Genomic DNA, 72,089 nt, shown 5'->3' with positions numbered 1-72,089 from the left:
TCTTAAGGGGTTAGGGACTAACAAGGGAACATGTGTCCTGGCTGAGAAAACCTGGATCCCAAGTTTCTTCACAGGGACAGTTTTGTGAATAAGCTTGTTCACAAATTACATAGGAATAAAAAGACAAAAGAGAATAAAACAAAAACCCTCAAAAGCCCCTTGTGCATCACAATCAGGTTGTAGATAGGATATATCTGCATGGATACATAAGTGTTTGTTTCCCTTTGGGCATTCTGATTAATATCGATAAAACGATATACTTTGTATAGATGAGGAAGAAGAATCATTGGTTCTGAAAACAAAACGTTTTACTACAAGACAAAAGGACTGAAGGTATATTTTCATTCAGATGAATTTCTCCTGCACCTTGGCTCACATGGTGTAGCCTGTGAGACCTATTACAGAGTCAGATAATTTATGAACAGTGTCTCTTGCCTTTTATTACTTGATTACCAGCTGTATTCTCTAAATAAGTAGTTTTCTATATTATAAAAGGGGTACAGTACCTCCCCTGTGGAGTTGTTTTGAGGAGTAAATGTGATAACACATATAAAATACCTGGAGTTGGTTTGGTAACACATGGCATGTAATAGAACAATGAAGTTATTTTTATTGGGAGCTTCTGAAGAGAATTATCACTTCTGCTACTCCTTCCTCTCTTGCTCCCTCCCACGATGAGTCAGACCTAAATGCAAATGACTCCATTTCTCAGAAGAATTGCTACTGATTGTGAGCACAAATTAGGCTACATTTTTCCACCTGGGATTTTGTTTTTGTTTTTGTTTTAATTTTTTTTAACGTTTATTTATTTTTGAGACACAGAGAGACAGAGCATGAACGGGGGAGGGTCAGAGAGAGAGGGAGACACAGATCTGAAACAGGCTCCAGGCTCTGAGCTGTCAGCACAGAGCCCGACGCGGGGATCGAACTCACGGACCACGAGATCATGACCTGAGCCGAAGTCGGCCGCCCAACCGACCGAGCCACCCAGGCTCCCCTTCCGCCTGGGATTTTGAATGAAACATGAAGATGACAGCCCTAGTGCACAGGGCCCCTGTTTGCATCCTCCCTTCCATGTTATCGGGGGGAACAGTGTCAACATTTCTGATGTCAGGAAAAAGTAAGGATAGAACTTTGGCCGCTGAAAATACCGATCTTTGAAATTTCTTATTTTTCCATTATTTTACTTTCTTCACGCCTTCTTTCCGGTTCCCTGTCTTTTGTTCATCCTGCTTTGTTGGCTCCACTTTGCCCGCTTGCATACGTAACATCCCCCAGTGACGTTTCTTGGAAAAGAAAAGTCTCCATGGTCAAGTGTATTTAGGAGTGGCTGCTTCAGTCAAACTTACATAAATGCTGTGCACTTCACCGTGGCTTTATAGAGTTAGAAAAAATGGCAGTGTGTTTGAAGTTAATCACAGAGAACTTGCAGGAGCGGAGCTGCTCTCTGACTCACTGAGGGGTAGACCCGTGCCCTTTAGGAATCCGCAAATCCACAGAGCTGGAGGTAGGCTTGACATTTTCTCCTGAGAATTAAAGCACCTAACAAAAACATGCCCCTAAATGGAAAGGCATTTTACATGTTTTCAGAACTTAACCTACAGAGGATTTAGCCAACAGAGAGGGACAAGATTTTTCTTGGCAATGTGTATGGGTCTAATGGTACTAAGGAAATATTTGCTTCAACAGTTTTTCAGCGGTTGGTTTTGTTTACTAAAGAGAAAAAAATTGAACCTGGAACCAAAAATCCCATTTCTAAAATTGAAAAGGTAGCAAACATCAAATTAACAAGCAAAAAATAAAACACATCTAGTTTGGGAAAAGTCACTTTGTTATATAACATGGAGAATAAAATCTCTTTCTACAGATATGAGTAATGCCTTTTGCCGGAAGTCCTTATCCCTAATCTCCTAATTCATAGATGATGATATCAATAGCACTATTTTATAGACCATTTCATACACTTGACAAATATTGGAACATCTTGGTTATGTATTACACTGCTCAAATTTTCATAAAAAAATTCTCCATGTCTCCTGACATTTTTACCCACCTTTTTACAGTTTCTTACACAATGGTTAAGATCCAAACAGAGTTGCCACAATTTAAGAGTGTCACAGTCACCCCACTCTTTGTCTACTTAAGACATGGCATCTAATAGCTGTGGAAAATCGGCAGAGTTTAAGGTGAAATCTATAGGTGTTGACAAGGATTAATCAATGTGGTCTCTAAGAAGTACATGGTGATCTTGCTCAAAGTAACCTTTTTTTTTTTTTTTTTTTTCCACTTCTCAAGAGTAAGACACTTCCATTCACTGTTAAAATCAACAGTCTTTGTAAGTGATGCAACCATGGGCACTTCAGCTGGTACACAAGCCAATCAGGTATATCATTTATGTGGAATAATATATGCACGTTTCCAAATGTCCTTAACTGCCACCACCAGCATCACCAAAACCTAAAGAAAGGAAACGCAAAAAACAAAAAAACACAAAAAACAAAAAACAAAACAAAACAAACCGATGTTTTTTTTCTATTATACTTGGGTTCCTTCACTTATAAAAGTGATCCTGTCAGATGAAGCCTTGTGCTTTCAAATATAGAGCCTAATAGGAGAAAATCCTCTGGGTTTACAGGAGCTGTTAGTTGAAGTGTGGTAGGGAAAAAAAGCCTAGGGGCTTGAATTGGAGATCCAGGAATAAGTGCCCTGTTAATTTTTTTCTTCGTTGCTGGAAACATTTTGCTTTCGGTAATATTGTTCAGTGGATATTCTCTTTTTTTAAAAAAGTGACCTGGTTTCTTAAAGTGCAGTGAAGTTATTTTTGTCCTTCTAGCAACTTTTTGAATCTTTCATGTTTTCAGGAAGGTATGTTTAAAAGAAATAAGATGTGAAGGTCTAGTTTATTAAAACTGTTCCCATGTTTTTGTATTTTTGAAATAGGATACCACTTATAGCATTTAAGCAGTTTACTACTTTTTTAAAATTCAGTGATCTACGAAGCTGGCGGGCTGGTAGGTCTCCATATGGATGACACCTTCTACTTAGGCATTTGGATGTTCACCCATTGATTCATAATTGTGTTTTATATCCCTGGGCTAATATATACAGAGATCATGGATACAATCTCTGTGGGAGGAAAAATCAATCAACGAAATAAACTCCTATGTGACAAGATGAGGAGGGGTCACATAGGAGGGGGGCCTAACTTTTGAGAGAAAAAAAAAAGAGAATAAATCCTAAGTGAATTGACACAGGCCAAGGTATAAAGAACCAGAGGGAATCAGAAAGAAGTAGGTTAGCATTTTAGAATAAAACTGAGTGTACAAAGGCATCTCTGACTGAAGTTCCTGCATTTCTGTTGGTTATTGGACTAATACAATTATGACTTTACCTCTAATGTCAAACCTCAATCCATTATTCTAAAAGCTAATGGAATCATTCTTCAAAAATCAAATCTGATAATAGCACTACCATGGTTACAAATTTGCGACAGCTTACAATAGACAAGAGGAGAAAATGCAGTCTTGATGAGTCCTGTTATGATTTTGACCCATGTTCTATTAACCCCCTTTGAGGACATTTTTTATAGACTTGAAATTTCATTAAATGATATTAACTTGTATTGGTGGACTTCGAAGAAACATTTCTTTAAACCTGGTAGCTTCATTTATTGTAGAAATGTTGAACCCAAATATTGTTATAAATGTAACTGCTGTATTTACTAGAGCAACGTTGACAATATTGTATATTACGTTATTTGGTATTCTACGACAACCCCCCCCACCCCATTTTTTTTCTCTTTGAAGACTCTTTTAAAAAATAGTACTTTGGTTTCAGAGTCAGAAAAACCTGTTTCTTCAGAGGAACTGTTTGTTTTTCCTCTTCTATACTTCCTTAATGATGGAATTACTTGGCCTCTTTGGTCTGATTGAATGCTTGGAATCCAGAATATATTATCTTCCATCAGGAGATGTTTAGGATATTAATGCATTTAAGAAAAAGACTAATACTATTATCTGGCTTTATCTTATATCCCCATCTTTATTTCTCTTGGCCTAATTTTCTTCTCAACTATTTTATTTCATAGAAGTATAGTATATGAGTCTTTGAAATTCACATTAAATATTCTCAAACAAGGTATTACTTGAAGAAGGGATGAGTGATGGGAAGGGAAGGGAGAAAGAAAAGTACACACAGTTCTCCCGCCTTTATAGCTTTTAAAGGATAAAGTGAAGGAGGAAGAGAAAAAAACTGTTGTTCTGCCCTCAAAAGAAATATACTAGGCTTTACCCTTGTTTCTGAAATAGATCTTTCATAAGACAACTTTCAAAAAGCAGGGAGATATCGACTTGGCAGATTAGCTGAAAGAGACCTTTGTTCAAAATTGCTTGGGGCGGGACCACGAATCCCATATTCTCAGTCCAGAGGATTCCATAGCTGCTCACTGGATGCCCAAGATCTAGGGGAGATCACCTAGACTGATTGTAGCTAATTAGAACACGTCAACCTTCAAGGAAAATGATTGATTTGGAAATGAACTCAGGACTCAGGGCTAGTCATTCAGAGCCCCCTGTGAGATTACTCATGGGACTTTGATGGCAAATGATAGGAATGAGGGAAGCCTAGAGCACCTGATGGCTCATCGTCCTCCATTTGCAGAACCTCTACAACTAGGCTAGCACTGTAGGATGGAGAGCTGAAAGCCCTGAGAGAAGCATACGAACGGATGCAATCAGAGTTGCTAGTTACAGAAGCCACTGATGGGGTTTTATTTTTTTCTCAAGTTTACTTATTTGTGTTAGAATGAGAGGCAGAGGGGTAGAGAGAGAATCCCAAGCAGGCGCTGCTGGCAGCACGAAGCCTGTTACAGGGCTCATTGTGGGGCTCCATATGGGGTTCTACAAGGGGCTTGAACTCAAGAACATGAGACCATGACCTGAGCCAAAATCAAGAGTTGCACCTTAACTCACTGAGCCACCCAGGTGTCCCTAAACCTGGGTATCTAGTCCATGAAGGGGGAAAAACACCTGTAATATTGCCTTCTGGAAGATATTACAGACATTCAATTGAAACACTAATTAAACTGGCATTTGAATAAAATAGAAGGTAGCCAATGCTCAGATAACCAGAGCCCTCATAGGCCAATGTTACTTCAAGGGTGGAACCAAACTCACTGTATTGAAACATAAAAATTTGAAATTCTGAATGATAAACAGGCCTCTTTCATGGCATCTCTATTTGTACTTTTCTGATAACATTATCCACGTTTAAAATCTGACTCTACATGATAGTGCTCTTCGTGTACCCTTATAATCTATTTATAATTTTAGTCCTTAAAGACCATAGTTAGTGAGAAAATCACAAATTTCACGCTTCATTTTAGGAATCATCCTAGCTCAGCTTTCTAGGTGTGGTATACTAAATGAAACTACATATGCGTTACAAGCACAGGTTGTCTTGATACCCTGTGTTTTCCTTTTTTTGAATTAAAAATACAGATGGGGCACCTGGGTGGCTCAGCCGGTTAGGCGTCCGACTTCGGCTCAGGTCATGATCTCACGGTCCGTGAGTTCGAGCCCCGCGTCGGGCTCTGTGCTGACAGCTCAGAGCCTGGAGCCTGCTTCGGATTCTGTGTCTCCCTCTCTCTCTGACCCTCCCCCGTTCATGCTCTGTCTCTCTCTGTCTCAAAAATAAATAAACATTAAAAAAAAATACAGAGAGGCTGTTTTTCTCTTATGTTGATGGAAAATGGAGGGTAGAAATATACCATTTCTTGAGAGAGAGAGAGAGCGAGCACGAGTGGGGGAGAGACACCGAGAGAGGGAGACAGAATCTGAAGCAGGCTCTAGGCTCTGAGCTATCAGCACAGAGCCCAACGCGGGGCTCCAACTCATGAACCGTGATATCATGACCTGAGCTGAAGTCAGATGCTTAACCTACTGAGCCACCCAGATGCCCCGGAAGTATACCGTTTTTAACTGATAATGTTCTTTTCATCTAATAAGGTTATTCACAAGAAAAATAGCTGTGAGAAAAAGGGGTGAAACTATACTTGAAATAAGAAAATTATTTTTCCTGATTCTCTTTTTTTCTTTATTCCTTCTATTCATCTTCTTTGCTGTAAGCATTATGCTAGATTTTACAGAATGGGACAGAGAAGAATAAAATAATTGACCATTTTAAGGGCCACACGTAAGCAAGGTGAGTAATGTACAACTCACAGTAATCACACTAAGGTTAGACATCACTGCAGTTTTATTCTTACGAGTGATTCTCAAGGTCATACAGAATTACTCTTTGACACCTGCCGTACTGTGTCCGTGACCATTTTTCTTTCCCAAATCCACACAATCTATTAACCTAAATGTCTCTTTTTAATATCCCTGTTGTGTAGACCTAGGCTCCTGTCCTTTTCAAGCACTATTATCTTGTAGTTTTGCTATCTGCCTATATGCTCAGAAAGTCCTCCTATCTTACTCTACATTTATCTCATTATGTAATTAGACCCTTGGAGTAGACACTTTGTGTAATATGACATAGTAATACTCCCATCAACAATTTTACTTCTCAGGTGTAGCATTAGTATTACTTAAAGCGTTTAATTATTAAATCAGATTCACACTAATAATAGATCTTAGCCAGCACTGAGCTGTATTAATGGTTCAAATGCTACAGGTAAGCATCAAGAAAAGATGGAATATTCTTTTTCTTGGAGGAGCTCCAAGTTATCAGGTGTTCATTTTTTAGTAAATTGTGATAAAGTTTGCTTTTGGATTAATGGATGACTTTTTGAGAGTTTACGGACTCCTCCATTTTATACACTGTTAATTCCACAAGAAGTAAAACACTCAATTGACTACCACCTACTCTCAAGCCATCCATTCTGAATTTTTTTTTGTTTTGTTTTACAATAAACAGTATAGACTATAAGCATGTTTATAAGATGAGCTCTTAGGGATGATTCATCACTCATTTCCTTTTGCCTAAGTATTAAGAGAATAGATGATGGCTCTGGGGTTAACTGTGAGTGCCTAATCACCTAACATAAAACCTAGAAGATATTTGGGGATTGATAACAAAATTATATAAGGGGCACCAACTCTTCAGTATGCATTGTGACATAAATAGAGGCTCACTGACAATAAAGGATGGCCCTTTATCATTACAGAATTGATAGTCTAGTGGAAGGAGTATAGTTTGGGGCACCCGGGTGGGTCAGTCTGTTAAGCATCTGACTTTGGCTCAGGTCATGATCGCATGGTTTCTGAGTTTGAGCCCCATGTCAGGCCCTGTGCCGATAGCTCAGAGCCTGGAGCCTGCTTCAGATTCTGTGTCTCCCTCCCTCTGCCCCTCCTGTTTGTGCACTGTCACTCTCTCACTTTCTCTCAAAAATAAACATAAAAAGTATATGTTAAATTAAAATATACATTATATATTTATAAATAATATATATTGGTATGCATTATGACACGTGCTAAAATTTATGCTAAGTTATTAAGATAACAAAGGTGAGGGATATTGCCATCAGACTGAAGAATTCATAACATTACCTTGAAAAGAAGGTATTTGAAACTAAGTCTTGAAAAGAGTATAATGACTTGGCTGAGGACAGAAGGGAAGATAGTCGTTGCAGACTCAGACGATAGTGATGGTAAAAGAAACAGTACGTGAATAAGGTAAGTGATTTATGGTGACAATTGTTAGGATGAGGGCAGAAAGCATTTGTGTTACAGAAAACCACTGAAGCCTGGGTAGCTCAGTCGGTTGAATGTCTGACTCTTGGTTTCCACTTAGGTCATGATCTCACGGTTCGTGGGCTCAAGCCCTGTGTCAGGCCCCATGCTGACAATGCGGACCCTTCTTGGGATTGTTTTTCTCTGTCTCTGACCCCCACCTCGCATGCATACACACAGTCTTTCTAAATAAATAAAAAGAAACTAATTAAAGAGGTACTGTCTGGATCCAAGGATTTTATTTTCATTTTTGAACTTCGGGGTAACCAATGAAAAATGTTAAGGTCAGAAGGGATGTATACCTATGTTTCCATTTATTCTTTTATTAGTTCCTATTTAACTATTAAGTTATACTTTTAATAAATACTTATTGAAAGCCAAACACTGTCACGGGGCTATTTTACAAGTAGGAGTGAATGGGACAAAATTCCTTATCTCCTGGATTTTATACGTAAGTGAATAAGGAGACACAATGTAAAAGGAGCACATATTCATTATCATAAAATATGGCATTTGGGACAAGTGCAGCTAGGCGTCTCTGAGAAGAAAGATGTCAGGTGGGAGCTACTTACTGGGGTTTGTCATTGAAGGCCATTCTGGGGTACTGGTGTTCCGGGAACACATGCAAGGTAGGAGAAGACTTAGGAACAAGTCGGGAAGTTTTTATAGTAATTGAGGCAAGGAAAAAATAATGAGGAAATTGATAAGAAAAGCTAAAATTTCTTGAGCACATACTTAGTTTGAAACACCTACAATTACTTATATACAGCTATCTGACCTACCAAAATGGCAATTCTGTGTTGTTCAGTCTGTGTTATTAGATACTATGCTAAATGCTTGAATACATAATCTCACTTAATAGTTATAAAAACCATATCAACGGTTCATATTTTTACAGTGAGAAAACAGGCTTGTTGAAATAATTTGTATAGGGAAACATGGCTAGTTAAGAGGACAAATCAGTCAAGTCCCAGAAAGGAGCAGGGGGTATATTCATACAGAATAGTGTGAAGAGATACTAATACGAGGACTATTTACAGAGTCATTGATACAGTTTAGGGAAATCAAAAGGGACACGGCAGTAATCCAGAAATAGCACCAGCCATTGGTAACGCACAGCAAGGCCCGAAGGGGCAAACTGCGTGTTAACCCAGAGAAGTGAAGATTACCTGACAGTAGGTATGGGTTTCCAATGTATGGAGACTCAGTAAAGAGAGAAATGAGCTAATAAATACTCCAGAGTTGACACTCCATGCTGTTCCAGTCTCCTTCCCGAGATTCCCATTAAAAGGGAGGAAGCAGAAGCCAGAAGGCAACAAAGCCTGTGGATATAGGACATAAAGATCCTTCTCACAGAGCAAAGTAGAGAAGGTTTGGGTGTTCCTGGATGGGACTGGAAAATAAAAGATACCCAGCATTGTCGTGGAGCCAGGTACCAAATCGAGCTCATGATAAAAAGCACAGTTCAGTATGTTGCTTGATTATTGAAAGTAAAATGGTAGAAGTACAGATTGTGAGGATGCAGCACATGGGGAAACAAACAGGAGCCATTCACAGAAACTTGGAGGGGATGAGAAAAAGAATCTAGGGTTAAGTCGACAACCTTTGGCTTGGGCTTCAGTGATGGGGTACGTAGTGATGGTGTTAAGTAAAATAAGGACAAAGGGAAGAAGAGAGGAGTTGAATTTGGAGGATGTTCACTTGTGTTGTCTATGGAACATACAGCCTAGTGGCTGGATGGAGAGAGAGAGAAAATTTGGGAGATACTTTTGAATTAGAGATGAAAATTTCTTAGTCATTTGCCTAAAGTTTTGTGGTGGAGATGTGGGATCTGATTGCAGGTACCCATGATAAATATATAGAAGGAAATTTACAGAGAATCGAGACAGGAAAACTGGGTTGCACTAAATGGTAGGAGGCAAATTAAGGAAGAGCTTCCACTAAAAATAACTTTTTGGCTGGATAATTTTAAGTTAAAAAAAACCAGGATCAAATAGTATTACAGAAAAAAAAAAAACGACAGAATTACTGAATGATGGTTCATTTCTCTTCTAAGAAAAAGAAATGTCAATAGTAAATACAATCAGTTAAAATAATGCACATGCATCAAATACAAACACTTACTGGAACTTGCATGGTCTTCGGTCCCCCACCCTAATGCTGTTGAGGAAACTTCAGATGAAGCAGAAAGGTGAAAGCAGAGGTCAAGTATTGCAGAATGGTCAGGGGAATTAGCACAATATTGGGGATACAAACCAGGGGAGGGTACCAAAGTTAAAAGTCTAGGGATACACTGTGGTCAAGACTTTTAAGAGAAGGGTATCCCCATAAAATTCAATAATAAGAAAAGCTATAAAACGTAAACATAGTGATCTAATAGTCCTTCTTAAAAGATAAAAAAGTAGAACCAGCAGATAAGCTAGGTTTTAAACTGTAATTTCCCTACTTGTAAGAGTACATGTCTCATATAATATTTATTAAATGCAAGTACCATGTTTAAAAGTACTACAGAGGTAAACTTAAATACATACACTTTCTAAGGAAATTATCTTTGAACTTGATGAAAGGCAATTAAAATAAATACCAAAATACTACTCTTAAGGTCTCTTTACCTAGGATATAATAAAAATTCAAACACACAAGTAGTATTGTATATTAGGAGTGCTATTGGACTAGATCCCAGAGAATGATATTTAATGCTTGTTATTACTGATGAGTAACACTATTATTTTTGCCAATTAGCTGGCCAGCATTAAGTTAGCCTGGCTAATTACAAAAAACATTTCTGACCAATCTAACATATATTCAAAAGCACTAAATATAACTTCTTCAAATAGATCTGCTTGGTACCTATATAGAAAAGAAACTATTTGTTGGATTCCAGCAAAACTCCCTACAGTTCAGAGATACAATTAAGACCTTTCTCTTCTATCAAAGACTAGAATTGGTCTATTATATTAAAAACTGAAGACTATGTTTTGAAAAACATGTTTTTGAACAAACAGATTACATTTCCAAGACTAGTTTCTCATTTTCCTATTTCTAAATTCATGTTTCTGAAGGCATATTTAGTTTTTATTTGGCCTTTAACAGACGTAACTACCATCAGGTACAAATATAAATGATCGTTTAAATTTGCATTTATAATAGTTCTTCCCCAATATGATGAAGCATATGGGGTGATTTTTTTTGAGGGTCCTAAGAATAATTTTGAGTAAAATTTTATTTTGAAGGAAATAAAATAAAAATTGGGTTTAATTCACTATAATGTTCAAACTCTTTATGGTTGAATAGACATTAGCCACTGAAGCATTAGGTGATGGCACAGTTAATACCAATACTTTGAAAAGCATAAAAATTACACTTTTAGCCCACATTCATTTTTATTGTTGTTGGGTGTTTTACACCATATCATGATTCAGTGAATACCCATTACGTACTCTGGCCCTTCCTGCAAGGAATGAGTGTTCTTATCTGTCCATTGATTTAGGCCATGGGAAAAAGGCTCACTTTAGAATATAGGCAGAAGTAACTGTGTGTGTGTATATTTTTAAATTTTTTTAGTGTTTATTTTTGGAGAGACAGAGACAGGGCATGAGTTGGGGAGGGGCAGAGAGGGAAACCTAGAATCCAAAGCAAGCTCCAGGCTCCGAAGTGTTGGCACAGAGCCTGACACAGGGCTCAAACTCACAAACCATGAGATTATGGCCTGAGCTGAAGTCAGCCACTTAACTGACTGAGCTACCCAGGTGCCCCTAAACTAAGAGCTAAAGAGGCCTCACAAGTTGCTGCTTAACCATCTGGGAGGGTTTGTTTTTTTTTTTTAAACAAATGCAAGCGTGTGAAAAATATTGCCCAGGTAGCCCCTGCCCCTCCTCTCTGGGCTCACAGTGAGACCTCCTCGAGAAAATCTGAGATTGACTTGGACCAAGAGCAGACTTGTGTAGATGAACCACAGACCTACAGTTTGAAACAGAACTCCATACAAGAACACTTAGATGAAGAAAAAGAGAAATCAAGTGTTGAGATAATCCACTGATTTAGGGGGCATTTTGTTACAGAACATGATAGAAATTACTGGCTAAGACGATTGGGAAAAAGAAAACAACCAATGTTTTTTAAAATTCAAAATGGTGTAATGAAATGCTATAGATGGAGTACAAAAAATATTAAATATTTGTTAACTTTGAACACGATTTTTAAAAGAATATTTTACCTGATTTACAGGAACCATGTCGCATAATTGCTAAACGATAAAAAGCAGAACACTTGTTTGTATTAATTCTCAATTACAGCTTTGACAAAGTCTTTCAGACTTTGCTATATATGTGAGTATCGTGCCTATTAGGTAAAAAAGCAGGATATACTTTCAATAGTATAAAGTGCCCTACTTCTTCAAAAGATGGCACTGTAACTAAATTCGAAAGCTTTTCCTTGAGCGCTTTTTAGGTTTTTAATGCTCCTTTTTGAGATTGTGTTAGTTTCTTATTACTGCTGTCAGAAATTCCCACAAACGTAGTGACTTAAAGCAACACACGTTTATTATCATTAGTAGTTCGGAAATGTTAAATCTGTCTTACGGGGCTAAGATGCAAGTGTCTGCAGGGCTGTGTTCCTTTTCGGAGTTTCTAAGGGAAATCTGTTGCGTTGTTCTTTTGAGCTTCAGGAGGTCACTCATGTCCTTTGCTCATGCTCCTCTTACTCCATTTTTAAAACCAGAGAGATTGGGCCGAGTCTGTCTCCCCCGGCAATCTGTCTAGTTCTCCCTATTCTTGGCTCTTCTGCTTACAAGGATCTACTGATTACACTGAACTCATTAAAATAATCCGGGGTAACTTCTCATCTTAAGGTCATTTGGCAAGCAGTCTTAATTCCACTTTATTTATTTTTTCTCAAGTTTCTATTTAAATTCCAGTTAACATACAGTGTAATCCTGGTTTCAGGTGTAGAATTCAGTGATTTATCACTTACATTCAACACCCAGAGCTCATCACAATAAGTGCCCTCCTTAATCTCCCATCATCCATTTAATCCATGCCCCCCCCCCACCTCCTGTCCAGGAATCCTCAGTTCTCTATAGTTAAGATTAATTCCATTTTAGTTCCATTTTTTAACTTTATTTTTTATTTTTTAAAATTTATATCCAAATTAGCATATAGTGAAACAATGATTTCAGGAGCAGATTCCTTAATACCCCTTACCCATTTAGCCCATCCCCCCTCCTACAACCCCTCCCACAACCCTGTTTGTTCTCCATATTTATGACTCTCTTCTGTTTTGTCCCCCTCCTGGTTTTTATATTAGTTTTGTTTCCCTTCCCTTATGTTCATCTGTTGTGTCTCTTAAAGTCCTCATATGAGTGAAGTCATATGATTTTTGTCTTTCTCTAATTTCATTTAGCATAATACCCTCCAGTTCCATCCACGTGATTGCAGATGGCACGATTACGTTCTTTTTTGTTGCCAAGTAATACTCCATTGTGTGTGTGTGTGTGTGTGTGTGTGTGTGTGTGTGTGTATACATGTATACATACTACATCTTCTTTATCCATTTCTCCATCGATGGACATCTGGGCTCTTTCCATACTTTGGCTATTGTGGATAGTGCTGCTATAAACATGGGGGTGCATGTGTCCCTTCGAAACAGCACCCCTGTATCCCGTGGATAAATGCCTAGTAGTGCCATTGCTGGGTCGTAGGGTAGTTCTATTTTTAGTTTTTGGAGGAACCTCCGTACTGTTTTCCAGAGTGGCTGCACCAGCTTGCATTGCCACCAACAATGCAAAAGAGATCCTCTTTGTCCTCATCCTCGCCAACATCTGCTGTTGCCTGAGTTGTTACTGTTAGCCATTCTGACAGGTGTCAGGTGGTATCTCATTGGGGTTTTCATTTGTATTTCCCTGATGATGAGTGATGTTGAGCATGTTTTCATGTGTCAGTTGGCCATCTGGATGTCTTCTTTGGAGAAGTGTCTATTCATGTCTTTTGCCCATTTCTTCACTGGATTATTTGTTTTTTGGGTGTTGAGTTTGATAAGTTCTTTGTAGATTTTGGATACTAACCCTTTATCTGATAGGTCATTTGCAAATATCTTCTCCCATTCTGTCAGTTGCCTTTTAGTTTTGCTGATTGTTTCCTTTGCTGTGCAGAAGTTTTCATTTTGATGAGGTCCCAGTAGTTCATTTTTGCTTTTGTTTCCCTTGCCTCCGTAGACGTGTTGAGTTAATTCCATTTTTAAACTTAATTCTCGTTTACCATGTAACCTAACATATTCTCAGGTTCTGGGGATTAGTATGTGGACATCTTTAGGGGTTCATTATTCTGCATATAAGATATATCATTGCAAGTAGATTGGGCTAGTAGTGATATTAGAACAAGGTACTATTTTATGCACATGGGTGCAAGTGCACATGCATGCCCACACACACTGCATTATAGCACCTTGACTGACATCATATAATATACAATGGACTTCCTGGTATTATTTTTTTTTTTTAAGTAATCTTAACATCCAACTTGGGGCTTGAATTCACAGCCCCGAGATCAATAGTCACATGCTCTACCAACTAAGTCAGCCAGGAACCCCTACCTTACCTATTTTTAAGCTGCATGTATTTTGGGCAAGATAATGAAAGTTACTAAACTGTTAATTTTGTCATCTGTATAATTGGGGATAATGGTAATATGTATATTATTTTGTTGGGAGGATTAAATGCAATTATATACATAAAGGTCTTTGCAACTGTGTAATATACATTGACTAATAAATAATAGTAATTATTATAGTAAAATATTTGTGTATCTTTTGTGTATCTGTAGATTAGGTACTTTGTATATTTGTAACAAGTAACTTGGTTTTTGATATTATACTGAATACTCTTTCTGGCAGGGGAATTTCAAATTATACATTTGGCTGTATATGAAGTGTATTGAAGCCAAAAAAAATGAAGCTCATAATATCTACACACTGAATCTACATTAATCTGAATCATCAAAGGATCAAATCAGAATGCATGCTCATTTAATACTACTAGTGGTACTTTCCAATTACATTGATATTTGGGTAATTTCAAAATAGATACCTGATATTAAAATGTTGATAAGTGAAAACTACATTTTATTGACTTGAAAACAAATAGATATATGATTTTTGAGGTTCTAATAATGCTTGGTAATAATGATTCATTCTTTCCAGAAGAACTAATTGAAATTCAATTTCAAATTAAACTATAATTACATGTATGGCCCTATTAAGGTATCAGCCTTGGTTAGTGACAATATCCTTGAGGTAGAATCTGACCATTTATTTTCTTAACCTGTGTGATGCACAGAGATTCCTGTGGGACACATAGAAACTCTGGTAAAAGTTACTTTGCACGGCACTGTAGAGTTAGAGAGTTAAGTGACTCCAGAAGCGTTACTCTTACTTTCTTTTTAAATCACATTTTAGAAAGAGTTAATTGTCTACCATCACATTTCAGGATTCCATGCTGAGTATTTTCCAAATTCTTATTCATAAAAAAAAAACTATTTTAGGCAACCTGTGCTACAAGTTGAAGATAATTAAATGGGATTATATACTCGGTAATCCTAAAAGTTGATAAATTTAAGTCTGCAAACATTTTTAAGAGCCACTGAGGAGTGAAAGATGCCAGAGGAGGGTAGTAAGAAAACTCTCAGATGATTGTTAGCCTGAATTTTCTAGTCCCAATAATTAGTACTTCATTTCAGAATTACTTGTGTGTATATTGTTAATAAAGAGCTCCAAAAATAACACAACATCTGTGTTAAGATGGAGATTTGCTGGACTAATAAAATTATTACAACATGAATGCACTGAAGGCCGTTGCATGATACCTACACTCCTGGCATTAGACTGGAAAGAATGAAAACCAGGAAAACAAAATTTTGTAAAGCAGGTGTATGGCTAGTAATTGATGTCTTGGGATAATGAGATCTCTGAACTCTTGCCTTACTGGGCTTGACGGGTCCAGTGTTACCCATCAGGTAGGAGGCTGTGAGAGTTCTTTGAGGAGCCCATCAGCCTTAAAGGAAGCATCCAAAGACAATGCCACCAGGATTTCCCCAAGGAATCCTTATTCAAATGGACCTAGGATAAAGCTTATATTTGTTCAGCTCCTTCCACATACTGAAGAGTTTTCAGCTCCTTCCACATACTGAAGAGTTTTTGTTTGCCAGTTATAATTATAGGCAGATGCCTGAGTGTTCTCAGAAAGTTGGAGGCATAAACTATAACTGCAGAGGAAAAAAAAAAAAAGGAGGAAGGCAACAAATGAAAAGGAACAAGGAATAGATGCTACACAAGGAATAACATTTCACAATATGTACAGAGGAATAAGAGAAAATAACACATCGTGACGTTAGATCAGAATGTTCTAAAAGAAGAAACCTTGAGAAGAAAATAAAATTAGAGTTGTTAAGACACCGTTTCTCCTCTCCAAACCCATCCTTCTCCCCGTTGTCTTGTGAAGCTGGCCAACTGAGACGGTGGAAAGCCTGTTTGTGCTTGGCCAGCTGCTCCCAGTCTGTCGGGTTACCAGGGCTATGAGAGGGACTAAGGAATGCTGGAGTAAGGACAAAGGACTTGGGTCTGCTGGCTTCCCTGCAGAGCTGCTTCACCCCTCCACTGCTTGCTGCTCATGGCAATAGTGAAATAGTTTGCTGCTGTCCCAGCACTGGTAAAACTAGCTTCATCAAGCTGACACCCATCAGAGAGAGATTAGGACTGGTCCCCTAGAGCCCCCACTCCCAGGTCTAGGTCACAGTTGTGGAGTGCCCCTCTCCTGAACTGAGGAGACAGAAGCACCAATTGAGTAATTGTCCCTTTGTTGCGATCTGGGTATTCTCTCTACGAGACACCTCAGCTCTGTTTTTAGGCTTTGATTATTTCAACTGCTTACCTTTTTTCCTTTTGCCCTAGGGTGGTAGTTGCTTCCTGCCCACCCAAACTGTGAGGTCTTTTCCTACCTTTTCCATTGCCTAGTCAACAAACTTAGAGCTAATTTTCTGCTAAATTCTCACCGGTCCAAACAGGATGTAATTTCTTTCTCCTTAAAGGATTCTGCCCAACACTGCCTGCCTGTAGTAAGAAAAATGAAAATCTCAGTGGGTGAGTTGGAAGATAAAATGAGGCAAATCCCCAAGAGTAAAGCAAAAGACAAAGAACAGTAGGAAACTTCTGGGTTGTGCCAGGAAGCCTGACGGCTGAAGAATGATCTTCTTAAAGAAAACAGAGGTAATACGTGAGAGGAAATAAGCAAATACGTCAAGAAATTTTCCAGAACTCGAGTACGTTAATTTCCAGACTAAATGAATCCACTGAGTGCCCAGCGCAGTAGATGAAATTTCAGAACACTGGAGACAAAATGAAGTTCCCATAAGATTGTTAAGAGGAAAACTGAATGTCCTATCCAAAGGATGGGTCATGAGAATGGCTTTGGACATCTCAACAAGGACACAAGTGCAAAAAGAAACCTCAGAGCAGTATATCAAAAATGTAATGTAACTGGGGCGCCTGGATGGCTCAGATGTTTAAGTGTCCGACTCTTGGTCTCAGCTCCCGTCGTGATCTCATGGTTTGTGAGTTCGAGCCATGTGTCGGACTATGCACTGGCAGTGCAAGAGCCTGCTTGGGGTTCTCTCCCCCCATTTCTCTATGCCCCTCGTCTGCGTGTGCTCTCACTCTGTGCCAAAATAAATAAATGTAAAAAAATATAACTAATCAAGCATGCAAGAAGAAAATATTTTCCAGACGAACATCTTAAAAATAGACTTGTCCTGTATCTTGCAAAAATAATTGACCAAAGAATGCCCTCCAGCCACAGAAGTCTGAGGGAGGAAAGTGCCTGAAATGGCATTCAGAGAACAGGAGCCCTGATACAGGAAAGATACCAGTCCTGATTAACACATGATAACATTTGTCCCGAATACACAATTGAACTACGTTTTGTGCTGGGACACTAACTGTTGTCTGAAGGAAGGGAAACAGGAATAACAGATGGAAGAGCTGATCTGTCATTTACCCCAGGAAGAAACCAGTAAGTGTAGGCTTCCCTCCTGAGGTGTATGCATGTGCACCCACGTGTGTGTTTCTTCTCTGAATTTATCAGTATACTTTTCAGGAGCTTTGGGAAAATTAAGATCTAAGTGACAAAACTAAGTGCCGAATCTTGGAGTTTGGTCATATTGGTAAATAAAAATGGACATACACATGTGATGTGGAAATACAGAGATACAAAAATGCCAGATTAAGCAGCTGAAAGATTCAAAAGTATTTACCTATAGGACAGAGGAATTGGGAGATGGGTGAGGGGGTAGAACAATGTCATACTTTCATTTTAAACTTGGCAATCATCTGTAATGTTAAACTATGTGTGTTACTTGATAAAATGAGTCAAGAATTAACAATGCTAATCTTATAGGTCAAGTCGATTTATTTTATTAATCTATAATGTATTATACTTGCGGGCAAAACAGTAGACTTTTGCTATAGGTTTTTAAAATGTGCAACTAAAGGAAATAATTAACCACCAAGATGCTTTATCTGCATGATGACACAAGGATAGAAATTTCTAAATGTCCAAAGAAAACACTAGATCACTGTCTGACAGTATATCTGATGCAAAGTATTGTTATAATAAAGGTTCAAGTAAATGAACTAGAAATGCCCCTCTCCACAGTCTTTGTTAGTGCTATAGTATGCTGATGGTTTGATCATTGCTTATGATTCAGTTCTATATGCTATGGGAAGGTAGAAATCATGTTTCCTGTATGCCAAGCGACCAAACAGTTCTTATTCTCAGTACAGTAAGATTCATTGCATTTAAAAATGCACATTTATAAAGACATGAAATAGACCCAATATGATTCATTAATGTATTCATTTTTTCACAGAACGTGGAATAAGTACTGTAGTACACATTATTCTTGGTGACAGTCCCCGCCTTACAGTGATTAATGGTATGTTAACAACAAACAACTGTGTGACATTTTCTTTTTTTTTAAGTTTACTTATTTTGAGAGAGAGTGTGTGCCAGCGTGCGAGTGGGAGAGGAGCAGAGAAAGAGGGAATGAGAGGATCCCAAGTAGGCTCTGTGCTGTCAGTGCAGAGCCTGACACGGGGCTTGATCCCATGAACCGTGAGATAGTGACCTGAGCTGAAATCAGGAGTCAGTTGCTCAACTGAAGAATCCATCCAGGTGCCCTCTTTTACCTTTAATACAAAACAGTGCCATTATTCTCACTTCCCATTTGATGGAATATTAGGAGATTTAATAATATGTCAAAAGTCAAATAATTTTTAAGTTTCAACATTGGGGTTTGAACTTTAAAGCAAGAGTTTAGCAACAGCAGATTATCTGTACTGTTCTCAGAAATAATCATTTTGAACATTTATCAATTGTTGGCAGTTGTTGTTCTTCTAAGATTAAGTCTATATGTGTTACCATCGATCATTTTCAACAAGGTTAATGCCGTGAAGTGTGTAGAGATCCCTGAAGTTCAAGAGGGTTATATTTAGCATCATTCTCCGATCCTGGTCAAAGCTCAATACAAACCAACTCCTGTGCCCATCAGCCAGTCATGGTTAAACCACCATCAGATAAGTTTTCTCTTTCTGAAGTATCCTAAATAATTTAGAGTAGCTTCGATTTTAGAACCTACCAGGTTTTTAAATATTGTCAAACTCCAGATTTTATTAGTGAAAAGAAAGAAGTTGAGAGACATTAAGTGACTGACGAAACATCAGAGAGAAGGTGCAGTCAGTCATAGGATTATATCCACCCTTGGTAACGCCCAGTCCTGTGTTATTTGGACCACAGAGGATGAAAAGGAACATTAAAGAATCACCATCAAGACTCTGTTTTCAATATAGTACACTGCTGGCTTTTGTTTCATAATGATTTTAAGTCTTTTTAAAAAGAGTGAAAGCCCAAAATTATTCGATTAGAAAATACTTACGTTATGACAAACGAGAAAACAGGCATTTTAGGAAAAAACAGGAAGATGAGTAAAAGTGGGCTATTTTTAAAAGTAATTGATGCTTACAGCATTAAGGAATAATTAACTAGCTATACATAAAGCCCAAGATATAAATCATAAAATATGGCTCATTGAAAAATGTTAGAAATACAAGAAATATAACCTGTCATATGTGATTGTTAAAACACGTAAACAGTAAGGCATTATCAGGGTTACATGCCATGTGTTAGGATATAACACTATTAAAGTGGGTACCCATGGTGGCAAGGAAGCTGGGGAGAAAGTGAGAGTGGACATTAGGATTAATGGACAAACATCAAATAATATTTTTTAAAAAATGAAACAAAACAAGACTGGGGTCTTGCATAGCCTGCTAATCTGATAAAATAGCACTAAATATTCTCTGTGCCTGAAGTCTAAAAAGAAAATACATAAAAATCTTAATGTATTCTTTAATATATTTGTATTATACATATATAATCTTTGTTAATATAAAGGAGTTATTTCTTAAAAGATCATTATAAATATGACAGATACAATCTTACACAATTTATAAATAGGAAAAAAACCTTTGGAATATTGCTACATTTCAAAGAACAATTGTATAAAAACACTTTTCTATTTTCATTGAGATCTAATTGGCATGTAACATTGTATAAGTTGAGGGTGTACAATGTGATGATTTGATATACATATATGTTGAGAAATGTTTACCACAGTATGGTTAGTTAACACATCCTTTACCTCGCACACTTAACACTTGTTGTTGTTATGGCGAGGACGTTTAAGATATTAATGCAAGTTTCAGGTATGCAATACAGTATTGTTAATTATAGTCACCACGCTGTACATTAGATCCCTGGAATTTATTCATCTTATAACTGAAAGTTTGTACCTTTTGACCAACATTAAGCCACAAAGATCTTTTAAGAAATTCCATAGGACTGAAATAATTTAACTTCCAAAACTTTGGAACAGTTGCTAGATCTTATTCAGTGAGAATACCTGGTTCTAATCCAAAGGTTTATTTTGAACACATGACTATTAGTTACATCACAAACATATTAAGTTTCACATTCCACCCTAACCTCTTTCATAGTGCTGGTAAATAAAATACACATGATTAAATAAACTTGCATTCTATCAAACTTTGTTCTCTCTTAGAACGTAAGCATATTCATGCAAATGAAAGTAACACTGCTGGTTTAGAGGCTTTATATTGAAAAGCATACCAGTTTTTAGGGACATATGCATCATATATTGTTACTAGGTAAGTAGAAAATTAGTAATTTAATTTTGATATGATAGTTTTTCCATTAATATATAAGATCCTAATGACAATAGAAACCAAAATTAAAATACTTTTCAATATTTAGATATTTTGGTTGAGACTTGACGGGATAGTTGACTTTACATTCAGTGTAGTTGTGGCATTATCAGCATGCTTTTGGACCTGCATAACAGAATATTCAACTAATAGTGACTATGTTAATTATTAATATGGTGCAGCACAGGGGCTCCTGGGTAGCTCAGTTGGTTAAGTGTCCGACTTCGGCTCAAGTCATGATCTCAGGGTTCATGAATTAGAGTCCCGCGTTGGATTCTGTGCTGACAGCTCAGAGCCTGGGGCCTGCTTCGGATTCTTTGTCTCCCTCTTTCTCTCTTCCTCTCCTGCTCTCCCTCTTGTCTCCCTCTCTCAAAAATAAATAAAGATAAAAAAAAATTTTCAATATGGCGCAGTATGGTGAGAGGTATGTGGATGTGTGGAATGAGCACCAGTCTTGCAAGTCACTTTGGTGCTCGGAGCCTCATTCTGTTCGTGTGGAAAATAGTGATATTAGAGGATACAAACTCTTGGCTTCAAATATACTTGAGAGTTCTATAATTCCAATTGCCTCCTGTGGCGGCCATTTATAGGAATGTTTTAAGGTGCTGTTTCTGGTTTTCTAACATTAACTAAGGTGAATTCAGGCAAAGCAGAAGGCAAGCTTTATTTTGAAATTGACCTTCAGAATATGGTTATGGTTTATGTGGGGAGAGCAGGGAATTAACTAAGGAGAGATGAGGCACCACCTCTGATGTAACATTGGGGGAGAAAGAACAATTTTATTCACAAGGCCATGGTGACTGAGGATAGGGGAAATATGAGAAGGTTGATTTCCCCTAGCAGGTTTTGAGAATTTTGTCCCAGTATATTCTGATTTTTCATAGGAATTGTGACACTCAACAACTCCTAATGCCACTCCTCATAAGAAAAGGATCATCGATCAAAAATGGGGCCATGAATGGGGCTGTCATCGATCAATAATGGGGCAGTGACCAAGTTCTTCACCCAAAGTGGTCAGGATGACATAAAGTCTATCAACCTCGAGTAATACCTAGATCTTAAATATTTTCTAAATTTAGTTCAGGGCTAACATAAATGTAGCTTCAATCTTGTGCTACATTTTTCCTTTCCTTTATGTCTTTTTCTTCTCAGGCCTTTTGTTAAAACAGGGCTAATTTCAATGATCCAAACAAAGAAAACACACCCTATGCTAGTAACTTAGTCCAAAATAGAAGTCATTCTGAAACTGATACATAAAATACATTGGAATATTTTCCATTTCAATGGACAGTTAATTGGGGGGAGAAAACTTTATGTTTGGTCCTCTTATTTTGCAGTCATTGGGATAGCTAAAACAGGTTTGTTCTAATTAAGTGTGTGTGTGTGTGTGTGTGTGTGTGTGTGTGTGTGTGTGTAAACATACATATACACATACAGGAGACAAATGTAAACATCAGTTAATAACATTTAAATGCTCTTATGTGACATGTTATAACATGTGGAAGTTTTTCAATGTATTTTTATATCCTATTTATTGATGTCATACTCGATGAATCAATCTGGAGCTGATGAATAAATTTACACTTTCACAATTGGAACAAAAACCTGCAAGAGTTTCAAAGGTTGATAGTTAGGAAGAGTTAAGGTCAGTGACAAACATCTCATAAATTTCTTATTGTCCTGCTAATGATGGACATTAATTTAATCTGGCCTTTCATTAGTGGTACCTTATTTAAACAAGGTATCCTTACTTAAAAGACAAATCATTGTAATTAATCTTAATCATTCTGTTTATAGGACACCACTTAGAAAGTACTCAAAAATTACAGGTTTTAACAAATGAAATACACGTTAGATTCTGAGGGAGTGCATATTTACACAGCCATGTTATGTTACTGGGTAGATTAAGTGGGTAGGTCCTGAACCACATGCTGTGATGATGGATTTATCACTTCATAATGAGCACCGAGTAATATTTACCTTGTATCCTCATTTGCATTGAGTTGCTTTATGTTAGAGAAATAAGAACCTTATGTTGAGTTTATTAGAGCAGTATTAGGTTTAAGACCTGCAGACTTTTCCCCATCTGTTAACTGAAATAACTGTTACTTGTGGAAGGCAGACCAAAATAAATGTACTTCAATTAAGCTACTTATTTTATAGCCACAGAATTTATTTTACATTTGACATTTTCTGTCGCTGTGAGAGTTGGAGTGTATATGCAGAGGTAATGATGTCTTTATTAAAATTCTTGACTCCATTCAAGAAAATATAAATATATTTAATGAGAAGCATTTTGTAAAGAGACAAACAAGACAAAACTGGAAAAAAATGATCCAACCATAAAACTAATCTTCTATTGCATCTCTTTTTTTAACTGTTTATATAAATAACATTTTAAAAGAAAATAATAGTCAAGGTCAGCATTTCTGCTTTAAAGTTATTTTCATTTTTTTTTTAACTAATTCAATTGTGGTTATGGGAGATGGCTGTCTATTCATGGATAGTGCTGACACGTGGCTAAATTGAGGTTAACCTTCATTTTTTTTTTAAATTTTTTTTTAACGTTTATTTATTTTTGAGACAGAGAGAGACACAGCATGAACGGGGGAGGGGCAGAGAGAGAGGGAGACACAGAATCGGAAGCAAGCTCCAGGCTCTGAGCCATCAGCCCAGAGCCCAACGTGGGGCTCGAACTTGCGGACCGTGAGATCATGACCTGAGCTGAAGTCGGACGCTTAACCGACTGAGCCACCCAGGCGCCCCATCCTTCATTTTTAAGACATGTACCTCCTGTTGAATTAGCAATATAACTACATGTTATCACAGTTCAATATTTGTGATTCCTTGGCTACTGCAATTCTTACAAAAAGGTCCAGTGTAGTTACATATGGGCCATCAAAAATTCTGTTTCTCTGCTGATGTCCTCATTTTTTCTCTTTATCATTCCTCTTTAATGGAAAATATCTTTGCTGCAATAGCTCACAAAACTTTTGACCAATCTTTCTTTTTGTTGTTGTTTGACAAATAGTCTTCAGCTTCTTAGTTTTACTCCCTTTAACTGAGACTACTCATAGTCAACAAATATATATATATATTTTAAGTAGCAAAACTAGTCACTGGCAAGTTTGTAAACCTGGTGAAGTCTGTCTTTCAGTGACTTATTTTTCCCTTTGATATTTTTTCTTGATGTTTCTCATCTTTTGCAGCCACAGTATTCTATTTTACATGTAAGAAAATCTATTATAACAGAATATCTGTATACCAGATCATTCTGTACATAAGGTCGTACTGTTTGTGAACTAACTGTACTTTAAACAAGAAGAGGGGCGCCTGGGTGGCGCAGTCGGTTAAGCGTCCGACTTCAGCCAGGTCACGATCTCGCGGTCCATGAGTTCGAGCCCCGCGTCAGGCTCTGGGCTGATGGCTCGGAGCCTGGAGCCTGTTTCCGATTCTGTGTCTCCCTGTCTCTCTGCCCCTCCCCCGTTCATGCTCTGTCTCTCTCTGTCCCAAAAATAAATAAAAAACATTGAAAAAAAAATTAAAAAAAAAAAAACAAAAAAACAAGAAGAAGAATCGGTGGCACATGATTCTAATAATGAAATTTCAGGATTGGGAGACTGGCAAATGAGATCTTTTGAAGGGTAAAAGAGCCACTCAAAACTTACCTTATGTATGGTTCCTTCTCCTTTCTGTGGGAGGTGTATGTTTTAAATGGGAAAAAAATACCATAGTTATAAAGTATGAAGTCATTATGTTTATATCTTAGCATTGTTTGTAAACTATTGAAGAATTTATCTCCTCTCTAAAGCCAACGTGTGTAGAACAACCATCAAGGAGAATTACTTATATTAGGCTGCACAAGCAGTCAAGTCAAAAATTTCACTCATTTTGCTCAAATTGCATGAAATTGGATCAATCAACTCTTTATTACGTGTGGCCTTTATATTTATAGATTGTACTAATAATAGTGCTATTGTTAAATTGCTTAAGAAGCCTGGAAGCTAAGAAAAAGTTAACCATTTTTAAGTGAAGGATATAGAAAAATGGAATCAATTAAGGAAGATATGATCTAGAGAAGAAAAGATGAAATTTTTAACTATGATTTGAGGAAAATGTGGGTGATAACTAAATATGTTTATTTTAAGAAACAAAATTGGAGTAATTGACATCATAATAAGGCTTTTATACACTCACCTCGGAAAGTTTTCCTTTATTAATACTCTTCATATTCAAGTCATATTCTTAAAAGAATTTTAGAATGACTTTAGCTTTGATGTTGCATGAAATGCATTCTCTAAATCTGCTTAGTACTCGCTAAAATTGTTTAATGTCTCCTTCATGTCTGGACACAGAAACATCTTTTCCATCCTTGGAAGTCCAGTATGTCAACTATACATGAGCTTTGTGCATTTGGCATGGGACTCAACTAGCCCTGTCGGAATTGTGAACCATGCCTGATGATACTATGCTACATAATCTGAAAAATTTCCAAGCACCTTCAGAAGTGGTTAGCAGTCACTAAAAGCAGAGGAGCGTAAGAACAAGGCTTGGTGATGACACAAAACCAAATTCCATTTCTCAATATTATACCCTTTGTTTTTGCTTTCTAAAGACCTGGAAGGGAAGACGCAGAAATTATGTCTCCATGCATGAGACTGTATAAATACTTCCAAACTGCATTGCTTGCACAAGTATCTGTACTTTGCTCCAAAGTATCCGAATGGGGTCAGAAAGGGAAACGGGTGGTTTCATTTAGAAATAAGGTGTAAGAATGTGCAGGAGTATTCATGTATAATAGTTCGCCATAATCTAAAATATACTTCCCTGAGCCTTAGTAACATCTCTAAGAGAACCAGATTTATTTGTTGGTATAATTAATCTACCACCATGTGAAAACAATCAGACTGTAGTATTTGATGGTAGAATGTAGGTCATTTCAGTTGAGTTGTAACGAAACAATAAAACTGTAAATACTCTATTTTTTCTAAACCATGATTTCCGATTTCAAATACACTTTTTCTTTTTTGTTAGTGTATATTTTTGAGGGGAGAGGGGCAGAGGAGAGGGGAACAAAGGAGCAGAAGGGGGCTCTGTGGGGTGCAAACTCATGAACCATGAGATCATGACCTGAGCTGAAGTCAGATGCTTAACTGAATGAGCCACCCAAGTGCCCCGAAAAACACTTTTTCTAATATGATCTTCTTACTACTTTGGGTTTTTTTGCGTATTAAAAGAGAGAAAACAAATCAGGGGAAATAAATCGAACTTTGGTCATTATCTTGACGTTTTAGAGTACTGAAAGCTTCATGTATATATTTCTCTTGAGTAATAGGAGCAATTTATTACTCCTGATCAGAAAACTCAGTAATCTTGAAAAGATTGTCATTATTACTGGAAACATAAAACTTACCCAGTCAATATTAATCATAGCCAAGGCCTAAAAGAGATTGAATATATTTGATCACGTTGTTCTCCTTTTGAATGTTTTGCATCGAATGCTTTAGGGGTGTGTGTGCACGCGCATGTGTGTATTGATTGCAGGACAATCTAAATGAGAATTCTCTTAGTTTCATTGATGCAAAACATAGATGAGCTGGATATCACCAAGGTTATTTTGCTGACAGTAATAATTTGGGAGGTTCCCTTTAAAAAAAAACATAACTGCAGAAAATATGGCTATAAGATATGTGGTTTTTCATTATTGTTCTTTCTTACATGAGTTAATCTACTTAGCCTGTATTTTGAAAGGTTTCCCAATTGCCTCTCAATAGAAATTCAAATAGACCAAGGCGCTTGAGGCCCAGTGCATTCTAGGCTTAGTGGTATGCATCCAGATCAGAAGAACACCTTGAACTCTAAACAATGAAGGCTGCATTGGCTACTTCCAAATAAGAATTACTGCAATCCCAGAGCAAAAACCTGCTACAAAAACAACTACCGCAAATCTATGTCCTGTGTGATGTATGTCTCCTCGCTTTTGTTTCTAATGCTCAGAGAGCTTTCACATGGCACCTTTGTCTTAGAATAGTCCTTTACTGTCTAGTTCCTTATAACTCTACCCAAAGGCTAAGTGGTGGAAGAGAAATTGATGATTAGCAGTAGAATAACATGGTAAACACATCTGTCAAAAATAGAATGTAACAAAATGCGAAAAGCTTAAATGTGCCGCATTTATTTCATTTCCTTTAGATTGTATATAATGTACATATGTATAAAATAAGATTTTAAATCAATATAGCGCTTTAAAGGAGAGGTTCTAAATAAAGTTCCATGGACTGGCTCAAAGGTGGGGTTCCACTGGACTGCGAACCTGGTGTACTCACGAGCACGGTTTCATGCGTGTGGCAATACGTAACTTTTTCTGATGAAAGTACCTGTAGCTTTCATCATGTTCTTGGAAGGTTTTGTCACACTGCCCCTCAAAGTAATACCACCCTTGCATTAAAGTTCTCAAAGCAACTTTACCCTGATTATTTCTTTTGATTCTGAAAATAAGATGGTGGAGAGAAATAAAAAATGATCCTTCTCATTTACACATAAGAGAAGGAGACTCATGAATGTTAAGTGACTGGTCCAAGCATACAGGTAATAATTTTAGAAATCAAGCTGAGATCCTAGGAAATCTGAACTCCAGTTCAATGATCTTGCACATGCGATTAAGAATGATATAACTAGTTTTTAAAAAAAAAAAACCTGGATGTACTTTTAAAAAATGTATAAACACAGATTCAGGGACCCAATGCCCCTGCGGTGTTATGTTTTGGATACTGATGGAAGATAACAATGCCCAGTGAAGATTGTGACGACTTCTTTGGAAGGTCAGCGGGTGACGGGAACTTAATTGCAAAGCAGAAGTCTTTGCTGTCATGATGAAGGAAGGTTCCTTGATAAGCAAAGGCAAAGAGGCAGCCTTCATTTTCACGTAAAAGGAAATACGATACTGATGTATCCAAAGAAAAGATGACACAATGGGGGTGCCGGGGTGCTTCAGTTTGGTTAGGCAGGCGACTCTTGACTTAGGCTCAGGTCATGATCTCATGATTTCTGGGATTGGGCCCCACATCTGGCTCTGATGACAGCATACAGCCTGCTTGGGATTCTCTCTCTCTCTCTCTCTCTCTCTCTCTCTCTCTCTCTCTCTCTCTCTTCCCCCCCCTCCCCCTCCCTCCCTCTCTGTCTCTCTCCCTCCTTCCCTCCCTTTCCCTCTCTCTCTCTCTCTCTCTGCCCCTCCCCTGCTCTTTCTGTCTCTGAAACTGAATAAACACTTTTTAAAGTAGACCATGAAAATGACTGTTTTTGCTTTTCCCCATCTTTTGGTTATACTTGACTTTTTCACTGCTACTACCCCCTAATTGAAAATTTAGTCATTACTAACAAATGAGGAAGTAATATTTGCTATCAATAAAATAGTGGTATATATCTTTTGGATGTCACATAATTAGGGGAAATAGATGGGATTTTAAGAAGTAAATTATTTTTTCATTGATCATGGGTTAATGGTGACTATATTCAAATAAAAGAAATGAGAATTGCATAATGGGTTGAAATAGGTGAGCTAGTTAAAAAAAATCTTAATGTGTTTCTCCTCCTCACAAGTCAAGGCAATATTATCATAGTTCTGCTTCTCAAGCCTCCTGTAAAAAGGTTGAAACACGTTTTATTTTTTTAAATTTATTGCCAGGTTAACTAACATACAGTGTTTAGCCTGCTTGGGATTCTTTCTCTCCCTCTCTCTCTCTGCCCTTTCCCTGCTCTGTCTCTGCAAATAAATAAACGTTTTTTCAAGTACACAATGAAAATGACTGTTTTTGCTTTTTCCCCATCTTTTGGTTGTATACAGTGTGCTCTTGGTTTTAGGAGTAGATTCCTGGGATTCATCACTTATGTACAAAAGTGGGGTTTTTTTGTCCAATATGCTTGATATAATTTTATCATTTTAACTTAATTTTTAGTTGTATTTTTTTTTAAATTTTAATTTCGGTGTTGTTATCATACAGGGTTATATTAGTTTTAGGTGTACAATACAGTGATTGAACAATTCTATACATTACTCAGTGCTCATCATGATAAATGTAGTCTGTGAGCTGGAGCCCTGCAGTGAGATCGTGACCTGAGCTAAAATCCCTGAGCCACCCAGGTGCCCCGTGACACATGTAGTCTTAATGTCTTTCACCCATACCTCTACCCACCCCTCCTCGGTAACCATCTGATTGTTGTCCATAGTTAAGAGTCTCTATTATGGTTTGTCTTTTTTTTTTTTTTTTTTCCTTGCTCCTTTGGTTTTTGTTGTTGTTGTTTTGTTTTTAAATTCCACAGATGAGTGACATTATATGGTATTTGTCTTTCTCTGGCTTATTTCATTTAGCATTGCACTCTGTAGCTTCATCCATGTTGTTGTAAATGGCAAGATTTCATCCTTTTACTTTTTTTTTTTTTTTGGCTGACTGATATTCTCTTGTCTCTGTGTAGCACATGTTCTTTATCCTTTAACTATTCATGGACTCTGGAGTTGCTTCCATACTTCGGCTATTGTAAACATTGCTGCAGTAAACATAGGGGTGCAACTTCTCAAATTAGGTTTGTTGCATTTTGGGGGTAAATATCCAGTAGTACAACGACTGACTCACAAGGTAGTTCTATTTTTAGTTTTTCGAGGTACCTCCATACTCTTTTCCGTTGGCTGTACCAATATACATCCCCACCAACAGTGCATTAGGGTTCCTTTTCTCTGCATTCTTATTAACACTTGTTTCTTGGGTTTTTGATTTTGGCCATTCTGACAGGTGTGAGGTGGTCTCTCGTTGTGGTTTTAATTTTCATTTCCGTTATGTTGAGTGTTGTTGAGCACCTTTCCATGTATCTTGGCCATCTGGATGTCTTTGGAGAAATGTCTGTTCGTGTCCTCTCCATATTTTTAAGTTGGGTTATTTGTATTTTTGATGCTGAGATGTGTAAGTTCTTTATGTATTTTGGGTACTAATGCTTTATTGGGTATGTCATTTGCAGATACCTTGTCCCATTCAATATGTTTTAATTTGGTTGATTGTTGCCTTTGCTGTGTAGAAGCTTGTTATTTTGCTTTTGTTTCCCTTGCCTCAGGAGACCCATCTAGAAAAAAGTTGCTGCAACTCCTATCACTGAAATTGCTGCCTGTACTCTCTTCTGGGATTTTTGTGGATTCAGGCCTCATACTTAGGTCCTTAATCCGTTTTGAGTTTATTTTTGTGTGTGGTATAAGACAGTGATCCATTTTCATTATTTGTCATGTAGCTGTCCAGTTTTTCCAATGCCTTTGTTGAAGAGCTTGTCTCTTCCCCATGTCCTATTCTTGCTGCCTCTTTTGAAGATGAGAGCTGACCATATAAGTGTGGGTTTATTTCTGGGCTCTGTGTTCTATTCCTTCGACCTATGTGTCTCCTTTTGTGCCAGTACTGTACTCTTGTGATCACTACACTTTTGTAGCATATTTTGAAATCTGGGATTGGGATACCTCCAGTTTTGTTCTTTTTCAAGATTGCTTTGGCTATTTGGGACATGATGTGATTATGTAAACATTTTAAGATTGTTCTAGTTCTTGTCAGTATTGATAGGGATTTTGTTAAATCTGTACATTGCTTTGGGTAGTATGGCCATTTTAACAATATTCTTCAATCCATATGAATGGAATATCCTAACACATGCATGTAACCCCGTTTGTGTTGTGTTCAATTTCCTTCACCAGTTTTCACAGTACAGGTCTTTGACCTCACTGGTTAACTTTATGCTTTAGTATTTTATTATTTTGGGTGCAATTGTAAATGGAATCGTTTTCTTCATTTCTATTTCTGCTGCTTCATTATTACTTCATAAAAATGCAACAGATTTTTGTATATTGGTTTTTGTATCCTGCAGTCTTACTGAATTCCTTCATCAGTGGTAATAGTTTTTGGTGAAGTCTTCAGGTTTTTCTTTACGTAGTAACACGTAATCTGTAAAGAGTGAATGTTTGACTTCTTCCTTACCAGCATGGATGCCTTTTATTTCGTTATGTTGTCTAATTGTCATAGTTAGGACTTCCATCCTAACAAGATATCCTTGACTTTTTCCTCATCTTAGGGGAAAAGTTGTCAGGTTTTACCATTGCATATGATCTCAGTTGTGGGTTTTTCATGCATGGCTCATTATGTTGAGGTATGTTCCCCTAAACCTACTTTGTTGAGGTGTTTTTGTTTTTGTTTTTTTAACATGAATAGATCTTGTACTTTGTCAAATAATTCTTTGGCATCTATTGAAATGATCATACGGTTTGTATCCTTTCTCTTGTTGATGTGAGGTATAAGTATGATTGATTTGCAAATATTAAACCACGCTGGCATCCTGGTAATAAATCCCACTTGATCATGGTGGATGATTTAATGTATTGTTGGATTTGGATTGCTGTAATTTTGTTGAGGATATTTGCTTTTATGTTCACCAGAGATAATGGCCTTTAGTTCTTTTTTTTGTGTTGTCTTTGTTTTGTGTTAGTATAAAGGTAATGCTGACTTCATAGAATGAATTTGGAAGCTTTTATTCATCTTCTGTTTTTTGGAATTCTTTGCTTCTTTAAATGTTTTGTAGCATTCATCTGTGAAGCCATTTGATCCTGGATTTTTGTTTTTTGGGATCTTTTGAAGACTAATTAATTTTATTGCTGGTAATGTGCCCAAATTTCCTATTTCTCCCCAGTTTAGTTTTGGGAGGTTATATGTTTGTAGGAATTTATTCATTTCTTCTAGGTAGTCCAGTTTGTTGCAATGTAATTTTTCATGATGATCTCTTATAATTTTGGTATTTCAGTGGTGTTGGTTATTATTTCCCCTCTATCATTCTGATTTTGGTTGAATTCTATTTCTCTCCACCCCACCCCCCACCCACCCTTGATGAGCCTTGCTAAAGATTTATCTTAATCGTTGATCTATTCATAGAACCAGCTCCTCTGTTGCATTGATTTGTTCAATTGTTTTGTTTGTTTTGTAGTTTGTATTTTATTTATTTCTGCCCTAGTCTTTATTATTTCCTTCTACTGTTTTGGGGTTTTGTTTGTTCTTTTTCTAGTTCCTTTAGGTACAGGGTTAGGTTGTTTATTTGAGATTTTTCTTGCTTCTTGGGTAGGCCTGTATTGGTATGAACTTAACTCTTAGAACAGCTTTTGCTGCATACCAAAGATTGTGTACCATGGTGTTTTCACTTCCATTGGTCTCTGTGTTTTTTTTTCCTTTTATTTCATGGTTGATTTCTCACTTGATCCATTCATTGTTTAGTGGCATGTTATTACACCTCCATCTATTTGCACTCTTTTCAGATTTTTCTTGTTTCTGATTTCTAGTCTCGTAGCCTTGTGGTTGGAAAAGATGCATGGTATGACTTCAGTCTTTTTGAGTTTGTCGAGACTTGTGGCTTAATATGTGTTCTATTGTGGAGAATGTGCCATGTGTACTTGAAAAGAATGTGTGTTTTGCTGTTTCAGTGCATAATGTTCTGAATATAGCTGTTAGATCTGTCTGGTCCAATGTTTCATTCAAAGCCACTGTTTCCTTGTTGATACTCTGTTTGGATGATCTATCCATTGATGTAAGTGGGGTGTTAAAGACTCGTATTATCGGATTACTGTTAATTACTTCCTTTTTGTTGGTTATTAGCTGCTTTATATATTTGGGTGCTACCATGCTGGCGGCATAAATATTTCTAATTGTTTTATCATCCTGTTGGATTGTTCCCTTTATGATTACATAGTGTCTTCTTTGTCTCTTGTTAGAGTCTTTCTTTTAAAGTCTGTTTTGTCTGATGTAAGTATGGCTCTCCCAGCTTTCTTTTTGCTTCCATTTGCATGATAAATGTTTTTCTATCCCTTTATTTTCAATCTGTATGTTTCCTTAGGTCTGTAATGACTCTCTTGTAGGCAGTATATAGATGGGTCTTGCTTTTTTAATCCATTCTGTCATTCTTTGTCTTCTGATTGAAACATTTAGTCCATTCACATTCAAAGTCATTATTGATAGGTATATACTTAGTGTTGTGTCTTGTTTTATGGTTGTTTCTGTAGTTCTTTCTCTCTACTGGTTTGCTGGGCTTTCATTAGTGATATATGTGGATGTCTTTCTCTTTGTTTTCCATACCTATTACTACTTTTTGACTTTTGGTTACTTGTAGGTTTATATATGACAGCTTATTCATATAGCATTGTGTATTAAGTTGATGGTCACTTAGGTTTGAACCCATTCTGTACTCTTCTCCCCTTCCATATTTTCAGTATATGTTGTCATACTTTGCATTCTTTTATTTCATGAATCTCTTGACTGATTTTTACTGCTTTTTATTTATACTTACTTTTACTGCTTTTTGATCCCTACTTTTCTTAATCCTACTTAGGGTCTTTCTACTCGTTTAATGGTGATGGATTCCTTTAACTTTTGTTGACCTGGGAAACTCTGCCTGTCTCCTCCTATTCTGAATGATATCCTTGCTGCCTAGAGTGTTCTTGGCTACACATTTTTTTTTCCTTTCAGCCCTTTGCATATATCATGCTACCTGGTTCTAGCCTGCAAAGTTTCTTCTGAAAAATCAATTGATAGCCTTTTGGGGGCTTCTCTGGTATGTAGCTATTTTCTTTTCTCTTGCTGCTTTTAAAATCCTTTATCAGTACTTTTTGCCATTTAAATTACTGTATGTCTTGGTGTAGATTGGTTGATTCTTTTGAGGGCTTTTTGTGCCTCCTGGATCTGGATTTCTGTCTCCTTCCCCAGATGTGGGAAATTTTCAGCTGTTAGCTCTCTAAGTAAATTTTCTGCTCCCTTTTCTCTCTCTTCTCTTTCTAGGATCCCTGTAATGCTAATGTTATTACACTTGAAGGTGTCCCTTCGTTCACTTAGTCCATTTCCATTCTTTTTCTCTCTGTGGTTCATCTTGATTATGTTCTCTTACTCTGTCTTGAATGTTGTTGATCCATTCTTTTGCATTCTCTAGTCTACTGTTTATTCCATTGAGAGAAGAGAATCTTAAGTATCAGTGCAGGGCTTGATCTCATGACCATGAGATTGTGACCTGAGCCAAAATCACTAGTCGGACACATAAACGACTGAGCCACAAGGTTCCCCACCAGCTAGTGTATTTTTAATTTTAATTACTTAGTTCTTAGTCTTTTTTTTTTTTTTAATGTTTTCTGTCTCTCTATTGAGGGTCTCAGTGAGGTCCTCCTCTCTTTTCTCAAACCCAGTGAGTATCATTATGGCCATTATTTTAAAATTCCCTGTCAGACATAGTACTCATCTGCATTTTGTTTAGCTCCCTTGCTGTGATTTTTGTCCTGTTCTTTCCTTTGGGGCATACTCCTCTTTCTGTCTGTTTTGTGTCTCTGTGTATGTTTCTATGTGTTAGAAAAGTCAGTTACATCCCCTGCTCTTGAAAGTGGCAGCCTTATGAAGAAGAGGTCTTGTGGTGCCCTGCAGCACGTTGTCCCCTCTTCGCCAGAACTTGGTGCTTCAGGGCTGTCTCCTATGTGTATTGTACATGGCCTACTGTTGTTTCTGACCTGCATTTGTCTTTTGTCCAGTCATCCATGATGGCTCTCTTTGCTTGTTGTAAGCAGGGTTTGGTCCCTGTGTGTTAGTATGTCTGTCTGGGACCACCTTGGGCTTGAGTTGAGTCAGACCAGGCTTTGGCAAAGATGCAGTAGCCTTGAACTGCAGTGCATTTTCCCAGTATTGTCCCCTTGAAGCTTCTACTGGTGGGAGGTGCCTATAGTCAGACTAGATGCCTGCCCCAGCTTACCGCTGGGGCTGTCGTCTGACTGGTGTGTGTGGCTCTCTTCCCCTGTCCTTGGGGCTGGATCACTTTGGAGTGGGGCTGGCCTCTCTTGGAGCTGCTTGCACACTTCATGGCACCCCTTTGGATGGACTGTGGCCAAGGGCATATCACAGGGGGCACGTCCGTAGCAGAGTGTTGGGGTGGGGTGCGTGGTGCCAGGAAGGTTTATGCTGGTCCCCTGTGAGAGGGAACCTGCTGTTGTCTGAAATCGAGGCCTCTAGGGTTGGAGGCGGTGGGTCCACAGAAAAGCATGAGAGTGGGGCCTGTACTGTTAAGGTTTGCACAGGTCTTTTGTGGGAGGAGGCCAGGAGCTGGTGCCTGTGTGCAGGTGGATGTGCCTGCAAGTGATTGCAGTCGCGGGGCTCTCTGTTAGCATGCTAGGTGGACAGCGTTGGTGCCGTACTGATTCGCGTAGGTGTCCGTGTGTCTAGGCTAGGGAGCGGAGGAGGGAAACGGTGCCTGCCAACTCCTTTGTTCGTGGAGAAATCTAAAGGTCCCTGCCCCTCCGGCATGTACTCTGACAGGGTTAAAGAAATCTCCTTCTCATATACCTAAAGTATTTTTGAAACTGGTGCTTCTGTGCTTTACCTGTGAGGGTCTGTTTAGTGTGCTGTATTTTTAAGGGTGAGGACTCTGTTTCCAATTGCCCTTGTGGTGTTTTCACAGTTGAGTCAGGTGATTTTTAAAGTTCCAGGTGTTAAGTCACCCTGGTTGTAAGAACTCATGAAATTAGGACCTTCCGGTTTTCAAAGCCAAATGTTACAGATTAGTGTTCCCTATGCCTGGGGTGCCTTTGTGTCCATAGTAACCTTCCCTCAGACTGTCCTGTGAGGCCACTTAGCTCCTGACTGAGTCTCCACCCTTCCTACCTCTTTGTTGTGGCCTCTTCTGTACATTTAGCTGCAGACAGTATGTTCTGCTTGTCTTAGGGTCATTTCTGGTATATTTACACTGATATAGGTGTTACCTAGTTGTATCTATAGGTCGAGGTGAGCTTAGGGTTGTCCTCTGCCATCTAACCTTGAAGTCCTCAGGTTTTAACTTTTTTTCTTTTTTTTTTAAGTAAACTATACCCGTTGTGGGGCTTGAACTTATGGCCCAGAGATCAAGAGCCACATGCTGCACTGACTGAACCAGCCAGGCACCCCTAGATCTTAACATGTTGTAATACAATTTTCCTATGGTCAAAAATAAACTCCTTTATTGCACTTAGGGTGAACTTGTTCAGGTCACAAACATCTATGTATGTGTCAGTATTCAATCAAGGAAACATAATCAATAGGAGATACATATTAAGTTATTTACTGTAAACTCTTACATAGTTGTAGTGGCTGGCTAATTTAATCTGAAATCTGTGGGATGTGTCACCAGGAAAAGGCAAACTGGAAAATTTTTCTTCTTATAAATCTTGATTTTTTTTGTAGGGCCTTTGAACAGATTGAATCAGGCCTACCTGGATTTTCTAGGACAACCTCTGTTATTTAACATCAACTGAATATGGACTTCACTTTGCTACAAAATAACTTCACAGAAACACCTACATTAATGTTTGGCTGAATGAATAACTAGAGACTATATACTAGCCAAGATGACACATAAAACTGACTATCACCGTGTATTTTTTATTAAATTGCCACTTAGTGCAATAAATACTGCTTAGATTAACTCGACACATTGTGCCCCCTGTACATATTTATTCTCATGGTTGTACTACTCTAGATTGCTCCCAACAAGCAGTCAGCAAATTTTCCCAGTAAAGGGCCAGACAGTATGTATTTTAGGGCTGCGGACCGTATGACTTCTTTTGCAACAAAAATGCGTAAATGAATGCGTATGGCTGTGTCCCAATAAAGCTTTAGAGAAGCAAGCTATATGCCTTTGGGCTACACTTGGCTGACTCCTCTGTAAACTGGTATTTAAGTTCTCAGTATGATCATGGATTGTGGAACATTTTTCTGAGCACTCATAAACAAAATGTGTAAGATCCTATGTTGGATTCTAGGTAAGCTGGAAGTGGCGTACCTATTGTAACATCTAGGAGGAATGGATATGCAGATAATGGGATACGAATACAAATTGAGGTGAAAACGTATGCAGTCAAGTTCTATTCAAAGTGTTTGGGGAGACAGGTCTGTACTTAAATATGCATGTGGGGACCAGGTGAGGTTGCCCCAAGTTGACTTCTGAGTTGTCTCAGAAGGAAATCTCAGAAGAGATGAGACTGGGTGGAAAGCAAAAGAGGGGATGTGTTGGAGAGAATAATTAAGGATGAATTTAAAAACGGAAGCAGGTGCCATATTGTAAATGGATCTTGAATGTGATATTAAGAAGTTTAGTACATACCCTGTAGGAAATGGGGAGATGATTAATTATATGTGAAGAGAATATATATGCGTCTATTCTTCAAAGCTCCGCATAGTCTCATTATTTACAAAAAAAACACAAGTTACATACAAGGTATTGTTAATTACCTGCCTAGTACACATTTCCCCTTTCATTGAGCACTCTGATTTGAGGAACAGTTCCAGGAGTAATCCTGAGTGTCAGATGAATGATCACATCTGCCTTTCATTGGGGGGCAAAACTAAAAAAAGATGCTTTATTCTGTGAGTAAGGAAAATAAAGATACATATTTGGTAGGCAAAGATTTCCATTGGCAGTAGTTTGTAGGATACCTAAAGCCTGTTATTATTATTTTTTTTAATTGAGGTATGTTGGACATAAATTTTTTGTCAGTAGGACTGTATGAATTCTTTATACTTTATATAAATAGGGAAGGGGGGTAAATCCGAGTATCTTGGAAATCAAATAGCATAGATAAACTAAGACAGGGCTTAAACATGAATAATACAGACAGGTTGTGTTGTACCCCTATTTGGTATTTTAATGTTTTACTATAATCCTGAAATGCAAATTTAGTTTAAAAACTTACTGTCTCAGGTAGAGCAATCCAATGGGAACACACTTGCAGAGAAAACTTGTTTTCATTTTGGAGAAGTTCGCCATGGTTCTTTGCTTTTTTTAGCTATAGGGAGTGAGTGTTTTCCCACGAAAAATAAATTATGCTGCTAGAAACTATATGTGGCAAATCACTTATTTAAGATATATTTTGAAAAGTGTACATAAAGTACTAAGAAGATGAAGAGCTATAAAATGGGTTGGCCCCTTCTCATAAGAAATTATGCATCTTAGAAATTCAGTGTACCTGCTGGTGTGTGTTTGCAGTTTATATTTAGCTTTTCAAGGACCAAAAAAAGATGCTTTTGATCTCCTAACATTGGTAATTATCTCTAATTATAGGAAGAGTTCTGTGTGTGTGTGTGTCAAACAGCCCACATTTTTTAAAAAATTTCTGTTGGATGCATATTTTAACTTGTGGTTTACTTTGAAGCATCTGTTGTATTTAGATCATTAGCATCTCCAGCAATATAGCAGTCAATGAGACCACAAGAATGTTTGCCTACTGATAACAACAAGGAAAGAAAAAAAAAACCACAAACTCATTTGTTTCCCCTTTTCCAGTTAGAATCCTATCAGTGCAACTTAGTTCAATGTTCAGTTACAGAATATACATTGTTTCAAAGCAAAATATGGAGATGGAAGTTCAGGATGAATTCCTATCGAGTCTGGGTGTGTTTTTCTCCTGATATAGTACTCCGAAAATTACAGAAACATTATTTGGATTCTGTTTTGGTTGAGCAGATGCATATTCCATTGACGAATCAAAATCCAGTAAATAAGAATGTTTCCTTGTCTCAAAAATGACTACAGTTTTTCAGGGAGGGAAAAACTGTCTATTACAAGGTTTACAAGACCATTCACTCCGGGCATTACTGATGTAACTCAAAACAGACCTCTCGCCCCTGGAAGGAGCAACACTTTTGGGGGTTTAAATATTCAAGATAAAATTATATATTCCACAACAGATAATTGAACCATGAAGGTACTCTTTGGTTAATTGTCTTCTAATCACTAGGTTGACTTGCTTACATGTATTCCCCAGTGTGTTGGCATCATTGATTTCAAAGTTAAATTCATCCTCTTCTCCTCCCATCCATGCTCAGTAGTGATCTCCAAAACTGGTACAGGACTTGGTTACATGCTTTGCTTTGATAAAAAGCATGTTTGCAAATAGGATCCAAGAAGGATTTTGAAAGCCCTTTGGGTTTTTCTGTTTGGTGTTTTTGTCCCCCTTCATCCCCATGAGAAATTTTTGCCTGGACTACCTTGCTGCAGGATGAGACCTAGGGAGCAAAAGTGACTTAACTCAGTTATCCCAGCCAAGGATATCCTAAGATGACTGAGCAACAAACTAACCTCCAGAAATACAGATGATCCCAACAAAGATCAGCAGAGCTACCTGGCCAAGTTGCAGATTGCCACGTACAGCCTGGTAGTCAAGATAGGAGTCTAGTGTAGATCAGCTTATTCCTACAAACTCATGAACTAAACTCTCTTGTCTGATACTGAAGTTTTGTAGCTGATTGTTACACAATGTTATTGTAGCAGTGAGTACACTTTCCGTGAAGCCAATATGAATCATGCCCAGAAGTCTATCTTCAAACAGAAATCTCCATCTGTAATCAAGTCAACTAGTCTTTGTAGGGATTCTGTATGAATTTTAAAAACACGTAGACGTTACTGGATTTATATCCCACTGGGCTTTTAGTCCTGCCCACTCACACATCCCGGGAAAGGTGAGTTGCTTATACCACAAGTGACATTCGTACTCTATTCACACGACTATGTCAGTCCTAGAAAAGAACAACAAGAGTATCTGAAATACTGCACCAAGAGATGATGTCACTGGTTGGAAGACCAGTAAATTCAATGGCAATGTGAGTCAGGGCTTAACAAATGAGCAAGAAGGAGTAGGAAGCTACAGGAGCATAAAGGATTGTGGGAGACATGAAAAGGAGGTTTGACTTTATCCTGTAAGCCATGGATAAATACATGAAACAGAGAAGTATCAAGATAAGATTTGCATGTTAGAAATGTCAGTCCAGTAGCAGTATTGTAGAGCTTGGGCCTGGAAGGAAAGTTCTGGTTTCTAACTGGTGGAGGTGAGAAATAAAAAACAAGCTATATATTGTTGGCATTTAGAAGAAAGGCTGTGTGTAGAAAAAAAAAAAACTTAGGGGTTATTAGCCTATGAAAGAAAAGGAAAATCATAATCACCAATGATACTGCCTCAGAAAAGGAGGGTGGCATTTAAAGAGAAGAGGGAGTAGAGGATCCTACTAAAAAGATAACTCAGAAAGATGCAAAGGGGTTCAAAAACAGGCTTATGATATCTGTGGGAGAACACATCAAGAATATGAGAAAGCATTGATTTATGGTAAAATAGAAGTCTTGTAAAAGTAACACACAATCTTGGAATTTGAAAATAAGCACCCCATTGTTAACCTTATTCTGATTCTGAGGATTACTGTTAGTACTCAAAGTGTTCTGTTAATTCAGCATTAGTAATAGCTTCAACCTTCTTGTCGACTTTGGTTAATTTGTTTTCCTCTGAATTGCTATAATTGTGGCTAGAAGTTGAAAACAGTTTCTGATAAAAATCTAGTGTAATTACTTGATTGGAGGGCACAGCTTGGAAAAAAAATCAACTTTATTTTATTTATGTGACTCACCAAATAGTTGGGATATTTCTTTAGTTTATATAAATGCTCTATAATCTCTGATGTCCGTTTATGTCCAAATTTGAGTTGTTGCTGGTGGTCTCTTTTCCCTGACAGCTCTCTCTAGCTACCCCACTGGCCTTAATATTTTCTGGGAAGGTGTCTTAGAGCAGGTTAACTCAAAAACAGACCTTGTTTTGAGATCTTGTTTAAGACCTTGAGATAAGGATTCTTTCCAAGTAATAAGAAACAGTGCCCAGGAGAAGAAGACAAGTTAGAAGGGAAGTCAGGACAGGCAGTGGAAGGAAGCTAGAGATGTGCACACTCTTAGATGAGATGGTACAGAGGGTTCCTTCAGTCCCGTCTCATGGCAGGACTCTGTCTAGTGGAAGTGAACGTATACTGAAGAGGAAAGCATAAGAATGGACAGAGAGAGATCCAAGGTATCAAGGTCAAGCATCTATCTTACCCTTATATGAGGATCACATCTTCTGTTTCTATCTCTAGCATCCAGTTCAGATACCATCCTAAAGACCCTCAAAAGCAGCAATATCTACCTGAGCCTTTTTAGGTCACCTGCTGCTGCTAAGGCTCTGCTGGTACCTTAGCCACGGCCCTTCTGCCACCTCTCAAAGTATTCCTTGGGTTTGCTTTAAGAATGTGAGCCACGTAGAGCCTGGCTTCCTGAATTCTATTGTAGACCTAGAAGTTGTCTCTACCCTATCAAAGCCACTGATACCAGTATCTGTTGTACCCCAAAGTCTAGTTATACTCCTCTGGATAGGTGAAATTTAGGTCACTCCAATTACATAGATGGGATTTTGTCATTCTTGGGTACCTGCTGTGTGCCTACAAGAGGACTGCTTTATGAAGATGAATAAAATAGTCTCTCTACAAGCTTAGTGTCCACTGTACAATTGATAAATGTGATAATCACAGCATAATTTAATAATTTCCCATATATGTATTGTATATATACATATACACACATATACCTGTGGTGTGGCTTGACAATGTGCAATAGTGAGGACTTAAATCTTAAGTATGGAACGTTTTAGAGGAGATGAATGATTTCACTAGGGCTTAAGGATGAATGAGTTCAGAAAAAAAAACCAAACATTTGCAGCAAATGAGATAGTTTGCCCAGATGCACAAAGGCAAGAGAAAGAAAAGGGTTTTTGACTACTGAAGCCACTTGATTATGGCTAGAAAATTCTTTGGAGGTAATCGGGTCTCCTCCATGGCATTTTGCCTCTTGAAACTCTGAAGTGTCACAGCCCACCATCCCCTCACAAAAGATTTTGCCTGTGAATAACAACCTCCCTCTCATAGCCTAGGTCTGTGATTATTCTGGGAAGGTTTAAAGATCATGTGCTTATTCAGCCTGCTCACTGGTCCCCCCAGCTATTGACTGATGTCAAGAATCTTTGTCTCTTATGAGCCCTGGTGTTAAAAGAGTTCTCTTTTTTATTTTTAATTTTAAGAAGAATAACTCTCCTGACTGCAGGAATCGTATTTCTAAGACTAGCAGACATACCATTCTGTTTTCATTCCTTTACCTCAGCTCCTACTCAGAAAATTTATTTCAACATAGAATGGCCGTAGTTTTGGCATTGGGTCACATGACCCTATCCTTCCTCACTATGGCTATTTTGAATGGGGAGAAACTAATCCAAAGTGAAGCAGTCTACTGCCAGCCAGCAGGCAGTCAGAATCCCTGATTAAGAGACAGTCCTTTTAGCTGCAAGACCTTGAAATCCAGAACTGAAACCTCTGGTAAAGTAGGATCCCAAACCAGTATGGGGCAAGCCCAAAAATGTGTACATGTCAAAATTTTGAATGAACAAACATTAAAAGCTTTTCAGATATGAGTTGGCTTCAGAGAGGATGATGAAACAGATGTGATAAAGAAGCATGGATGGAAAACTCTGTGGTAGGAAAAAGGAGAGAAATCAAGAGAATAGGTCTTTGATGATTTTCTATGCCCTATGGACTTAGAATATATTTTCTGCAAGTTTCTGTTCAGTGAGATTCTGTTATGTTTTGACAACAAACTTCTTGTTGACTTGAACTTTCCTGACTGTACTGCATTTTTCTCAGAGTGATTCTAACTAATTCAGGCTCTGTTTCTATCACTGTGCCCAGGTTTGTGAAATATACATGTAATTGGTCCACAGGCTTCCCTTTTATGCTAGAGGGAAGAGCAATTAAAATCAGTCAAGGGTTGGGGGCGCCTTGGTGGCTCAGTCTATTGAGCATCTGATTCTTGATTTCAGCTCAGATCGTGATCTCAAACTTAATGGGATCGAGCCCTGCCTCAGTTTCCTTCCTGACAGCTAGGATCCCACGAGGAATACTCTCTGCCTCTTGCCCACTCTTGTGTCCTCATTCTCATTCATATTCTCTCTTTCCCTCTCAAAAATAATAAGTAAATGTAAAAAAAAAAAATCAAGGAATTTCAGCTTTAGAACTCTGGAACAAATTAATTTTTTTCATGTTCAATCCTAAACCTAAAGACTGATATTTATCATTTTGATCATTTAGGAAAATTGTCATCTTGTAAAAGTTGAACTCTAAACAAATGTTCTTTATGTAATGACTTAATGTTTTGTAAGAGTTCTGTTATATGAGAATGCTAAATTGTGGATACCAATAATAAAATTTTCAGGCTTATAATATAAAAATGATTTAATGGGTAAACATTTTCTCATATTTTTTTCGAAATGGGAAATAACATTTTTAGGAAAGTTTATCAAATATTTGGTATCGTAGAACAGGATTCGTCAAACTATGACCTGTGGACCAAGTCCAACCTGCTGTAAATAGCTTTATTTGACCTACAGCTGCATCCATTCTTTGTATTGTCTACAGCTGCTTTCATGCCATGGTGGCAGAGTTGAGTAATTATGGCCTGCAAAGCCCCCAATACTTCCTATGTAGTCCTTTATAGAAAAAAACATATTTTTTGCTTATCCCATTTGTAGACGTAGTAGATATTTTACTTACCATCTTAACAGCATAAACACCACATAGGAAACTTAGGTCGGCCTAAAGTTCTATTTTTTCTGAGTTAAGCATTCACAAAGTGTTCAACATTTTTCTAGGGAATGACTGGAATAATTTTTTTTGTCTGTACAGAATCACAAACAGGGAAGGATTGAATGGTGATTCTAAATACGAAAGCATTTTTAATAAAAGTGATGTAAAACAGATGGTGTTTGTATCTAGAATGAATAAAGTTAACAAAACAAAGAAATCAGTTCAAAGAAATAGAATCCATTAGGGAAATTAAGAAGTAAAAACAGTGGGATCGTATTTAAAAGTATAGGGTGGCTTCAAAGAACTTAAGTAGGCAAAATAATAACAATGATCTAAAATTCAAATAGAAGTACCAGTTGAATGGGAAGTAGGCTAGGGTATTAAAAAGAAGAACAGAGATATTTCACAATTAAAATTAAGGTCAACTTAAAAATACAAAGCTGTGAAACGGAAGAGACAAAGCAAAATAGGGATTTTGTTTCTCAAATCCTAAATAGCATCAAAACAGAAAATAGCCATTGAAGAAAACACCCATGAACACAATACTAAATAAGGCACACCATCATTATATAAAATAAACTGAACAGAACAGTTCTTCAAGCACAACACATTACAGTATTCTACTCTTTGTTCTCTTGTTCTCTTGGCCTCCAGTCTTAGTCTTCTCTATCATCTGGTTGATAGATTGGCCACTTCTTTTTCACATCATTCTCGCAGTCAAAACTGCAAGGATTTGCTATTGAGCCATGGTCTTTTAGAGCTGAAAACCTCGTTTGCCATCAAGTCCACTAGCTGTGTTTTACATGAGAGCAATGAGAAACATCGGTGACAAAGTTTGCCTATGTGGTATACCTGAACAATGGAAGCATACATTGAACCCCAAACACCCTGACAACTGGGTCAATGTTTTTCTGGCACATTGAGCTTTCTGGAATACAGTTTTCTTTGATCCTTAATTTCACCGAGCTGTTACTTGAAAACACTGCTCTCAATAGACTAGTTTTCTAGTTGGCTACTTTTACTTCACATTTGGCTGTAAGAATCATGTCTGATCATTGTTCTGCTTTGTGCCTTTTTCTCAAAATAGTAAGAAATGGCATAGAGCTTTGTACAAGGCCTAGTACATGGAAAGTACTGGTAAAGTTAGCAGTAATGAAAGTCAAAATACAGAGCTCCTTTCTTTCTCTATGAAGCTGTTATCTCCTTTGTCTCTGAGTTTTTTTGAGAATATGTGCCCTGATGGACTCATTGGGCTTTTTGGCATGTGCTTTTTGCGTTGTACTTTATTTTCTCTGTACGTGTAAATATGTTGTTCTCCAAATATGCCCTTAAAGGCAAAGATGTGTAACAAGCTGAACATAATAATTGTGCAATAAATGCTTACCAAACACAGTAGAGATTAAAAGTATAGTTTTAAACTCTGTAATTACCACCATACAGTCAGTTGTGGTAGTTGGATAATGAACGAATATAGAGGAATTAGCGAAGAACAGTAAGAATATATGTTGATGCAAATATTTAAAATTTTAGAAGTATATTTGAGACTGAACAAAACCATAAAAAGGTAATCTGTTCATTGGTTTAGAATACTATTTAAAATATACTTGTGTTAGTGCATTGGAGTTCAGGCTCAACTTTCAGAATATAGTATGGGCTAATTTTAAAAAAGATTAACAATACTCATCTTCTGTGAAAAAATAACTCATATTCTATGAAAAATAACAAGTTTAGAGCAAAGTAACCCCTCTGTTTGAGAGTAGGAAGAATCATTACTTGATCATAATTCAATTATTTCGAAGCCCTAACTTAAGAAGCTGATTGGATCTGAAGAAAGAGCGGTGAATTACAGAACAGCATGTAATTAAAAGTATTCAGAGCAATCTAGTTACCCCACACTTACAGGTCAGGATCGTAATCTAGACTTTGTGGTCATATGCACTTTGTTGGATGCCAACAACTGATACCATCTTTGTGTAAACACCAGCATATTTTGTACATAAAACTTCAACTGAACGAGCAAGGTGAAATGTTAGAAACAGACAACATGCACTCCAAAAATCCCACTAATGCTAATACAGTCCGAATTATAAAGTATATATTGAATGGTTTTTTACTTACCTGTTAGAAAATATTATTACTTGAGATAATTCCCAATATTCCACTCACTTAGTAGAGAAAGGGTAAAGTAATGGATAACTGTTTCTGAAGTAGTATTAGTAAAACAAAAAGTGACTATAATATTAGGATCTTACTCCTCTACTCAACCAAAATTTGTGTATTTTGAAAAAGTCCTCTTCGTTTCCCTATCATTTTTACTCTTCAGCCTTAATATTCTAACTTGTTAAAAAGACTGAGCTGTATATTAGATAAATTATCAGTAACTTAATGTTTCATCTTTTATTTTTTATGTTGCATGTTTATTTATAATTCTAATGGGACACCCTTTATATATCTGGCTTTTATATTATAATTAGAAATATCACCTTTGATGTTTTACTACAAGATGTTATAGAACAATTTGGAAATACTAATCAGAGTATAATAGGTTTAATGCCTCACCCCAAAATGAACCATTTTAATTATCATTTGTAGTGACTGTTCTTGTAAATGTATAATACTGGACACATTCTTGAAGTTGTTTAGTTCAATTACCTCCATGTGTAGGCAGCAATGTAGCTCGAAGAATGAGCAAAAATTCTGGCAGCAAAAGATGGAAGTATCATAATGGCAGGGTAGTAAAAAAACACAAGGAAAACAGAAGGTGATAGAAAGTAATTGAGGGCCTTTGAAGTTTATGGTGAGAGCCTAGAGAATATTCGGGAAAGATAGGAAAATGGAAAATATCATAGCAAGTTGATAGAAGTCATCACTGAATAAATGGTGGTATTTCTTTTTCATCACCATGACATTGTCTGTCTGTGATCATACATGTAATTTCAGTCCCTACCACATTTTTTTCCCTTTTTCTAAAAAATATAATTTATTGTCAAGTTAGCTAACATACAGTGTGTACGGTGTGCTCTTGGTTTTGGAGGTAGATTCCTGTGATTCACGTCTTAAATACAACACCCAGTGCTTATCCCAACAAGTGCCCTCCTTAATGCCCATCACTCATTTTCACCTCTCCCCCGCCCCCCCCCCAATCCACCCTCATTTGTTCTCCATATTTAAGAGTCTTGTATGGTTTGCCTCCCTCTCTGTTGGAAACTAATTTTTTTCCCTTTCCTTCCCCCATGGTCTTCTGTTAAGTTTCTCAAGTTGCACATATGAATGAAAACATAAGGTATCTGTCTTTGTCTGACTGACTTACTTCACTGAGCATGATACCCTCCCATTCCATCCATGTTGTTGCAAATGGGAAGACTGCATTCTTTCTCATTGCCAAGTGGTGTTCCATTGTATATATAAACCACATCTCCTTTATCAGTTGATGGACATTTGGGCTCTTTCCATTATTTGGCTATTGTTGAAAGTGCTGCTATAAACATTGGGGTGCATGTGCCCCTGTGCATCAGCACTCCTGTATCCTTTGGATAAATTCCTCTTTGTGCTTTTGCCGGGTCGTAGGGCCGTTCTATTTTTAATTTTTTGAGGAACCTCCGTACCGTTTGCCAGAGTGGCTACACTAGTGTGCATTCCCACCAGCAGTGCAAGAGGGTTCCCGTTTCTCCATATCCTCGCCAACATCTGTTGTTGCCTGAGTTGTTTATTTTAGCCACTCTGACTAGTGTGAGGTGGTATCTCAGTGTGGTTTTGATTTGTATTTCCCTAATGATAGATACCACATTCCTAAATAGATGCTCACCCATGTTGGATACTTGTTTTGTCAGTCTTTGCATCTAGCCCTGTGTGACAACATGGATGGGTGAAATAGGTGAAGGGGATTAAGAAGTTCAAACCTCCAGTTGTATGGTGACAGATGATGACTATACTTAATGCTGGTGAGCATTTTGTAATGTGTAAGGAATGGTCAAATCACTATGTTGTATACCTATAAGTAGTACAACATTGTATGTCAACTATACTTTGAATGAAAAAAGAATATTCCATAAAAGTCAAATGTATAAAGAAAAAATTGTGGTCACGTACCACTGAAAACATAAATTAGAATGAAAAATTAGGAATGCAGATAGACCACAGAATTCTAGAAATTTTTTCAGCTTCAATAACATAATTGGCTCTGAGATTTAAAAAATATCTTAACCCAATTATACACATACACATGTGTGTAACAGACCCTCATACCGTTGAGTTACTGGTAGATTGGTGTGACTTTTTTGCAGGGCAATTTGGTAATATATGTTAAAATGTAATAAGCATATAATACAGAATTTTGGGGGGGAGGAATTGATTCTACAGAAAAGTTCACACGAGTTCTAAAAGAAATATATTCATTTGTTATAAAATCATGTTATGCCCAGAATTCGTGATCCCTAAAGACCACTAGGGAGCCGAGTCCGATGGAAAAGCAAAGAGACTTTATTCGAGCTAGCTCGAGCTCAATCCCCTACCTGCACCGACGCAGCGGTGAGATACCAGGGAAAGAGAGCGAGTTTCAAAAGGACAAAGGTTTTATTGGGGCCTAGGGGCAGTTGGGGAGGTAATGGCTATGGCCTCAGCCGATTGGCTGGGGAAGGGTCCTGGGGAAGGGTCCGAGTCCTGTTAGGCAGGTGAGGGGGGGGGTTACTCAAGGGGAGGAGGTGTGGTCAAGGTGAAGGACACAGAACAAGATGGAGTCGGCGGGCGTAGGCCCGCCCTTTCAATCACAGAAAACAAACTAATGTCCATGAATAGCAAATGACTAAATCCTATCCCATGCATTCAGTAGAATATCAGGTATAGATTAAGAAAATTAAGTACAATTCCATGTGCTAAAATGTAAAGACTTGGAACATATCTTCAAAAATGGAAATAGTTAAAAAGTATGTACAGTGTAATTCAACTAACTTAAAATTTTTCATTTTTAAAGTGTGGGTATTCACTTTACATAATGTAAAATGTAATTAAACACACCAAAAAGAACAAGGATCACCTTAGGGAAAATGTATAATGGAAGTCGGAAGAACTTTGGTATTTTGCATGATTCTGAACTGATAAATTACTTGGAACAAGTATAATTTTTCTGTAAATAAAATGAAATAATATCTTATTTTCTGATGTGTAAAGATGTCCAAAAGAAGTAGATTAAAAAAAAAAAAAAACTAGCCAACGAATAAATACTGTGACCTCAGTTTTGTATACTAGATGTTCAGCCTTGAAAACAAGAAGATAGTACATAAAGCTGCAAGGGAAGAAGATTGTGGTTTTGGACAGCAGGGGTAAAATGGAAATCTTAGGTGATGAATAAAGAACACAAAGCATGCATTTAAAGAAAGAAAAGATAGCGTTGTTAAATTTACATATGACACTATAAAAATTTTTTTTGAGTACATACATTGAGATAGATGCAAGAAAGAAACCATGATGTCTAAGCTTTACAGGAAATGTGCAAAATGGAGTCCTGTTAGTTTCCGGAGGGGGAATTTAGAAAAAGAAGGGTCGAAATACATCATCAATGTCCCTCTCTTAAATTTAACGTAGTCACTGGGCTGAGGGGTTACAGACAACATTGGAGCTAAATCACTTTAATGATGACCATCTGGGGCGCCTAATGAGATTATTTGATAATGTTGGTTGTATGGAAAATGAATATCAAACATTTTTCCCCCTTTGCGGTACAGTGAATTCAGATGCTTTCTTCTTGAGTTGCATAGCAGAAAGTGATGACTGAGTTGTTTAGGTAAAATAGCATTCCATTTACAAATTTCAAAATGGGTGACTTCAAACTATGTAAAGGATAAGTTTTTTAAAAGTCTCAAAAGACTTTGGAAACTTAGGAATGTAGTATCTTAGTCCATTACTAGGCAGTATTTTGACCCTGGATCAGTGTGTCAGCCTCCCCTGGAACATTATAGAAGAGAAAAAGTCTCTGGCTCTACCCCAGACTTAGTGCATCAAAAATTTGAGGGTTGGATCCCAGCAATTTATGTTTTCATTGGCCTTCCACGTGATTCTTATGTATGCTAAAGGTGCAGTAGTTTGACTTTAATCCTTAAGAGTCAAAATAATGGGCCAAGAGTAGGAAAGGGAATAAATTGAAGACTGGAATCTAGCTTGTCTTCCTGAATTTTCTGAGATTTTATAATTTGGCTATGGCTTTAATCTTCCTTAGATTTCACTCACATCTGAGAAATAGAATTTTCATTTCTTCCTTTAGTGAGCTGAGTGCTGCTGGAGTTAATTCTGTGTGAAAAAGACTGATCACTTCTGTTATTACCGCTGCAATGCAGAATGGCTAGTTTCAAGGCTCTCCCTTAAACCAGATGCCTACACTGTATGTTAACTAATTGGTATTTAAATAAAATCTCAAAAAAAAAAAAATTACACAGCGTCCATAGTAGCTGGCAAATAATGAGCACTGGGCTCTAGAACTTTTTACGGTATTAATGCACAAAGCCATTTCACACCATATGGCTACAGGCCAAATTGCCTCAACATCAAATGCTCATTCTTGAGTGGACACATTAGGATTGAGTGTATTGGTACTGCTCTGTGATGAATGCCCCATGGAGTGAGCCTGAAATAGGCTTTACTCAATTCACTGTTATTAATGAATCCATTTCCATGATTGTGGTATCTACCTACAAATGCTAACATCCAGAGCAGGGTTTTGTTTTGTTTTGTTTTGTTTTGTTTTGTTTTGTTTTGTTTTTTGTTTGTAAGATGTAATGTGGATACATCATTTTGGAAGACATTTTGGCAGTTTCTTATAATGCTAAGAATTATCTCACCATACGGTCCAACAGTCAGGTTCCTAGGTATTTCTCTAACTGGTTTGAAAACTTAGGTACATGCAAACACCTGCACGTAATTGTGTGTAGCAGATTTATTCATCACCACAAAAACTTGAAGCAACCAAGATATCCGTCAAAAAGCCAATAAATGAAATATGGTACATCCATAAAATGAAGTAATATTTATTGATAAAAAGGCAAGAGTTAGGAATGCAAAGACATGGATGAATCTTAAAAGCATATTACCAGGTAGGAAAAAAAAAGCAGTTGGAAAAACTCCGTAACGTATGACTCCATTTGTATTACATCCACAAAGGGCAAAGATGTAGGGATGGCAAACAATACAGTACTGGGCAGCAGGGATTGGGGAAGGGAATAGGGCAAAAAAGTGAAGTGCAGGGGATGTTTTAGGGTATTCTGTATGATACTGTAGCAGTAGATACTTGAAAGAGTGCATTTGACAAGTCCCATTGAATTTTCTAGCATAGTGTGAAGTTTCATATATTAAAATAACAACAACAACATATAAGAGGTCAGGGGAAACCCAGAAAGAAATGCCTACTGTAACAAAAGAATATGAATTACAAATATATGAGATTACCTCATTGAAGAAATAGGTGGGTAGAAGTTGCTGACCTAAGTAGTTTTGGAAATGAGTGGAGTCTGTAAGACTAAAGGCAGAAGGAAATGTGCATAAACACTTGAGCTAATAAAGTTATTTCCCCTGGGCTAAGGCCTAACATTTCAGAAATGTTAGGCCTTAGTATGTATGCCTTTGTAGTGGAATTGAATAATCAAGGAAATGGATGGTGGATGGGCATACCCTGAGTTTTCATTGTTGGAGAGAGAGATTACACATAAACAAAATGGAAAGGTTAGAATAATCCATTTCATGCTAGATTAGGGTTAGAAACATTAGTTACGAACTCATGTTAAATTTACTATATATATAAATGAATACACAAAGAAATAAGGTATGTATACATGCATGTTTTAGATCCCATGTATTTTCTTATGCTTTCAGCTGAGAGGGCCTAGAAATAATGACTCCCCTGGAGAAAGAGTGTGCTTGTTTTCTAATATCATTCCCCATGACAAGGAACTCGGACTCCTTGGGAAATAGCTGATTGTAGGACTAGGGCAAGGAGAATAAAAGATGAACCTGGAGTGTCTTGTAATGCCATAAAATAAGGAGATGATAAAAAAAAAAAAATTCACAGCAATGATGTTATGTCAAAGTGATAAAGGAACCAAGTGCAGGGGCTCCCAATGGCCAAAGCATAAACAGTTTTAACAAAATAAACAATGTACTATTGCATTATAACTCAAAGTATATAAAATAAGAGAGCATACTGCGATAAATAATTGAATGAATAAATTACTGGGAGAGAATGGGCAAATATCCCATGCAGAAAAATTCCAAATAAGTTGTATAGATTTTTCCCATTCAAGGGAGTGGCACTTAACTTTCAACCCTTTAAGTGCAGGCTGTGCATAGTCACTTCCTTCCAAAGTGAACAGTACAGAGAAGGGGAGGGGGGAAAGAGTACCTTCAGAGTGGAGGCATGTGACAATCCCTACGTCAGCCAGGTAATAAGGTTAACATCACTAATGATAAAGCATGATGATAGCATGAACCGTCGATATGATTTGAGTAGACCAGTACTTGATAGTCTTCTTCCCAAAACCCATAAATCCAGTCTAATCATGAGAAACATATCAGACAAAACCAAATGGAGGGATATTTTACAAAATACCTGATTGGTACTCCAGAAAACTGTCAAGATAGGTAAAAACAAGAAAAATTTGAGGAACTATCATAGGCTAGAGGAGCTTGAGAAGACATGATGATTAAATACAACAGGGTAACTTGAATGAGATCCTACAAGGTAAAAGGAAATTAGGCACAAACTAATGAAATCTGCATAAAATAGGGATTTCAGTTAATAACATTTTATTGCTACTAATAATATGGTACTAAATGTACCACACTAATGTAAGAAGTTAATAATAGAGGAAACTAGGTGTGGAGTATATAAAATTACTCTATTTTGTCTTTGTGGCTTTTCTATAAATGTAAAATTATTGTAATTTAAAAGTTTTATTAAAATATATAATGTGGAGCACCTAGGTGGCTCGGTCAGTTAAGTATCCAATTCGGTTTTGGCTCAGGTCATGATCTCCTGGTTCATGTGATTTAAATCACTGAGAGGCTGAAAAGGAAGGTGAAAATCCTTCCCCACCCTGCCCCCCCACTGCAATCCCTTCCCAAACTCTGTCAATGCTATGGGCACCTTTAGTTTATTTAGAGACGGAGCAGCTTCTTTAATCAATCTCTCTAACAATTATGACTACTTTCTTCCTCTTATGACTATTTTCTTGACTCTCATAATTAAATGGGCTCCCTGTGTAACCCTATTCAATATTTTAAAATAATGGAGATCACAGTATGTCTTCACTGTTCCCTGAAAATGATGATTCTACTCAAAGGCTTTTTAAAAATTTCATGGATGCTAGTAATATTTCATTTTTCCCTCTCATCATTAGCTTTACCTTGGCTGTATTTTTTTTTTTTGATGAAAAATTATTTCTAGTATTGATTGGGATGGTCTACCAAAATTTCTGCTAAGTAATTAACTCAAATGATATTTATTGCCTTGGTGATCATGTAAACACTGCAGAAGGATCCTTCTGTAGCTTGAGTAGTAACATGAAATGTGTAATTAATACAACTATGTGGCAGTAGGAGCAGAATTAAGATTTGAACACAGCAACCTCTAAATCTAAAGTCAGAGCAGTGTTCTCTATGATATTCATTACCCTTATCAGCAAAGAATATTAGAATTGTATTTTTTGCTTAGACTAGGGTAAAGAATATAGGTCATTGTCTTTGTTCTGCCTACAGTACCTTAATAAAGAGAGATTCCCACTTCTCTGCTTCCTTTCTCATAATGGAAAGGAAAGGACTAGATGATGATCACTGGGGCTGTATACCTGATAGATAGGTATAGGCTTTGCAATTGAATAGAGCTCAACTCATGCCACTGCTCCAGTATATCCCAGTGCGTAGTTGAGTCTCTGTTCCATCCTATGCAAAATAGGGGATTTCCCCACCTCCCTCATTTGTTGTATAAGTTTACCTGAGATAGTGTGTTTGAAGGCAGTTAGTAAACCCCATATTGTTTTGTTATGGAAATTGCTCTGGATCACCCGGTAGAAGAACCAAGCGGCACTCGGAGATCTTGGAAGGAAGGAGGTTTATTTTACACCGGTGGGCGCAGAGGAGATCATTCTCCAGAGATCTGAGCCCAGAGCATCAACAGAAGGGACAATTTATAGTTTGTTACTTCTGCATTCCTCATTAGTAGTATTTTGGTGCCTGAGGCAAGCAGGGTGGGAAGAAGAACCAGAAGGGAAGTTTTAAGGCAGGGACTGAAATTCCCTTATCAGTCCTGTTGGATATCATATAACAGATTTTTTCCTAACACTTTCAAATATCTACTATTTAACACCTAATTTGTGGCAGCACTATCCTAGACAATTGGAATAAAGTAGTGCATAAAACATATAAAAATCCGTGTCTTCATGGAGTGTAAAAAATGAGGACAATCAGTGTAAATTTCTTTGCTTTTCTCCAAATAGTCTTTTCACTTGTGAAAATCTGTTAAATTACCTCTCCTTTTCTTTCTCATAACGTTATTTTTTTATTAGTATGGAATGTGGTTCATGGTCAAATTTTTCATCAATATTTAAATATAAAATGAAACCATCTTTTTTTTCCACTTTGTAATTTACGTGCAGTATGGAAAGTGGCTGATGTATTTTAAGACTACATTTTTAACCGCGCAACTAAGAAAATCTGAGATAGCCGCAACATAATAAATTCTTTCATCAAAAGGTGATTTAAAAACATTTTCCCACATTTGCGAAAACTGTCGATCATCTTGACTGAACCATTTGATATTAAATTGTAGATATGATAACATTAGATTACAAATACCTTGTCCTCTATCTCCTAGGAATAAGGACAGTTTCCTACGTAACCCCGAGACGAGCATCACTCCCAATGAGTTAAGCAATCATAGAATAATGTTAGTCAACATACTGTTCCTTTTCAAATTTCCCAAAATTTCTCCAAATACTTTTTTTTTTAAATAGATTTTTGTTTTGGGATCAGGATCCATTCAAGGAGCACTTGCTACATTTGGTTGATATGTCCTTAGAAATTCTTTGAATCTAGAAAATTCCCACTTCTCTTTTTGTGTTTGATGACAGTGATATTTTGAAGACACTAGGCCAGTTGTCTTGCAGAATGACCAACATTTTCATTCATCTAAATGTTTCCTCGCTAATTCATGTTAAATATTGTTTTTAAAATAATTGAGTGTAATGTTTGCGTTTTATCCTAGTTTATCAGAAAACACATTATGTCAGTTTGTCCAATTGTTGTTAGGTTGAAGAAGGAACATTTCACTTAATGGCGTTAGCATCTGTTGATGATTCTTGCCTAAATCAAAAATTATATTAGTGGTTGCAAAGATCATTGGTGGTTGTCTAATTGTATTGTTACATATAAACGTGTTAGTGGTTTTCTGTAGTGAAGATCTTTCCCTTCTCCCCTTTTTGAGTGTTCCTATGGACTCAGTGATTTTTTTTTTTTAATTCAGTGTAATGTAAACCCATTAACATTACTATTCTTTTTGATGTTCAGATTGTCCCTGTTTGACCAGTAGGAGTCTTGTCAACTCTTGTTCACTTCTTTTGTGACCTAATGGAGTATTGTAAATCTTAATGTAAAAGCCTTATGTCTTAAAACATTAAAACATGTATTTTAGTATCCCAGTGGCAAAAATGTTTGTTCCCTCGATTTTCTTCTAACAACTTAGAAATGAGAATTCTAAATGTCTCTCCATTTCATGCAACAGAATGAGTAAAAAAAAATAAAAAATAAAAGTGTTTCCATGAGTGATGAACTACTCCCAGCACACCAAACATAAAACACCTGTATCACAGCTGTTCTCAGCCACATTTGTGTCATTGCTGCTCATTCTGGTGGAATAATAACTTGCAACCTTTTAATGTGGGTTAATCATAAAGGGGAAACTGTCATCGAGCTCTGAGGAAGCTTACTAGTATTCTTGAGTAGTCTTGGGAGACGGGTAATGATGATTTATCACTCTACATAGTTGCTGATAAAGTAATTCTCAAAGCATTGACAATTTGTTATTGATGCAAAGTATATTATTTTTATTTTATTTCCTTTTTTAAAACATAATTTATTGTCAAATTAGCTAACATACAGTGTGTCAAGTATGCTCTTGGTTTTGGGGGTAGATTCCCATGGTTCATCACTTGCATACAACACCCAGGGCTCATCCCAACAAGTGCCTTCCTCAGTGCCCATCACCCATTTTCCCCTCTCCCCCACCCCCTCCCATCCACCCTCAGTTTGTTCTCTGTATTTAAGAGCGTCTTATGGTATGCCTCCCTTTTAATTGGCCATGTCATCTATAGCTCAGAAACAGGCCACACCATCTCTCAGGTTGCAGGGCTTGTTTTAAAATTGCCACTGTATACTCATAATACGTATTTGATCTTTGGTTTACGTAGCTACTGGAGTTTGCTGTTCAACCATTTTTGTGTAGAGAGTAAATGCTCATCATTTTGAATATTTGTTTCCTGGGATTTTGTATAAATACTTACAATGAATGTTTACCCTGTGGGCTTAACTACATGAACTTATTTTGCCATCTGAGTATGACTTTCATAAGGTGATAAATGACCTTCATAGTTCTAATGCCATGCATGGCACTCATAGATACTCAATAAATATTTTTATAAGGAACTCAATATAGAATTTAAGAAACACACAGAAATGTGCAACAGAGTGTGATGGTGTCTAATAAAGATGCACCTTATGTTCTTGGCTGACCTCCTTGTCCTCTAGCCAGGTCTCTGTCCCTCTTTCCCTTTGTTGCATAGCTTAAGCTCTGCTAAGCTAAAACAAGCACTCCAGCAGATGGGGTGGGAAATGTGGAAAAGTCATACAAGGACCTCAACCAAGGTAGAAAAGGGTCAAGATACAGGTTAATGGTGAAATAACTCATCATTGGGAGCTCTAATTAAGAGTATCATACTCAAATTGATTAAATACATCAATTGAGAATTGGAGTGTGGGGGTTGACAATGGAGAAATAGCCTTTACAGAATTTTGAAGTTCTGACACCAAAGACAGTCTTCTAAAACATTTTGGCACCGATTCTGTTTCCTCCCCTTTACTGAAGATGCATCCCGACTCACTCTGATTTTGGTCTAGGAATCCAGAAACCCTGAAATTTGTGATCACTCTCCTGAAGAGAAACACTTGGATTATTAATGTGAGTTCTTCCCAAATAATGAGTATATTTCATATAAAGCATTATAAAAACACCTTAAGAGAATTAGGTTCCTTTCTACTTCGAGTAAGAGCCTACTTAGTCAGAAAGTGTCCCAGATGGCCCTGTAGGAAAGGCAAGGAAAAAACTATGCTACACAAAAACATTAGCTGTTCTGCATCTGGGCAGTTCCATTGTGTCTGTTAGAGAAATGGGCAGTTCACATCAAATATGTTCCTTCTTGACCTAAATCCTGCAAGTGATTTCCTAAGGGTTCACCTCAGTTCAGTTCAGGAGCAACATCTTTCCTGAAATTACTTCAAAGTATTAGTCACTACAGGACTTGATAAATTATGTTGAAATACAGTGTATTCATCTTTTATTTTAATTATTGGTCTCCTCTTCCTTTAGAATCTAAGTTCTGTGAGGCCAAGGACCTTGTCACCGATGCCAGAAAAAGTAGCCTGGCTCAGAGTGAGATGCTGAGTAAACATACATTGTTGAGTGGAATCCTGGTGTTTATATGATTACCTGGGCTTAGCAGCATGTCAGATCTGTCCTGTTCTACCTATTCATCTAAAGCAGAGTACAGTGTTTTCCTTATGCAAAAAAAGAACGAAGCTTTATCTGAGGCACACTTGTGAGGACGTAAGATGTGCTAGGGATACAGGGAGACCTTTGCTCTGGTAGTTGAAGTGTCCATCTTTATTCTGAGACTCTTCACTTAGGCTCATTGCTTTCCACCTCAAACTTCAGTATTGTATGTGAACTCCAAACCCTTGGCCTTACCCGACAGAATAATGGGAGAGTTGTTCTGATTGCCACCTCTGCCTCACTGAGGAGAACACTTAGCCAGGCACTTGCTCAACTTCTGTTTCACACGTAACCACATTTGCCTTTGTGAATTCAATTTCTTTATATAAGATTTCAAAAAAAAAATAAAAACAGATCTAAAATTCTTGTTGAACAAGGAGCATTGGGGACCTTGCTAGAAGGTAACATTAACAGGAAAGTGGGCACAAGATTGCATTACGTAGCTAAGGAGAAGAAAGTGTCAGACCCACAGAAGAGGGCTAGGTAGGAAATGAAATCTTCAAAATGTCCTTGAAGATGTTAATACCATAAATCGTTTTTCACAGTATCCAAAGCCCTTCATTATCTTACATCGAATTATTTTTCATGGTAATTCATAGCACTGTACTCTTTGTTCTGGATATACGTCACATCATGCTTCATATGCATGTTTTTGCATGTTTGCTAATATTGTTCCCTTATCTGAATTCTTTTATCTATCTTCTTTCTCGGTCTAGTAAAATTATCTTCTAATTTTCATCTTACATGAAATTTACACTATTATCCTCTTCTTTGCAGATGTGGAAAATAAACATTAAGTGTACTCATACCAATCTATTATTTTTTAAAGTTTATTTATGTGTTTTGAGAGAGAGGACGAGTATACGTGCTTGTGCGCATGTGTGGGGGAGAGGCAGAGAGAGCGAATCCCAAGAAAGTTCTGTACTGTCAGCACAGGGCCTGATGTGGGGCTCAAACTCATGAACTATGAGATTCTGACCTGAGACAAAATCAAAAGTTGGATGCTTAACCAACTGAACCAACCAGGTGCCCTTCATACCAATGTAATAGCAATCAACACTAAGTCTGCAGTGATGAAAAATAAAATGTTTGACCTAACAGATCTCTTTCTGAATAGAGTGGCTTCATTCAAGAAAATGTTAATCATAGTATCTTTTTGCCTGCCTCTTTCACTTTGCTTGATATCAGACTTTGTGGTGAACAAAATGGTAAGAGTGATGAGGATGCAGGTAGTTATTTCTCTGTTGACTTTCTTTGAAATTTAACAAAAGCAGAATGTAATCACCTCTTCAGGGTTGGCAAAAGTAAATCCAGAGAAGATCATCTGAATCCCAGCTAGCATGGGCTCCTCTCTTTGACTTTAAGTTTAACAGTTATGCTAACTGATCTACTTATACTTTCTTTGACCTTTGCCCTATTTTGTAAAATAGCTGTTAAAAATCAGAATAAATTGTACCCAGAAATATGCCAAATTGAAGAGAATCCAAGTATTTCACTTGAAAAAAAAATTTTTTTAAGTGGGGGTAGGGCGCTTGGGCGGCTCAGTTGGTTAGGTGATCCACTCTGGCTCGGGTCATGATCTTGTGGCTCATGAGTTGGAACCCCGAGTCAGGCTCTGTGCTGACAGCTCAGACCCAGAGCCTGCTTCAGATTCTGTGTCTCCATCTCTCTCTGCCCCTCCCCTGTTCATGTGCTGTCTCTCATTCTCTCAAAAATACACAAACATGGGGAAAAATTTTTTTTTAAAATCCGAGAATGTCATATAGCCCAGAACTCCATGGGAAAAACCCCAAATAAAAGAAATTGACAACCATTCTAGATGATAACACCACCAATGATAAACAAAAAAAGATAAACAAGAAAAGAAAATGTTTTCTCCAGTTGTAAAGTTTTTATCTTTATCATTGGTCTCGAAGAGAATCCTCTTTGAATTGAGTTAGAATATTTTTGAGACTGAATATTCTTTCCTATTATGATGAGCCAAGCATAATGATGAAAAGTAAGACCCACAGAATGGTTTAAAATAAGGAATAACCATTAGAGCTTGTCCTTTTAAGCAATGACTTTATTTTTTAGTGCAAATGGCTGTGTATAAATGAATAATAGTTATGACAAGATGAAACAATGAATTTAAACAAAGATAGTCATGCCACCCAAATAGAATTTCATCAAAGAAAAATGTGCTTGTAAGTAAATTAATCAGTATTTAGCCTATTTATTCTAAAGCAATCTTGTATTCTGTTTTTTCCATCTAGTGTTAGATTTATGCTTTTGTTTCATATTGACAAAGATTGACTAAATATTAACCCAGTGTAATTTTTCTGTAGCATTAATTATAAATGTCTCACTGGAATAATGTGAAAGCAAAAACTCATTTGGAAAGCCGATCACCTAGACTGCATACCAATAAATTAAAATCAGCAGATGAGAAACCAACCTCTTCCTCACAAATAGCAATATCTCTCTTGAACCATTTGTGTTCACAAGCCACAAATTCATGGTCTTATGGTTTAATTTCCATAATACATTAATATTATTAATATATATTAAATACATTTAAGCTCTGAAAAATCATTCTGGGCCACACAGTATATCACATCTACAGCAAAACTGTTAAACAAACTGTAATTCTGTAATTAAGATAAAATACTTACATGCTTGATGTACAGTAGTTAATTAAATCTGAAGTAAAAAAAAGACCAAGGGGATGCACGCCCACACGTACAAGTAAAGCTAGGGAAATGTCAACAAGATCAGTACATTGTATCACTGTCAATTTCCTGGTTGTGGTATTGAGCTGTAGTTATAGAAGATGCTACCATTGGGGAAACTGGGTGAAGGAGGCTCTTTCTGTATTATTTCTCACAACTGCTTGTGGTTCTACAATTCTCTCAAAATAAAAATTTAACCTAAAATATACAAGAAAGTATTTACCTTGTATTCAACAGAGAAAGAAAGAGAGAGAGCTTTGGGAGATGGGAGTGCAAGAGAATGGATAGAGGAGGAGGTAAAATCCCTGACACATTGTGGCTTCATTCAGGAGCCAAGAGTGCTATAGACACTCAAAGTAAACAGTTGAAAAGATCCTGCACAATTTTTAGTCTGGCATGCAGTTACCTTGGCTGGAGTCAACAGCTTCCATTCTCTTATTTTCAGGTATGTTCTTATGGGCTTCTTGTTTTTATTTTTTGGTTCTTTTTAGTTACGCTGAAGAAACTTCAGTCTTAATACAAGCTTAGTCTAAACTATGCATATCGCCTCATGCTGCAATGGCCATGACAGGAGGTAGAAATTAGGAATGTACATAACTGGGGATGATGTGAAAGATTAATCTCTTAGTTCTGTATTTTTCCATCATTGTTAAAGTAATCTCTACACCCAACCTGGGGCTGGAACTCACAGTCAGAGATGAAGAGTCGAATGCTTTACCAACTGAGCCAGATGGGTACCCCTGTATTTTTCCATCTTGTTGATATTTTTGAAATTTAAATTGCTCTGACTAAAGTTACCAATTTAATAAATCTATCCGTTCTTTCTAAATTCATACTGGATGTGTAGTCTTGGTATGGAGTACCCAGATGATTCTATTATAGAAAGAAACCAACAAACTGAATCTAAAGTTGATACGGCAATAGAGAAAACACATGAGAAATGTCAAAAAATACTTTGAAAAGAGCAAGTATAGGGAACTAGCCTTATTTGAAACCAAAACATAAAATAAAACTATAGTAACCGAAATAAGGTAGAATTAGAGAAAGAAGCAGAATCCCATAAAGAAGAGAGAATCCAGAAAAAAGATTCAAGTATAGAGTTCAATTTATGATAAAGGTGCATTTCAAACAAACAGGGAAATGTTATAGTAAAAGTAGATTAAATGCTGTTTGAAGAAAAATCATTGAACTGTATTAAAAAAATAAGTATTATAGAAGTATGGAGGAGATGTATTGTTATAACGTTGTATAAATAGCCGGCCTCCTTTGGGAAATCAGAACCCATAAATAGAAGGAAGGAAGAAACAAAGCTTTCATGAGGTTAAACAGATTTACCTTCATGAAAATAATACAAATAACAGTGTTGGTACAGAACAAGATAAGATTAATAAAATTAAAGGGCAAGAAGATAATTGGAAGAAAATACTTGCACATATGTAAAAGACATATGGCCACTATCCACAAAAGTTTCAAAATTTCTTTAAAGCAATAAGGATAGGTAGTACATACATGGGAAAAAAGCCAGTACAAAGCAAATTGTGAAATGACCAATGCAAATAGTCAGTAAACATTTCACTAGTACTCACCTTAGGAGAAATCAGTAAAATACGAGTTAAAGCAAAAATGAGTTTATTATTGTTATTTTAAGAACAAGGGATGGTGATTAATATTTATTTATTTTTGAGGGGGGAGAGGGTAGGGCAGAGAGAGAGGAGGGGACAGAGGATCTGAAGCATGCTGCATGCTGACACCAGAGAGCCGGAGTGAGTCTAGAAGTCACCAGCTGTGCAATCATGACCTGAGCCGAAGTCTGATGCTTAACCGACTGAGCCTCCCAGGTGCCCCCCAAATCAGATTATTTTGAGGTTTAGATCGCCATCTATTGAAAAGTATAGTTGGTGTACCTGACTATCTCAGTCATTAGAGCATACAAGTCTTGTTCTCCAGATTGTAATTTTGAATCCCACAATGAGTGTGAAGATTACTTAAAAAGTAAATAAATAAAATCTTAAAATGTGTGATCAAATGATATAAAGAAACAGACTCTAGCTCTCTCATATAACATTGATTGAAGTGAAAACTGCTGGAACATTTTGGGAATTGAATTGGCAAGATCTGCCAATATTTTGCAATACTGATGGGCTGACCCTGCAATCATACATCTAATAATCTTTCCTAAGGGGATATTTATATAAAACACAAGAATACCCATTTCATTATAATTTGCATTCATTCAAAATTGGAAACCCTAAATGTGCAAGACTAAGGAAGTTTCTGGGTTCACGTTGGTGTAATCACAGTACATAGTTAATATGCACTTACTATAAAGAATGAAGTAAATGTAGGAAAACTAATGTTCACATCAATGCCTGGAAGCGAGTCCCTCTTTATCTTTCTTGCACTACCATCTTTTTGTTTTTGCCAATTCCAGAATGTCATACTCTGAGAATTACAGTATTCATCCTTTTCAGACTGGCTTCTTCCCTTAGCAATATGCATTTGAGAGGTTCCTTCATGTCTTTGCATGGCTTGTTAGCTCATTGCTTGCTTTTTTTTTTTTCTTTTTAAAGTAAGCTTTCTACTCAACATGGGTCTTGAACTCATGACCCCAAGATTAAACGTTGAGTGCTTTACTGACTGAAACGAGACGGGCACCCAAATTTTTTTCTTTTTTCTTCCTTTTATAAAGTATATTTATTTATTTTGAGAGAAAGAGTGGGGGAGGGGCAGGGAGAGAGAGGGAGAGAGAATCCCAAGCAGGCCCCACACTGTCAGTGATGAGCCCGAGGTGGGGCTTCAACTCACAAACCTTGAGATGATGATCTGAGCTAAAATCAAGAGTCGGTTGCTTCACTAAGTGAGCAACCCATGTGCCCCTGTTTTTTTTTTTTTTGATAGCTCATTGCTTGTCACTAAATAAAATTTCATTGTAAGAATGTACCACAGTTTGTTTATCCATCTACTGAACGATACTTTTCTTCCCTTATTTGACATTTACGAATAATGTTGCTATAAATGCTGATGTATGGAATTTTCTCTGGCCATGAGTTTTCAATTCTTTGGCATAAATACCAAGGACAGTGATGGCAGGATCTTATGTAAAGACTGCGTCTAGCTCTGTAAGAAATTGCCAAACTGTCATCCAAGGTGGCCATACCATTTTGCATTCCTGTTGCTCCACACCCTCGTCAGCATCTGTTGTCAGTGCTTTGAATTCTGACCATTGTAATAGGTGTTGAAAGTAATTTGAAGTAGTGACTTACAGCTATAGGAACTTAGCAGTGACAGTTTGAAGTGATCGCGTTTTTCAATTTTGACTATTTTTTTTATATTGAGAACATTTGCTAAATAGCGTATCACACATACAACAAATCCTCCCCCCCCCCCCAAAAAAAAAAACTACCAGAAAAAAAAACTATGAGAAAATATGATAAAATAATTTCTTGGTATCAACTAGAAAAAAAGAGATGTTGGTATATTTTCTCAAGTAACTGAATGTGTGGATTTCATATATAAACAAACAAGAGGACTTAAGTCGGTATGGTAAACCAGTCCTAAAATTTATTTCCATTTTTCCACCCATAATGAGGAATCTTGACACTATATTGTGCTTCAGACTACGAGTGTGATTTCACCATTTTGCTTCCTTTCATGACCCTTTTGCCCCCAAAATGCCCTTAACTGAGGCCCAGGCATAAAGACCAAGGCATGAGACATTGAGTAGGAAGGGCCTTGTATCTTGTAGCCTATGCACAAAACTGTTCATTCCTTGTGCCTCCTGACAGTTGATCTTGTATCTTCAGGAAAGATCTGTAAGATAGCTGAAAATCCAAAACTTAAGGAAGGCTTAAGATCTGCCAGCGCTTGGAACAACAAAGCCAGCAATAGTGTCAGTGGGGTGGAATAGAAGACAAAGGAGAAAACAGGAGGGAAGCACTCACAAATATAACTGGATATTACCTGAGCTCTCTGTTCCAATTCTTCGGTTATTGTTGCTGAGTATCAATTTTGTATTTGCTCACGGAAATGACTCTGAAACTTGTTCCGTTTATCAAGGTTTTAAGCAGTGGAAAGGCCAAGTTCAGTGGTTAATGCTATCAAGAAGGTGCAAACTCTTGCAAGATACTGGGAATGGCAGGTTGGGTGGAGATTGGACAGAAAAAGAGTAGGAACAATGCAAAGTGTAACATTAAAATTACATGTCAGTCACTTCACTCAAGACTATAGCATAATTGCAAAATGAAAGTTGTTCTTGTTTTAAGGTCTTTACTATTTCATAATGTTGTCATTTTGTTTGCTAATTTTATAATCTGTGACTGAAAATAAAAGCTGTCACTATGGGTGTGGGAGATATTGGACAGGAGAATGAAGGGGAATGTATGTATACATTGTATACATATATATATATACACACATACACAAATATACACAAATTCCTTATTCATATAATTCCATATAAATATACATTTTAATATAAGTTGGTACAAAAAGTACAAGTATCTTATGAAAGAATAAAGAAATACCAACGTGAAAACTAATAGAGAAATGAACAACTATTTATAAAAATAAGGGATATAGAAGACTAAAATGACCAGATTAAAGGCAAGAAAGAGAAGAGAAGGTATGATTGTGTTCCTGTTGATGAATATGTAAAGAAATAGTGCAACCAAAATAACATGAAACATATAGGTAAACCAAAATTGCTAGTGCATTAAAAGTCAGATCTTCACATTGGATAAAATAGAAATAATTTAAATCTTTTAACATACCATTTAAAAAAGTTTCTGTAAAATCTAATTCCACCTTGTCCATGATTCACTCTTTGATTTTACTCAGTTGACTCCTCATACGTATCCTTCAGAAAGAGGCTTTTCTTGACCTCCTGATTTCCGATAGTCTCCCTCAGTTTCCTTACCATGCATTACTTGATCTTCAGGGCCTGCCCTAATCAGGACTTGGCTATTGTGCATTTATTTGTTGGTATTTTTTATGTCTTTCCCACCGGGATGCCATCTCCATAAGATGGATTGTAGCTTGTTTTGGGCCCAGAGAAAAGATGGCAGTAAAATTATTCTCGGTCATGTCTAATCCGGTGATTGTTCTCCATCTCAGGTGTCCCCTGTGGCTAGTTTCTTTAGTCTTCACTGAACTGAAGGATTCTCAAGTGCCAGTATCCCATTCCTACCTCCCAGATACAAAAAGGCCCCAGATTTAGGGGAACTCGGCTACTCTAGAACATCTCTATATTATACATTTCACTTCATTTGTAGAGTATATTTTGTCTTTAAATGGGGAAGGGGGTGCCACCTCTTGGTACAAGGGGAGAGAACCATGCTGGGTACAGGGGTCGGAGATTGGATATTATATGCTCACAATAAGTTGGGTAGAAAAAAGAAAATGTCATTGAGAAAATCATAAGAGGATATACACTCATAATACTGTACTGGTAACAATCCGCATGGACCTGTCATTTCAGACCCACGTGGTTCAAGGGTCAATTGTTTATAATACAGTATTGCCAATTAATTCCAGTCCCCATGGTATGCATTAGATGGCTAGATGTTATTTATCTTACAGCTGGGAGTTTGTAGCCTTGAAAGAACATCCCATTTCCTCCACCCACACGCCCCTGGCAACTACGATTCTAATGTATATGAGTTTGGCTTTTTAAGATGACCTATAAGTGTGAATGTCCAGATTTTGTCTTTATCTTAAACCCACTGGTTTCAAAATACTTGACTCTCACACCCCAGAAAAGTATTTTGTAAATGATGCACTCCCTCTCACATTTAAGTTATGTTCAGGTTGCAATATTAAAATAATTTCCGAGGAAACAATTGATAGTGAATTATAAATAGTGACATTTGAAGATGAAGTTATATATTTTAGTTATTTCCAATGAAGCATAGTATATTATCTTGATATCCATTGTCATTTGCTTAAACATAAATAGCTCTTTTTTAAAAAGTTTCGGTAATAATTACTTTTGAGGGGAGGGGCAGAGAGAGAGGGAGAGACGGAATCAGAAGCAGACTCCAGGCCATGAGCTGTCAGCACAGAGCCCGACTTGGGGCTTGAACCCATGAACTGCAAGATCATGACCTGAGCAAAAGTGAGATGCTCAGCCGACTGAGCCACTCAGGTATGCCCAAATAGTCATTAATAGTTGGAAATGTTACCTCATTCATTTTTTTTTATTTGAATAAGCATTTCCAGTCCATGTCTCCCACAGAATTTATCATAAAGTGATATATTTTCTGCTTATAATTCATTTCCCTCTCATATTCCAGTGGCTAATATATTTATATTTTGAAGTATTATGTTTTTTAATTTGCTATAACATAAAACTTATTTGTTGAAGGAGTTACGATATGAATTAACACACAAGTGATCAAAAGAATATAAACATGATAGACTTTTGAGAAATAATTACTCAACATGAAAAATAGTTTCTTGAAAAATTTGTCTTTTAATGAGATGAATTGGGGTTTTGTTTTCCTTTTTATAACTGATGTATTCCTGAATGAATATTACTTATTGCCACGATGAGCCAGAGTTTACCTCATCCTCACTTTTAAACTTATTAATAGAGAGCATTGATAAACCTGTTAACGAGAAGTAGAGGAGTAAGAGTTTTGTTTTAGTGATTCACTTTTCTAAGCTCCAAAGTTATATGCAAAAATAACTAAAAGATCTACCATCAAATAGTATTTTATAATCATCTATGAGCTGACAACTTGATTAGGTTTCCCTTCAGTACCTTGGAAACAAAGGAGGTGGAAATCACTTGCCTCACAAAATGATTTGTTATCCACTGATTAGAAGCATTCTTTTCCCCCCAAACCAATATAATTATATTATAGCAAATTATCCCTTTGTTTAGTATCCTGGAGGGTTTTACCATCTTGGACGATGTTTAGGGATAGCATGGAGGTTTCCTCTCTCTTACAAGGGCTCCAGAATGTTGTAGAGGAAGAATAGAGCAAGCACCTCCATCATATGTATGCTGTTAGTTTCTTTTATTTTATTTTTTCATGTTTGTTTGAGAGAGAGACAGCATGTGCTTGGGGGAGAGGCATAGGGAAGGAGGGAGGGAGAGGGAGAGAATCCTAAGCAGGCTCCATGCTGTCAGCACATAGCCCAACATGGGGCTTGATTGCACAAACCATGAGATCATAACATGAGCTAAGAACAAGAGTCAGATGCTTAGCTGCCTGAGCCACTCAGGCTCCCCTATGGATGCCCTTCTTACATTCATTTTAGGTAAGACTGTGGACATTAAAAACCTGGAAATGACTAATTTTGGACAATCTATGCTTTCTGTTGTACTGAAGTCTTTGCCTGAGCTAGAGGTCTGTATAATCTAGATTGAACACCTCTGGCTTAAGTCAAAATGTCATTTCTTGTTTATTTGACAAGAAGTCCAGAGACTGGCAGTGTTTTTTGGTCCCCATACTCCTTCAGTCCTTTGCTTACAGAAATGGGATGGCTACAATAGTTCCAGGCATCATAGTCTCAAATGGCAACATCTAAAGCAGAAAACAAGAGAGGAAAGATGATACTTTTTTTCAGGGAGGGACCGTACTCCCAGAGAAGTAAAGTATATTTTCCATTTACCAGATAAGGGGTATATGTTCACACTTAGATCAGTCGAAGGCCAAGGACACACAATGGCCTGAGGAGAAAATACATGAATTGTAGACTACTTGCAAAATAGAGCCTATGAATGGGTCTTCAGGCAAAAAACAAATTTGCCAGCTCACTTCCACAACATGCATAAATTTTGAACAGACTCACTCCCCAAAGATTCTTTGATATGGAATACATAGTTGTTTAAACATATTCCAAACCTATAATGCCTTGGTTTATCAAATATAGCTTGGTATGATTTTAACACACAAATCCCTTGTATAAATAAGTTAATTCATAATTGAGGCATCTATGAATTGTAGAGTCTTATATATTTGGACTATAAAAGATACATTACAATTACTTTATTGTTCCCCAGTAGGACTTAAAGTAGTAGAATTCTCTCTCCATGTTATACAACCCATGTCTCTAAAATGATAAGATTAATTTCCTGTTTGTGGAAGTCTGTGTTATTATTTGAAATCTACCTTGTTACTTGATAGTAACATCTCATATGAGGAATTTCTATGTACATTGCAACATTCATTGGAAATATTCCTATTTTAAATATATTAAACAACACTTTTAAAATTATATTTAGAGAATCATAGGTAGGGATAGGTGTGTGGTTGAATAGATGAATAATTTCTCATTTTTCTCTGGAATAAAGGGTTACTGAACAGAATATCTCCAAGGAGGTGAGATAAATTTTAAATCACACGTTGATTCTGCCAGTAGAGAAAATATGCAGCAGTAACAAATAATAAAGTTACCTCTGTAAATCCATTTGTCCTCTATATGTGATGGACTGTGATATACCTTTTAATTTCAGCCTCATAGTAGCTTATTATGAATTAAATGTAATTATCCCCATTTTTGCACATAGGTAAAATGAGCTTCAACAAGATTAAGGTACTACTCCAAACACAAATAGCAAACCAATAATAGAGTTGAGATTTAAACATATGTCTCGATGAACTTTGAGTGTGTGGTAGTGCACCATTGTGTCTGTACCATAGTTCAATACAAGAAATTCTTTTGAGAGATTCACTCTAAGTTCTACTAATGTTAGGCAAGGCACAGTGTACTTCTAGTGCAGTCTAGTAGGTATATTCAGTAATAACATGAATCTGAGCAAATATACAAACCAGACTAGTAGTGGTGGATCCAAAAGCAAATCCATGGATTCTCTTGCCATAGTATCTCATGACCCCTCTAGTCAGAATGTTTGTCACATTTTCATTAGTTACTATGCATTTCAGGAACATGACAGAAAGGCCAAGAATTAATTTCCCCATAGATAGTAGGAAGTCATAAGATGGAATTTCGTCCAAACTCCAGTTGGGAAGTGGGAACAGTCATCTGAATTTTACAGAGCCAGACTACGAAATGCTTACCTCTAAGTAGAAGAGATATGAATAAATTTGTGCCTCTTCTCACCTCCCCCCCCCCAAAGTATATCATAGTGGCATTACTTCCTATGCTGTTACAGAGAATAAGACATTCTTCACCCATGAGGAAAGGGAAAGATGTGCCTAGCTAAAAAAAAAAAAAAAGAAAAAAAGAAAAAAAGGATGTATTAATGTAAGGAACAGCAGAATTGATGCTGCATTATCTGTATTTTCATAACACATTAGAAAATTTGGAAATTGAACATCATTTAAACATTCTTCGTTCTTATAGTTTCTTGGCCATATTTCCCCTGGGATTTTTCCACTGGCCATATATTATTATTTGGCCTCAGAATCCAGCTGTCATCCCAGGAACCTTCCCTATCTCTTGTCTTTTCATCTCCTCACTTGTCCCCTTTGCTACTCTTGATTCCTCTATGGCTAACATATCCTTTTTGTTAACAGTTTCATTGAGATGTAATTTATATAATATAAAATGATCCATTATAAATGCACATTTCAATGAATTTTAGTATATTTATGCAACCATCACCATAATTCGGTTTTGGACCTTTTCATTATGCTGGAAAGACCCCTTATGTCCATTTGCAATCACTATCCATTCTAATCTCCAGTCCTAGATAGCCATTAATCTGCTTTCTATCTGTATACATTTGCCCTTTCTGGACTTCCTTATAATGGATTTACATGACATATATAGCCTTTTGAATCTTGCTTCTTTCAGTTAGCATGGTTTTAAGGTTCTTCGATGTAGTAGCATGCATCAATGGTCTGTTCCTTTTGACTGATAACACTGCAGTGTTACATGAAATACCATGTTTTGTTTATCCATTCAACAGTGGATAGACATTTGGATTGTTTCCACTTTGAGGCTATTATGAATAATGCTGCTACGAACATTTGTACACAAGTCTTCAATGGGTTTTCAATTCTTTTCGGTAGGAACTAGTAGAGGGTGGCTCAGTTGCTTGAGCATCTGACTCTTGATTTTGATCTCATTGTTCATGGCTTTGAGCCCCATGTCTCACTGATAGTGTGTACCCTACTTGAGATTCTCTTTTTATCTCTTTCATCCCCCACTTTGTCTCTCTCAAAATAAATAAACTAAAAAAAAAAACAAAACTAGGAGCAGAATTATTGGGTTGCATGGTAAATTTATGATAAACTTTTTAAGTACCACTAAACTGTTTTCCGAAGTGACTGTACCATTTTACATTCTAAGTAGCTATGTATTAGGGTTTTAGCTTCTCCACATCCTGGCCAAAACTTTGAGTTTTCTTAAAGGTGTGGTTTGAAACACAGAAGTCCAATTTATCATTTTTCAAAATTTTATTGATTTTGCTTTTGGTGTCCTGTCTCAGAACTCTGTACCTAAGTCAAATTCATAAAGATTTTTTCCTGTGTTGTTTAGCAGTTTTATAGTTTGGGCTCTCATATTCAGATCTATGATCCGTTTTGAGTTAATTTTTGTAGTTGTTGTCAAGAAAAAGTCTAAATTGATCTTGTGCATGTGGATATGTAGTTGTCTTCTAAGAAGATTATTGAAAACGCAATTTTTTTCTCAATTGAATTCACTTAAAACTGTTGCCAATAATCAGTTGGCCATTAATCTGGCCATGGATCTATATGTCTTTCCTTATAGCAGTACCACATTGCCTCATTTACTGTGGCTTTATAGTAAGTTTGAAATAGGAAGTGTGAGCTTTCTAAGTTTGTTCTTCTTTTTTAAGATTCTTTTGGTTATTCTGAATGCTAGCATTTTTATATAAATTTTAGGATCAGCTTGTCAATTTCTACCCCAAAAAGGTCCTGCTAGGATTTTGATAAAGATTGTGTTGAATTTATAGACACATTTAGGGGAGCATCACCATTGTAATGATATTGAGTTTTCCAGTCCGTGGCTTGAGGAAAAGTTTTTTAAAATAGGAAAGGGTGAGTCAATTCCCTACAACAGGAGAAGGTGTTGTCATTAGATGTATACAGAGTCCATCCATCCTACCAGTTAGTAGGGGAAGGAAAAAGTTTTATTGTGATATCTTGTATTTTTCTCAGATAGTTGAGTGACAAATTTATCACCTGAGAGCTGGAACAAGGAGTGATATTTAATGAGAAATAAGAAGTCATGAAAAAGTCTTCCAGAAGTGTTCTCCACTCCAAACTATTGAGACCAGTTACTACTTCGGGGAATCCGGTGACCTGACATAGGAATTGGTTCAAGCCAGACTCCCTGTCACTCCTGTCATCCCAGGCAGTAGCTAGCATAAATTGCCATCACTTAACACCAGACATGTGAGCAAGGTCAGGTAACTTCAGTCACGTGCATGAACCCGGCCTGATAGGACCAGCAGAACTGTCCAGCTGAGCCCAACCTAAGTTACTGATCTGTGAGCTAAAAAACGTTGCTTTGATTTGTTTCCCAGATTGCTTATTAATCGATAAAACGCGCTACTATGAGTCAGGCAATATGTTCACAACTTCATATTTATTAGATTATTTCGGGGTGAACGCTTTATTCCACTCTGCTTAGGACCTGCCTGGTTTTAATACTGAAAGTTTCACATCACAGGAAACTACTGTCTTGGGCAAACAAAGAAAGTTGGACCCTCAGTATTTAGCTGTCTCTCTTTTGATATCAATCTTGCCTATTGCATGCAAAGTACATGGAAGCTTGTATATAGGTGTCATATAGGAGAAAGCATTTGATACATGCCCTGTGTCATCGCCTGTGTGAACTTGGGCAATTTAGTTAGAGTCTTAGTGTCCTTGTCTATAAAATAGAGATAACAGTATTATTTACTCACAGGGTTTTGGGGGGAACTAAGTGCTTTGGGGAGACGGTTAGAAGGTTTTTTGTTCTATATCAATTAACTCTTATCAAAGTTGCTATTAATACATGGTCACAAATCACTATTAGTAAATGGGGCAAATTTGAAGAGGGTATTGCTTTCAATATGATGAATACTGCTTTCAGTAACATGACATGCAAATGA

This window comes from Panthera uncia, chromosome X, assembly GCF_023721935.1.
Source record: "Panthera uncia isolate 11264 chromosome X, Puncia_PCG_1.0, whole genome shotgun sequence".
In the NCBI taxonomy this organism is placed as follows: Eukaryota; Metazoa; Chordata; class Mammalia; order Carnivora; family Felidae; genus Panthera; species Panthera uncia.
The sequence above is the reverse complement of the archived record's forward strand: the minus strand, read 5'-3'. Positions refer to the sequence as shown.